The sequence below is a fragment of the Corylus avellana genome, chromosome ca7 (genome assembly GCF_901000735.1).
Source record: "Corylus avellana chromosome ca7, CavTom2PMs-1.0".
Classification (NCBI taxonomy): Eukaryota; Viridiplantae; Streptophyta; class Magnoliopsida; order Fagales; family Betulaceae; genus Corylus; species Corylus avellana.
The window spans coordinates 10,012,514-10,070,668 of record NC_081547.1 but is presented as its reverse complement, the minus strand read 5'-3'; the positions used below and the strand labels follow the sequence as shown (position 1 = coordinate 10,070,668).

The window sequence follows — 58,155 nt, the reverse complement described above, 5'->3', positions numbered from 1 at the left end:
AGCAAAACTATCCACATCAAACAACCTCTGCAACTCCAATTCCCTAAAACCCAAATCCATTAATGCTCCATCACCTCAGAACAACCTGCAACTATTAAACCATCTTTCTCATGTACTATATTTCATCCACACTTCATCTTGTCCTACATCACATAAGTATTTTGTTTCTCCATTTACTTTGAACACAAAATTACTAATTGCTAAACACATCCAAAAGAGACACTGGGCTGCTGGTCCTTGGTTTATGTTCATTTCAATTTAAATCCAATGAACAAGTGTTTGCTATTGTGATGAAACTCGAAAACAACTTTACTATTCACATAATAACAACTCCAAGAATATCAAATTAACAATAACTGTCAGGCTGTCTATAGTGTTCATAAAGTTTCAGACAAAGGAAGTTATCAAAGGACAACTAATTGTTAAAAAACATAAACCTGACCTAGTTAACTGTAATTTTTCTCTGATAGCAAGCAGAGGACATTTATTAGGAAATAATATATTGTGTTCTTATTGAGTTAAAGACCTAAGAAGAAAGATCAGAGGATTAGCATCACGGTAATGAGACAAACTTTATCAACAGTCCTGTATACTAGAGAGCTTATTAACTATTAACAGTAACATTGTAAGAGGCTCACAGGGCTAGAAGTCAATCAAGTATCATTTCTACTCATTGGTCCTCAACATTACATCGTGTCAGACCAACATTTGGTTAGAAGTTCTGACAATATAGATATCTCCCAGCTCATTGATTTAAAAGAAAATTAAATTATCTTTACGCCCAGTGAGTTTCAAATTCCAAAAACAATATTTGAGCCATAAATATTATCTAGCACAGGGAAGACAGACAATCATTATAACCACATACAATTTTGCTTGCATCAAGACCACCTAGAAATAAACTAATAAAAAGAGATCAGAAAGCCCTTCAAAAGAATTTAAGAAAGGAAAAAAAAAAATCAAACTAGCAATATTAAGGCTAAGTCCAAACTATATCAAGTAGAAAAAAGACGGGGAAAAGAACACAGAAGAAGTTGAGTACTCTGATCCATGTCTCCCAGAGAGAAATTATCGCAACAGCCTCAACTTCCTTCCCTGCCTTTAAAGCACCTGCTACATGAAAAATACATGTATTAAAAAGATGAAGATAGGTTGACTATAAGATTCTTAAAGAAGTGTACAACTTTGAAGTGACAAGGTAGAAATTTATATATATATATATATAGAAAAAATAAAAAATAATAATAATAATAATAAAACTCATTGTGTACTGCATACAGTAAATTAATTTTCCAACAAAGTTCAGACATGTCATTTAATCAGTACAGACTCGAAAAATGATTAATTCTGCCAAGTAAGCACCTTCAAAATGATGCTTCCTGCACCGCATATAACAAATTACCCACCACCTGGAAAACCCAATCTACTTAAGAATAGACACATCTTTGATGTCAAAAAGCATAGACATCTATCAAGTATTGTATACGCCACTATGATAATGTCACCACCAAGCAGAATCTTCATAGAGGGAAAATATACACACAAACAAATCAAATACATCTGACGCACTATAAACGAAACAGTCTCAAAAGATCCCGGCTAATCACTTAACAGGCTGTCAGTTTTCTCTAAGATCTTACTCCTGTGTACACACCTAACCTTTGATATCAATAATTTAACCCCAGAACTCTGTCACATATGCACTATACTTCTAAAAAGATATATCATAAAAATGATATAAAAATACACCGCCTTTTCTCTTTGCCATTCAGAGACACTCTGACTTATATGATGAGAACAACCTCCACACTGTGGTACATTGGAAAAAGGATAACTGGAAATTCTGCATGCCAAATTTTCAAAGAATTATACAATTTCCAACAACAATGATCCCTAATCCCATAAGATCATTATGGAAAAATGCATAGAAAATATTACCTAACCTAGATTCTGAATCCAAATTGTGTTTCACCAGAAAACAGAATTATTACACTCATTTGAGCCATAATATGATTGGTGGGTTCAAAATGGCAGGAGGTCACGCTATCATAGCTCATAAGCATTCTCAAGGAAGCACCACCTGCATCCAATTCCTTTTTAGTTACCACTATTGACCAGCAAATTTGATAACTCAAGCTAAATCTTCCAGAGTCATTAAGTGGTTTCAAACAGTAAAAGAGATCGACAGCAACAAAGTTATAATTTCCTTAGATTCAGCTGGATACATCAAAACAAAAGGGATAATAAGAGTTCATGTAACATGATATACATCAAACCAAAAGAGAAGAGAAATGGCACTTAGGGTTTCGTTTACAAAACCATTATAGCAAAGCTGTTTTAATTAGATTTGTTTTATACACCTTTGACACAATCCAAACCCGACACGGAAACACAAATTGTCACCCCTAGCGAAGCATGTTACTGCACAATCAATTAGGCATTACTTTGTGCTCTGGAATTAACATAATTTGCTTTGGAAATAACATTTCCCTTTCAAAATAACCATTGCATTTCCGTTAAATTCTTTCTTCCCTGACTATTGTCTGCTCGAAGATGTGTCCAGATTCCTTAGTCAAAGTCTATGATAATAGGTTCACAATTTATGCTGACAAAATGCAAACGTTTTACATAGCTAAACACATATATCACAACCCTGTCAATTACATGGACAGGTTCTGCCCATGACACTGTAACATATCGCTACAAAATTCTTGTATGATATGGTAGATTGCTCATATGATTATCCAAAGAATATATTACTTCCTCCCTGTAGTGCTGAGCAAACCTAGATGTGCTGGAGGAGTGCGCGGTTTGGAGAAGGTGGCAAAAATAACAAACCTCAGGTAAAAGTTCATAATTCATCACTAACTGATTTAAAAGAAAAAATATCAAGTCCTTTAAATGCTGATAATCTAGTTAAACTTCCCAAACATTGAAGAAATCCCATATGTAAATGAGCATGAATTTTGAGCAAAAGACAATGAATAGAAGGGAAAAAATCCCATATGTAAATGAGCATGATAAAGGCTTTAGCTTGAGAATCAACCCAAGCATACAGAAAGGAATGCTCAGTAAAAACCAATACCAATAAATCATATTCACATGCTTAGAATTAAAAAAAGTAAGGCCAAAAATGATTTTTTTCAATTAATTTAGGTAGCCCCCTCCCCGCGGCACAACCAAAAAGAAAAAAAGAATTGCATTCGATAGTTACATGTACACCAATGCTATCTCAATCTCTGATCGATAACACGCACACAGAGAGCGAGAGAGAGATTTGGTCAGCACAGAGTTTATCGTGAACAACCCACAAAACCCTTCCTTTCTACCAAAACTATAAAATCATATGACATTTGCTCAACCCACTTCAATACCGAGAAATTTCATCAAGCCCCACCAGAAAGAGGAAAAATACCCGTAAAGCAAATGGTTTTTATCAAGTCCCGTAAGACCAAAATCGCGCAAAAAATTAATAATAACAAAAGAATACCCGAAACAAGAAAACCCATTTCTCAGCAGATAAGTTCAATCAAAAACCATAAACAAGAACAACAGAAGAAATCGCTCTAAGAAGAAAATTTCAGCAACCACGTCTGCAAAGCAGGAGAATTCAACCATCCAATGGTAGAAATGAACTCGAAAACCCAAAATTTACCAACTCTTACCGACCAGAGAGAGAGAGAGAGAGTCGACCTGCCTCCGATAAGCGACAGCAAAATGAGAAAAAGCAGCTTCTGTTGGAAAAGGATTTCCTTCGAGCATGGAATTCAAGAGCAGCTGCTGATTGGTGAAAGATAAAAAAGCAGTTTCTTAACAAGCGCTTTTCGTCTGCTTTTAGATGACCATGATGACGCTACTCTCCATCAATCGACTGGAGACGAATTATGAAAATAGGAAAGAAAATGACACTCCTCCCTCCCCTTCTCTCTCACTGCTCTCAGGAGGCAACACCCAGCAGGTTAATGTGCTAAACGATGTCGTTCTATTTTCTTGTTTCTGTTCCATTACTTCCGCGCCCCCACCGGGCCATCCTCCGGGATATCCTCAGATAATTCCTCAATTTCTTCTTTTTTAATTGTTTTTGGGTTCTTTATCCTCAAACAAGCTTTGCATAAGTTTTTTTTTAAAAAAAAAAAAAAAAAAAATTATCTTTTCTATAGATTAAAAAAATATATATATATATTTACAAAAAGTAGTTCTAATTATAAAAGCAAAGCACTAGCAGCAGACTCAAAAGCATCCACATTAAAAACCCTAAATATAATCAACATCAAAAAGCATCTATACTATACCAATGCACCCAATGCATTAAGAAATACTGTAGATGTCTAATGCATTATTAAATTATAAAAAATTGATTTTTCACATGTTCCAATAATTTTCTCTCCTCTCTCATTGCAATAATAAAAAGAAATAGTATTTAATTCATATAAAAAAAAATAAGAGAATTTTTTTTTTTTTTTTTTATAGGGAATCAAAAATAGTTTTATTCATCAAGTAAAGGAAAATTACAATTGAAAATATATAAATCTGCGGAAACAAAACAACAAATGTACTAGGTGCACTTATTTTATTCCTCTTTTTTTATGTAAGAACTTATTTTTCTAGTTTTTCTGCCCGTGAAACCATTCATAGCATCATCTTAGTTGTCTTAAAACATAAAAACAAAATATAAGTAAATACTCAATATATAGATACAACATACATGAAATAAAGTTAGAAACAATTTTATGTATCAAAACATCAAAAATACAAATAAAACATTCATCATCATACAATATTTTATTTTCTTTAAACTCTTGAGTAGACACACACAATTACGCCCTATTTGTAAGGGTTGGCGATCATTATTATTCCCTTATCAATAAATGGAGCCACTCTAGGATATAGACATCTCAGTTTGGTGGTGGTGGAACAGGATCCTCTCCAATTCCTTTGAACTAGATATTATCCAGTTAGTTATATTGAATTAGTGTTTTTGTCTTTTTATTTTTTAAATTGACAAAAATACCCCTACTATATAAATAACTGGATATTATCTAGTTTAAATGAAAATGAGAGGATCTTAATTCCAGTGGCAGTGGACCATACAAGATGGCTGGCTTGCCCAATAGCTATGGTATGGTTGCCCGTAATTCATATGGCCAATAAAACATTTGATGCAATCTTTTTTTCTTTTTTTTTCATCCAATTTTCATTAGCTGGTTATTGAAATTTCGTAATTGCAACCCCTTATGCATAACTGCTTTTTTCTTTCTTTCTTTTTCTTTTTTTTTTTTTTTTTAAATGGGCATTTTAAGCCTTTTTTTGTGTTTTGAGCCTTCATTAAGCCTCCCTTTTAGAGTACAGGCATTTTTAGCATTCTCACAGAACTTTAAAAAAAAAAAAAAAAAAAAAAACTAATTTGGTGGGCCAAATCACAAAAAAACAATCCCCAAAATAGTAGGGGTGTTTGTTAAACCCCACGGTACTCTACTACTGTTCATTTTTCACCACACTATTCATGGATAAAAAGAATAAAAAAAATAAAAATAATTATTTGGTATGGGAAAATGAAAAAGTGGTATTGAAAAGTAATAAATTTTGTTTTGTAATAATTTTTTTATTTAAATAATAATAAAAAATAAATGATGTGATATAAAAAGTGAATGATTTGATATAAAAGTAAGAATGTTTTTTTTTTTAAAAAAAATGAAGTGAATAGTGTGGTGAGATGATGAATAGTGTGGTGTGGTTTAACAAACACCCCGGTGATTTTGGTTTGGTGAATGAATAGTATTCACTCATCAAGTAAATAAAAAATAATATAAATTTTTTCTCTCCTTCCTATTCTTTGAAAAAGGTTGAAAAAATGATAAATAAATATTTTGAAAAAAAAAATGAAATAATGAAAATTAATAGTTAAAATAGTGAAATTGTTGGGAATGCTTTAAAAAAGTGGATAGTTAAAATAAAGAAAAATGTAATTTTTCTTATTTTGATGGATAAAATTTGATGAAAATGCTTAAAAACTCTCATTTTCAGCCTTACCAATTTGACGAAAAAAAATAAAAAATGGTGAGTGAAGTACTCACAAATTGAATAAAAAATGATTTATTTCTCCCGATTTTTCTTTTCCATTTCTCTCTCCTCGTTTAATAGTTAGAGAAAGAATAAACAAATATTTAAAAAATAATATTTATATAAAATAATGAAAGTGAATTATTAAAATAGTTAGGTTATACTATAAAAAAGTAAATAATTAAAATAGAGAAAAATGTATTTTTGGTTAATTTGGTGAGATAATAATGAACATACTTATATTATTTTAGGCATTTTTTTAAAAAAGAAAAAAAACAAACAGAATGCTTCAAAATGTAACAAAACTGAATAATTTTATCAATCAAACCCCCAAAACACGGTATATATATATTTCCGAGAAATAACACAAATTGTAGATTTTTTATGGGCTACAAAATTAGATACAAACGACATATAAAGAAATGAAAAGGCACTAAACAGTAAACACCTTTGCAAATTCCACAACTCAATCTCACTGCCACCTAATTTCATCACTATCTAATCGCACCGGCGGTCATTAGACTGTCTAGCACCGTTCAACCACCCCTAGCCTTTGTCTCCAAAGAGTGCCATCATTTCGACTTAGAAACCACAGCAACGGCGATCCATCAACCACCACGCCTTACACCAACGAGCAATCACTCGTACGAGTTGAAGAAAAGTATAGAAGATTGGAGATGTCATGTGTGTAGATGTGAAAATAAAAAATAAAAAATAAAAATAAAAAATAAAATAAAAAATTGGCGCTATTGTGGCTAACAATACGGCCATTAATATAAATCCATGTACGGAACGACCACCTAGGAAGTGTATGAGAAGCCGGGAGACTCTGGATATGAAGACTCTCCTTCACTCATGCATATTCTTCAAATAATGTTTTTATCATAAGGTGCTACCAGTAACGTGATCAAGACTTCAAAGTATACAAATTCAAATCTACTTTAAGATGTTTTCAAATTTGTAGGATCTTGAGGACAAATTCCATTTTAAGGGGAATTGAATGTTAGGAGTCTAATAATAGAGGTATTTTATGATTAAAATACCTTAGGTTATCTTTATAGATACCATTAGAAGTATGGATTAGAATTTAAATATTAGAGATAAGTATTATCATTATAGTAGTTTATTCTACTTAGTCTTTTTATTTTCACTATGCATTGTAATTGTCTTTTTAAAGACATCAAGCTTATTAATAAATTAAGCATAATTAATCCTAAACATTGAGTTTCAAAAAAGGGTTTTAAGTTTTTTTAAAATATAAAAAGTTTAGGTTCTCTTAGAACCTAACATCCATCCACTTTCCGTGTTTGTGTTTGAAAAAAATCATTCACCTAACAGTAATACTAAAACACTAAACAACTAACAACAACCCTTACAATTAAAATACAACTGCTAATCTCGCCAGCCTCTTTAAGCATACAAATTTCAACAACAAAAACATAATTTGTCTATCATGGGAAAAAAAATTTTAAAAAATCAAATAAACACTAACATTAGAAATCACATCTACGTAGCAAGAACATTGCAAACAATAATAATACATGGTATATTATTATTATTATAAAATATAATATATATTAAGTTAGCGGTTACTAACCTCCCACCTGCTCCTAATAGTTAGCTATTTTTTCCAGCAGTCTACAAAAGTGATTATCAGGTTAACCGCCAATAACAACCCGTTTGTACCATCCTAGTTCGGCCATCCTTTGAGCTTTATTTATTTATTTAATTTTTATTTAATTTTTATTATTTTTATTTTTATTAGTTTTAATTTTGTTTTTAAGAAAATAATGATATAATAAAAAGAAAAAAAAATTAGTTACTGACTTATTTGCCACAAAACAATAATTTGATATATTTATATGTCACATGTGGGGCTTTTTTTTATTATTATTATTATTTATATATATATATATATATAAAAAAAAAATAACTAATAATTTATAAAACTTTTTTATATTTATTCCATAAAAATGAAGGGGAAAGCCTATATATCTCATTTAATTACTACTAAATTGACAATATCTCTTAAAACTAACAAAATATTGTCAATGTTTCCCAATGACCAGACTACCCTTAGTAAAATAAAAATAAAAAATATGAGAAAACTTTTAGGAAAAAATCTAAAACTATATATATATATATTAAAAAAATCATTTTATAAAAAAAAGTTAAAAAATTTCAATTTTTTTTTTTTATGAATATTGAAAATTATCTTTCTCTTTTTGTAATTTTTGTTTTATAATTTTTTAAGTATTAATTTCCTTTTTTAAAAAAAATTAAAATTTTATTGTGAAGAAATTAAAATTTTCGTTTTTTAAAACAAATTTTTTTTAAAAAAAAAAATCGTTTTTTTAATAAAAAAATTCATTTAAAAAAATCGTTTAAAAATTAAAAAAAATTATTTTTTAAAAAAATCATTTTAAGAATTAAAAAATAATTTTTTTTTTCAAATTTATAAAGATGTTTTTGTCTTATTAAGAAATTTATAGAAGTATTTTTATTTTTTATTAGTCTTAGAAATATTGGCAATATTTTAATAATTTAAAAAAATATTGTGACAATTAAAAATTTAAAGGACATTGTAAGAATGAATTCGGAGACCATCCAAAAACTTCAGAAACGGCTCCAAATGATCTCTGGGCGTGTAGGAGAGGGTGTGGGGGCTGAAGCTCATGAAATTCAACACCGACTGCAGACTTTGTTAGACAAAGAAGATGTAAAATGGCGGCAACGTGCAAAGATTGAGTGGCTTCGGGGGGGCGATCGGAACACTAAATTTTATCACGCTTGTGCAAATAATCGCCGAAGGTCAAACCATATTTCCAGCATTCATGACGACTCGGGATATAAATGGGAGTCAGTCAAAGAGGTACAAATGGCTTTTGTAAACTTTTTTACTGGATTATTTTCTTCTACTGTTGGTGATGATTTTACTCGATGTTTACAACCGGTGGAGAGGAGGGTTACGGAGACTATGAACATTGAGTTATTAAAACCATTCACTAAGGAAGAAATTTTTGTTGCCCTTCATAAAATGGGTCCCCTAAAAGCACCAGGTCCTGATGGGTTACCAGCTGGGTTTTTCCAAAATAATTGGGTTTTGATGGGTGAGGATATTTGTTGTGCGGTCTTAGGTACCCTTAATTCTGGTTCTCTGCCTCTTGATTTGAACAAGACAAATATTTCACTTATTCCGAAGGTAAAAAATCCTACTTGTGTTACTGATTATCGCCCAATAAGTTTGTGCAATGTCATCTATAAAATTATTTCAAAGGTTTTGGCCAATCGATTTAAGAAGATATTACCTTTGATTATTTCGCCTGAGCAAAGCGCCTTTGTTCCTGGGAGATTAATTACAGATAATGTGCTTGCGGCATATGAAACTCTTCATACTATGCAAACACGATTAAAGGGGAAAAAGGGCTTCATGGCTATTAAATTGGACATGAGCAAAGCGTATGATCGTGTAGAATGGAGGTATTTGGAGGAGATTATGAAGCGATTGGGTTTTGATTCTCGATGGATTAAGCTTATTATGATGTGTGTCTCAACGGTCCAATATTCCGTGGTGGTGAATGGCAAACCATGTGGTCTAATTACACCAAAGAGGGGGTTGCGACAAGGGGATCCTTTATCCCCGTATTTATTTCTCCTATGTGCAGAAGGGTTAAATTCTTTGATGAGGAAAGCTTTAGAAGAGGGCATTGTGACAGGGGTCCCGACATCAAAAAGGGGTCCGCGCATTAGCCGTCTTTTCTTTGCGGATGATAGCCTCCTTTTTTGTCGATCCACACTGGCCCAATGGGAGGCTTTGTCTAGCATTCTACGTGAGTATGAGAAGGCGTCGGGACAACGGCTTAATACTAGCAAGACCTCCATTTTCTTTAGTAAAAATACGGCACAAGAGGGGAAGATGGCTATTTTGGCTGCTGCGGGTATTTCGGAAACACAAAGGTTTGACACCTATTTGGGTCTACCGGCTTTGATTGGAAAATCCTGAACCATTGCTTTTAAAAGTATTCTGGATCGTGTTTGGAAAAGGCTGCAGGATTGGAAATTAAAATTCCTATCCCAGGCGGGAAAAGAAATTTTATTGAAAGCTGTCATCCAGGCGATTCCTACTTATAGCATGAGTGTTTTTCTCTTCCCGAAGTCTTTGTGCTCAGCGATAAATTCACAAATGCAAAAATTTTGGTGGGGTTATTGTAAGAAGGAATCGAGCGTACATTGGATGAGTTGGAGGCGAATGGGCTTATCGAAGAAGGAGGGTGGTTTGGGCTTTCGCGATTTTAATTTTTTTAACAAAGCCCTTCTAGCCAAACAATGTTGGCGGTTGTGGGCCCAACCGGATAGTTTGGTGGCAAAGATAATGGAGGCAAAGTATTTTCGGGGTGGCTCTATTCTTGATGCAAGGGTGGGGTATAGACCTTCTTTCGCTTGGAGGAGCATCATTGGGTCTTGCAACATCTTAAAGGAAGGATTGATATGGCGGGTGGGGGATGGTTCACAGATTCGGATTTGGAAAGATAAATGGCTTCCCCAACCATCTACTTTTCGTATTCGATCACCTCCTCGATTACTCGACCCAGATGCAACTGTTGATAAGCTTATCAATCCAGACACTAAATGGTGGGACACTCAATTCTTGGAACGGTTATTTGAAAAGGAAGAAGTCCAGATGATTCAATCAATTCCGCCTAGTGTTACAAATCAGCAAGATACTCTTATTTGGAGAGGGACGGCAAACGGCTTATTTTCTGTGAGGAGTGCCTACTATATTCAACAAGAATTAGTTGCTGCCTCCATGGTAGAATGTTCCACTAGTGCTGGGAAGGTGGATGTCTGGAAAAACATCTGGGCTCTCTCTATCCCCCCTATTGAAAAGAATTTTCTTTGGCGAGCATGTCATGATATACTCCCTACCCGTGCAAATCTTTGGAAGAAAAAGATCCTCACAGATCCTTCCTGTCATTTTTGTGGGGCGGAGGTCGAAACTGCTTTTCATGTACTCTGGCAGTGTCCATCTGCCAGGGATGTGTGGGGCATGTGCTGTGCGACAATTCAAAAGAATCACTTTTCGGGCCCTGAGTTTTTACAGGTTGTGGAGGGAGTTTTCTCTAAGTGTGGGTTGGAGGATATTAAAACGTTTGTAGGAGTTGCTCGTAGAATCTGGATGCGGAGGAATGAGGTGCTGCATGGCGGTATCTTCTTGACGCCAAACACCATTCTTAAGCTGACTCAGAAGTCCATGGCAGATTTTAGACAGGCTTTTGAAGACGGGGATGCAGACCACCCACCTGCATATGTCCAGGGTCCCTCGCAGTGGGTTGCTCCTGATGTGGGGTGGGTTAAGGCGAATTGGGATGCGGCGCTGGATTCTTCGTTGGGTCGGATGGGATTTGGGGTGGTGGTGAGAGATCATATGGGGTATTTACGTGCTGCACGATGCATGACTCAACTGGGTTTTCTCTCCCCGGCTGCAGCAGAAGCACGAGCAGTGTTAGTGGCCATTCAACTCTGCAGTGAGATGGGCTTCTTCCAAGTTCAGTTGGAAGGAGATGCTAAGGGCGTGGTTGAGGCTGTACGGGATACTAGCACAAATTAAAGCTGCTGTGCAGGTCTTCTCTCAATGGCAGATAGGCTTTGTGAAGCGGGACAGCAATAGAGCTGCCCATGCACTTGCTAAGTTGGCTGTCAAAGATGTTCTAGAGAAGACTTGGATAGATAATGCTCCTGATTGTATTCGAGATTTGATTCAGCTAGAGCATTTTGCTCTGGTTGATTGATTTACAAATGAGAATTCCACTATTACCTCAAAAAAAAAAAGAAAAAAAAAAAAGAAAGGTTGAACCATAAATATAGAGTAATGCTGGGCAAGGCTTAGGTGCGGTAGTTCAAAACTACCGCACCATGCTGTAGTCCAAAACTGCACCGTTTGGTGCAGTTTTGGGCAATAAACAAATAGTTCTTTTAAAGAAAAAGAAAAAGAAAAATATTTAAAAACTAAAAGTATTAAAAAAATAGAAGAGAAAAAAAAAAAAAAAAATGAAAGGGGTGGAGCCACCCCTTGGCCAAAATGGGGTGGCCGGACCATCCCATTTTGGCCAAGGGGGTGGATTTCCATTATCCTCCTCCAACTTTCTCACATATTAACTTGCCTTTCCATTATCCTCCTCCAACTTTCTCAAGAAAGTGACAGAAAATTGGAAGCCAAAAGGAAAAATTCAAAGAAACCCAAAACTCCAAAAACCATGAGGTCCTTGTATTTCATTCCACCAGCAACACCCATTTCAATCTGGACCACCCCAAAGGCCATGAGGGTGGATCTTCGTCGATTCCGGCACCGGTGAAGGCTATCATGTGCTTTGATTCCCTCTTCTTCCTGATTTCCCTTGAAGGCATGGATTCTATGGATCTGATGGAGACTTTTGGGTACATGGATTTGGTTGAAACAATGATTTCTTTGATCCACAATGTATCTTTCAGCAAAATCATGAAAACCCGTTAGAGGATAGTTATCAACACCAAGAGCAAGAACATGCACTGAATCTGCAAGAACATCATGATCAACTGCTGTTTTTATTTTTAATTCTTTCTAGTTTTTAGTTTTTTTAACTTTTTTAATTGTTTTAATATTTTTAATTATTAGTTTTTTATATTTTTTAATTCTTAAATAATTGTTTGTTATATTTTTTAAAAAAGCTATTTTTTCCCAGCCCAAAACTGCACCGTTTGGTTCAGTTTTGAATTTTTCCTTCTCAAAACTGCACCAAACGGTGCAGTTTTGGACTACTGAATGGTGCGGTAGTTTTGGACTACCGCACCTAAGCCGAATCCGAGTAATGCTACGGAATAACAAAAGTTCCGTAGCATTTCCGTTTTTTCCTATGTGGCAGAGTTAAACAAACCGCGGTTACGTTTTGGTTTTTTATTTTTTAATTATTTTAATTATTATTATTATTAAAAAAAAAAAAGAAAAAAAAAAAAGAAATAGACTCACGCTATGTCGCTATCCCTTCAGCCCCCAAAGGAAAAAAATTTCTCTCCCCAAAACCCTTAATGCATCTCTGCTCTCTCTCCCTTACCCCAACCTCAGCTTCCGGCGAAGCCACGACGGCCCACTGCACCAGAACGGAGACGCGCCCACCCGCCCACTATCACCAACAGTGCCGACGCCCACCATCGGGTGCTTCTTTCACCACGCTCCTCTCTCTCTCTCTCGCGAGACCCACTGAAAGACACCACCACCGGCGATATATCTGCGACTGAGGTTGCAGAAATCAAATTGGTGTCTTGTTGTTGTAGCTGAAAGTTTGGGTGATTCTCTTCCAATGAAGTCAGAACCAGAATACACCAAATCGCAAGTAACGGAGAACCTGGAGACCCCGATAAAGAAAAAGAAGAAAAAGCACCGAGCCCCACCAACACCACCGCCATTGCCACCGGTCCAAGGCAAAGCCAACGTGAAAGTCCTTCACGAGAACCCACAGAAAGCGCCGCCTTTTGTTGGTTACTTCTCCTCCGGTTATGACCCCCTCAAAGATTACGGCGGGAACAATTCTGAGGAAAGTCATGGTATTGGGTCACCTAGGGTTAGGGTTTATCGAAGCCAGAAGTGGCCCAGGAGGGTCCAGATGGTGGTGAGCCCATCTCCTTCTAGTGTGGATTTCGTTGGAACCAACTACTCTGGGGATGCCACGATTGGCCAGCGGTATAAGTACGCGCTTGGGGTGTTTGACAAGGAGAGCCAGAGCTTAAAGATTGTGCCTGTTGCCTGTGACAGGGTGAGTTTGCTGTTTCGTTGCTGAGAATGTGTGGAAATTTTGATTCTTTTATTGTTTAGTCACTGAGAAAGTGTGGCAAAGTTTACTTTTTTACTGATTGGTTGATATGGATGTGTGGGGAATTTTGTTATTGATAAAATGTGGAGAGTTTAGATATTGACTGTTTGATTGCTCATGAAATGTTGAAATTTTCTTGTGTATTGGTTGCTGAGAGAATTTATACATTAGCCAGTTGGTTGGCTGTGGTGGAGAATTTACTTATATATTTTCTTTACTGCTTAGTTATTTATTGCTGCTATGTAGTTCACATTAAAATGGAACTCTTAAATTTTGATTGTTCAGGTATTTAGACTAGAACCTAAAGTCAGAGGGTTAGATGTTGCTGATGAGGAACCTGAAAGCTCAGTGAAGGAAGAAATTGCACCACAGAAGGCTGACAAGATGCAAGCGCTTACTATTCGTTTTGGAACAAAGAAGTCAATAAAGGAGGTAAGCCAAGCCCCTCGCTCTCTCTAGCTTTCTAGTATAATGAAAAGTTCCTTTTATTAGTAGATGAATGATCATACATGGCAAGGTGGTTGACGGTTGGTGAATAACAATTAGTGTTTTTCAAATAGTAGTCTATTGGTTATATTAATTTTTCTTGGGTATGTCAAAGTTCTTATGATATACTAGCTTGATTAATGAGAAATGTAAGTCTCACGGCCAATATAGAAATTATTCTCAGTAGCCTTTGGACCTAATGTCACTTCGACCCTCCATAAGCATGGAGTGACAGATTAGGTTGCAAATTGAAATACCATCGGATGCATGAGTTAGTTAGCAATTATTATTTGTTTTAGAGAAAGAAACATGAGTCCCAGACATTATGAGGCTTATATGATTTGTTGAGGGGTTCAACATATGACAATCATTGTACCTGTAGAGACACTGTAAATTTTTTTGATTAATCGAAGCAATGGCCTGTGATATGTTTGCATTGTTGAATAAGATTAGTTTTATTCACCCGAAATGTGAGATGTATTTCTATCAATCGTGACTGTTTTTTTAAACCCTTTTTTTTTTGTTGGTAAGTTATATATGTATGTAGTGGGTCTTCAACCCACAACCTTACCTTCTACTCCATTTCATGTGGGCAGGAAGTGTTGTTTTAGTTAGAGCTCGTTAACATTTATCACATGGAGACCAATTAAATTCTGAAGGCAAAACCTAATTTTCGTAATAATGTTGCAATTTTTGGTCCTTTTGTTTGGATAATCTTAACCTTATATAAGTCTCAATTTTGATGTGCATACTAGTACAAGTACAACTAGTGAATGTAAGATTATGAATAAATAAAGAAATACTTGGATATAATTGGGCACTTCTACATTTGTCGACCTCTTTTTTGGGTAATGGATGTTACAAATGTTATCTTGATATGTTGAAGGTTGATGTCTGGTACTCTCTTGGGATTATGGTGTTGCCATAATTCTTTTTTGGTAAAAACGTTTGGGGCCTATTAAGTGAGTAGTTACAAGATAATGATTAACACCCATAAAAATATGACATTGCTGTTTTTCTTATCATTCGGCACAGAACTTTTTCTACTCATTATCTGCATGGTAGAGCGCATGTTTCAATGGATGCAAAACGATATAGCATGCAAGCCTCACATATTTGGTCTCTGAAATGTAAACATGCAGCATTGTGATTTTGATTGTGAAGCATTTGCTGGATTTACCTGCCCTCATCTCCTACAAGAAGTACAAAATAAATAAATAAATAAGAAAAAAGGAGTAGTAGGTAGAATAACCTCCTCTTAGATAGAGAGAGAGATTAGGGCCTCCTGGATCCTCATATCATTAGATGAATTCTATGCTTTCCTGTTTTTTTGGATTGTATCCATTGGCATTAAGGGAATGTTATTGTAATGCCCAAAATTCTCTAGATTACTTTTATATTGAATGGTTGCTGTTTTATAATTATGTAGGGTTTGAATGCCATTATCTTGATTTCTTTATTCCAAATTCGTAGGTTAGTGACTTAGTGGAGGGGTATAGTGGAGGATGATGAAAAACACTTAAGGAAAGTATTATAGTTATTATTAGTGATGTTTTATTATAGTAAAGTCTGAATAATGGTTCTTTACAGCACAAAGACCTGCAGTGGACTCCATAATGGACTAATACCTAACAAAGTTTGGCCAAATCTAGAGCAATAATATCACTAGAGTGAAAGCCTACTTCCTAGTGTTTTCAGCTGTCAATTTCTATATTCTGGATCTTAGTAGATATACATTCCAGCAGTGTTTATTACAGCCCATTTCTCTCTACGATTGCCTTCAAAGTCCAGCCCTCTCTTTCTCTCTTCTCTCTTCCTCTATCCTTTATTTCTTCAAGTTAAACCTAAAGTCTACAAGCCAAAAAATCATTGATATTCCTGCTGTACTAGAAGCTGCAATTTCTGTCCAGATTCTATGTATGTATTCATATAGTTGATTTTCTTACCAAATCTTAGAAAAGATTTCCTCCATCATGTTTTACTAATTTCCTATGTCTTCCTTATGATTCATTAACTTCCTTATGTCTTAAATACTTCAAAATCAATACAAGAAACTGATTTCTTGTATCAAACAGTTTGCTGTCCAAGAGAGCAGAACCTATCTCTTCATCTTTCGTTCATTGATAGGGCCTCTTATATGTTTGTGACATTTATCTTGTTTGTTGGATTCCTTCTAGTATTGAACTCATAATTTATTTTTACATTTTCTTCTGTTCTTTATTGGAAGCAAATTATTAGGAGACCTTGCCCTAAAGTTATGTAGAGGTTTTGAGCAGTGTACCCTAAGAATTTAAGAATTGGATAGAATACTTTGTCGGGCTGAGTCTTGGAAGCATTTGCACTTACAGTTGACTTTAACTTTATTGTCATATGGCAGGCCAAAAAAGAGGCACTCTTTGAACCAAGAAGATAATCCCAAAACTCAAGAGGTGCTGGGTGAGAGAATCAAAGAAGTAAAGATAAAAAAGGAGGCTCTTGAAAGTACTGGTGCCAATATCACCCGCAATGTTCCACCATATGATGCTTCTGCTACTTCTCCCCAGGAGGCTTACCCACTGGACAAGATCATCCTTACGGGAGAGTGGGGTTTCCTTGAAGATGTTTTTGAGCTTTCGGAAGTGGGAGCAAAAGTACCCCCCAACAGTTACCCAACCTTTGTCTGCAACAGAATCCATAAGTTGCAGGAGATTCAGGTATGGTATAAGAAAGTCTTAATAGTGCTTTTGCAAATAACTTAAATGGAAGAAGATCCACTTCTTATGGCCGTTAAATTAGTATTAGTTGATGCCATATATTGACTTTGAGTGCTATATATTTCCAAACCTAGGTTGTTTTCTCTTTTGTATGTTTTCGGAGAATGCCAATCGATTGTAGATGGTATTAGTATCCTATTATCATAACCTTTATGTTTGAAACATTCAAATAAATGAATTTAAGCCAAAAGTTTGTGGCATATGACAGCCAGACATCCCAAACATAACCATCGAATGCAAGCCTAACTTATAGGCCATCTGGTTCCTTTTACTTTGTGTTTGCAACTTAATTATATTTAAATACTTATTCACTTCTCCATAAATAAATTTAGGCGTGGATTATATTCAATACTTATTATTCATAAAAAAAAAAAAAAAAAAATTAAATACTTATCGGCCCTCCTGCTCTCACATCACAAATTTGTATCTTAGCTGTAGATGCATTTATTAATAGAGTTTAATGCCTATCGCAGGTTGGGTTTGCTTTTTGTACAAAGCACTGAAACATTAATATTTAATCATTAAGGATGCCAAATGTCTGAGGCTCTCATCTACTTTAGGTTGGGGAACAAGGGTGGATAATTATAAAGCATAATTTTATTTATCCTCCAAGCATGAGATTTGGCTCAAATGTGGTCTTGGCTCAAGACCAACTGGGTGCATGTGTAACTTACCAAGAAAAAGAAAGCAAACATGCTGTTCTCAAAAATAGAGATACTGAATTTTTGTGTCCTTCCCATTTGAGTTGAGTCCTACACTTGTAGTATCATTTTTGCTCGTCATTTTTTTTTTTCTCTTTTAAATTATTTTTTGGGTCAAAAGCTGCATTATTTACAATCTCATGATGTCATAATTAATTGTTTATAGGATGAGGCAGATAAGAGAACGCTTGCTTGCATATTCTCATACATTACTCACCTTATAAAGTACAAAGATCAGCATTCCATGGATGGTGTTTCCTCTGCAAAGGGCCACAGAATTCCAAACATTCTATCCCAGAAGTTCTCAACAATGTTCGCTCCAGAGTTTAAAAGGCTGTCAGCTGAGAAAAATGATCTTCTCATTAGTTATGTCTTGGTACTTACTCTATATGCTGATGAATTCCAAACCTACCCGTCTGATATCGCAAAGGATCTGAGAATGAGTTCAATAAAATTGAGAGTGCATTATGAGCATTTGGGTTGCAAGCCCTCCCGCCAGGGCAACTTGCTGTTATTTACCCTTCCTTTGCCCCTTCAATTTCCAGTAATAAGGCAGAAGAGGCGACGGTAGGAAGATGATTTGTCAACTATTTGTTCTTGTGATTGTTCTAGAGCAACTGGAAGAGTGTGGGTGGGGGTCTTCAGTAAAAGAAAATTTTGATTGTTTGTTATGAATTCAGGTTCTTTTGTTCGAGATACTTTCTTGTGGTATTGTTCTTCCAACTTAAAACATAGTTATATGCTTACATCTATTTGAATACAATCATAATTTGGCAATGATGTGGATTAGTTTGGCAAATTACTCGCTCATTTTTACATACCACTACTTAGTAATGTGAAGGATGAAATGAGAATCCAGTGCAAGAATGATTACATAGAATGATGAGTTGTGTATGAGTTTGTTTCTAATAAAACATTTTATTTAAAACAAAAGAACTTATATAAACTGGAAAATATATGTTGTTATTCTTTCTTTATCTTTATGTTACCATAATATCAACCAATATAAGCTTGTGATTATTGTTGGGAGTATGGACTTTCCAGTCTCTAGTCTTGGGGGTAAACTCCTTCAGGGAATTATAACATTACTCGAACATTGAGAATAGAAAATGAATGCATAAGCTATACTTGCCATTTCATTTCTTTTAGTAACAATGATGTTTTTTTTAAAGAAAAATTGTGAAAGAAACATTATAAGCAAAGGAATCACCATGTAGAAATTTAACATACTCAATGAGGAATCAATATAAAAAATAGGAGAAAAAAAAATTACTCAAATTATATTAGGAATACCGATCAACTGTTTGAACATGTTTGCTAGTGCTACTACTTCGCCATAAACAATATTCTTAGTGCAATTGTCATTGAAATCACCAATTGAAGTTGGTCTAATGACAACGTTAATTGAATTTTTGGTTTTTGCTCTAGATTGCACTACATAGAGTTGTTGTCCATGGCAAAATATTAGTCAAGCTAGATATATTCTCACATAATCTATAGTTTTTCCTTACACTTTATTTATTGTCCTAGAAAAACTTAATCGAACACGAAATTATTGAACGAAAATGGATGGTTTTCATTTTCAGCAGGCGAAAACATCCTTGGTATAAATAATATTTTACTACAATAGTGGCCAATTGCAATTTCTATGCCAATGATAAATTAATCTCGTTCCAGTACACAATCCCTCAGAATAACTGATATTTTTAAGCAATTTAACATGTGACATGACAATTAGGTTTAACAAATAATTCATGCGTCGATTTATGAGCAAATTATTTATTTACATAAAGACAATCATTTTTTTTGGTGTTAATAACTTAATATAGCTTGGCTTTATCATAAATCTTGATGGATCCGAGTTATGCCCACTAGACAGAAGGTCGTCCTTAAAGATGATTGGTCCAAGCAAAGGCAGATTTGGCAACTAATCTCAACGACTACATAGGACGAATAGTACAACTGCGCGACACACAATCTCTCCCCTTAGCTGAAAAAGAAAGGGGTTGACGTGTCAGTAGACTTTCAAGAGAATTACAATGGGCAAAAAATGCCCTCCTCACCTCCTCTGTTGAAGTAGTAGATTGGACATTAAGCCGTTTGCCAATGACCCTGGGTTGATATTGTATTAGAGCTGGTACTGTAGTACTTTTTTTTTTTGGGTATATGTGTTTGATTGGTTTTAGTAAATGTTTTGCGAAAAAAAGTGAAAAAATATATTTTATCTGAAAAAAAGTAAAAAATTTGTTTTGTAGTGATTTTTTTATTTGAATAATAATAATAAAAATAATTAATATAATATAAAAAATAGAGATATTGAAATTAATTTTGAAGTAAAATTTTTATTTTTTTGAGATTGAGGCTGATCCTAGTACAGTACCAGCCCAGAGCTATCGACAAACAGGGCCTAAATGTCGTCTGAACCCACATCAGGATTCAGGAGGGAGATGACCATCTCTAAAGCTAGTGAGCTACTCCTACAAATCCATTATATGCTGCCCAACCGATAACACGTGGCAGAGCTATACAAGGAAGGTAAGCTATGTTTGGGGAGAGCAGGCCCGGCACTGTAGCTGGAACGGTACTGTTCTAGCTACAGTGCCAACTGACACGTGGCGCCAGAAAATAATTTTTTATCTTACAGCTCCTTACTTAGCTTACACGAAAATATACTAAAAGTCAATACCGCTCTTCTTGGAGGGAATAGCTCTCGTTGGGTCTCTACTAACTTTAGTATCGAATGTGTCTCTCACTAATTCACCTCGTTTTTTTTAAGTTTTTTTTAAAAATATTATGACTATTAAAATTATCACTGAACTTGTGATTGATTATTATTAAATTTTAATTAAATTGTGATTTTAATAATCACATCATTCTTAAAGAAACTTAAAAAAAACACAAGAAAAACTTTTAAAATTACTCTCCAACACGCCTTTAAAACTTTCTTTTTCGAGCTTTTGTACTCATCGTGCAAAAGTGGTTGCGCAAATTTAGGCTTCATCAGTTGGAGCCGTATATGGGAATGGATAATATCACTATGGACTAGTGTTATATTTTTAACAACGGTTTATCTAAGAATAATTTGGTAGGTAAAGGTTATATAACATTACAATCTAAAAAGGGTAACACGGTCATTACACGGTGCAAAAGATAAATAGATCGACCAGAGAAAACACTTTTAGATTTAGATGTATCCGAGTACCAGTTTTGATAGATCCTAGTCGGATCCAGCTTAGGTGCACCATGCTTAGGTCGTTTTGGGCAATAAAAAAATAATATTTTTTAAATTAATTAAATGTTAAGAAATTAATAATTAAAAAACTAAAACTATCAAAAAAAAAAAAACTCAACTCACATATCTCCATCTTCTTGTTGCTCCTCTTCTTCTTCTTCTTCTCCAGCTCGTTCATTTCTTTTCTTTTCTCCTTTGCTTTCTTTGAGAGGGAGAGAGAGACCCAAAGACCTCCACGAGAGGGAGAGAAGGCGAGATTTTTAGAGAAACAGAGGGTGGAGAGAGAGACGGAGCTGTGAGAGAAATTGCAGAAACATTTCTGATTTTTGATTGCTGGATCCTTGATAGCCTGTTTGTTCTATTCTCACCTCTTCATCAATGGCTCGCGTAAGTCTCTCTCTCTCTCTCTCTCTTGTGATTACGAATCAACATAATTCCGCATCATATAATATTTATTGAAGATTTAACTTCGAATTACAGAATGATACAATTGGGAGTGTAAATCTTTGTTTGGCCGCTGAGAAAATGTGATGAAAGAGAAAAGAGAGATCAAATTAAAATTTTGAGTCTCTAATTCATTCACTATGATTAGATCCATAAAAAATGTCACAATTTCTGTATGGTTATGTTGGTTTTAATTTTGTTTGGCACAGCTAGTTTGGATTGTTTGAGGATGGCTTGGAAACTAAATCAGTATTAGTTTGCTCGGCATCCAAACAGGGTGTGAGCATAAATGCCCCTCTTTGTTTCGCTGTGTCCTTGTGTTAATACGTTTGGATCTAAAATTTATTTGTATTTTATAATGTGATTTGTTTGTTATATTACCTGACCCAAGAGAACACTTGGTAGACCTTAGAAATGTTGGCCATTTTGGGATTTTGATTAATGTGTAGGACCTCAGGACCCTAGTTAGGACGTTTAGAAATGATGTGGTTGATTTAGGTCAGATCGTGTGATTTCAGTCAATTGGGTAGTAGTAGTAGTAATTGGATGATGGGAATCACATCTGGGTGTATTAGCTGGGCAAATGCACAAGAATTGCATGCTGTTGCAAGTGGTGTAGCGGCCTGCTTGGTGTGCTGTCTAGAACCACTATAGTTGCGGGGAAGTGTGAGGTTACTTCTTGGTTGTGTGAGATTAAACTGCAGAAGAAATGAGGTTGGTTTACCCAATTGCGTGCCGGCCAAGGTTGATGACAGTTTCTCTATGGCCATCACCTAGGCTTACATTTTGACATAGATTAAGGAAGGATAATTTTAGACAAAGAGCTGGTGGTATAATTTCTTATTCTGATGGATTCTGCATTGATCCATGAGACATATGGCATAAGGATTGCTGGTTCTAGTTTTGTTTCTCCTTTTTCTTTTTTAAGGGAGAAAATTTAGTTTTTTTTTTTTTTTTTTGGCATATTTTGTTTGTCATGTCTTGAGCATGCCCTCTGCAATGTGAAGGGATTTATCACTCTATTAATCCAGTTTTTTTCTGTGTTTTACAGGATTTGTGCCCTTCTGTAAAAAACATTCTTCTTCTAGATTCCGAAGGGAAGCGTGTCGCAGTCAAGTATTACTCAGATGATTGGCCTACAAATAGTTCAAAATTAGCTTTTGAGAAATCTGTGTTTACTAAGACTCTGAAGTCCAATGCTCGGGTAGAAGGTATGATGCAATATATATCATATAACCAGCACTTTTTGGATTGGAATATGGTTTCTACTCTTGTCATCGTTCAAAGGTTGGCGTATTTTGTCAAGGATGTGTAGTGCCATATCCCTGGCTGATAATTTATTTGTCAATAAAACTCTCAACATTAAATAGCAAAACTGCTCATGTTTTTTTTTTTTAAAAAAAACGATTAGTTATATATGTAGGCAAGCACACACTCTCATTTATATTTTGCATTTACAGCCAATTTTTTGCTATTTTCTCACGGTAGAAATTGTTTTCTTATGCTCAACTAGAATGCAATTTTAGTCTTTGAACCGAATTAGAAAGTTTCCTCCTATATATTTCAGAAAAAAATGGTGCCTCACATAAATGTACAACCAAAACAAGCATGTATTGCTTGTAAATTCATGCCTGCAATGGTATATTGAGCCCTGGAACAGGTTCATTTGTTCAGTGCCGCAAGCTATACTTCTTCATGCAAAACCTTTGTCCACTCTTTAATTACAAGATTTTGTATAGCTGCCTTAGACCTCAAAAATCATCTTTGTTGAGTTTAAACCACATCATCTTGCAATTAACACGTTTTATGCTCTACATAATGCACAGCCACATGGCAAATCAATCATCTAACATTTTTTTGAAACCGTAAAAATGACTATTATCTTTGTTCCTTTTAGAATGTTCTCTAGGACCCATTTGCAGGTAAAAGAGTTTAAGCTAATGACTTTCTTATTAAATAATCTTGGCTAAATTGGTGATCAGCAATTTTCCCATTGAACTGGAAAACATCTCTAACTTTCAGGGGCATTGTTTCTATATGCTTTTTGTGTACTTATACAACTGCTGCATTGAAATTATATTACAGGTTTGGATATCTTAATTCTACTTGCACCAAAGCTTTGAGAGTAATGATATAACCATCTTTTTATCATTATCAAGAGGATTAGTTAAACAATGATGACCTCTCTGCATTTCTCAATTATTCTACCCATCCTCAGGCTTGAAGGCACTAAAGCGCATATCCTTGTGAATATACAAGTTAAAAAGGCCAAACATATTCCTTTAGTTTACAATAGTCATTATCTGCTATGTCTTTCATCAATTTTGCTCGACCAAAGTTTCCTTTAGCTGGCACTAGACAGAAACAAAATAATATATTTGCCCTAGAACTCTCCTCTTAAAGCCTGGTAATATGTTACATGGCATGTTATATCATGAGACCTGAATATACTGTTGTATTATGATCTGCAGCGGAGATATCTATGTTTGAGAACAACATTGTTATCTACAAGTTTGTCCAGGACCTTCACTTCTTTGTGACCGGAGGTGAAGAAGAAAATGAACTCATCTTAGCCACAGTTCTTCAAGGATTCTTTGATGCAGTTGCCCTTCTCTTGAGGTAGTTTTATCATAAATTTTGCCTTTTCTTTGTGATTTTGATAAAGATATTTATTAACTTATGCTTCTCTTGCATATTCCTTGTTGTAGGAGCAATGTTGACAAAAGGGAGGCACTTGAGAACTTGGATCTCATTCTTTTATGCCTTGATGAGATTGTTGATGGAGGGTATCTAACATGCTTCTCAATTTCACTTACTCAAGCATAAAAGCACTTAATCAATCTCTTCATTTTCTTTCTTCCAACTTCCCAACAATGAATTTGATATCAGTACTAACAAAAATAAAATAATGAATGTGAGATTGGTCTGTAGATCAAAAGGATATGGGTAACAGAGAGAAATAGACTTTATTCACCATACTGCGTTAATTATTGTCTTGATATCCAAATACTTAGTGGAATCCACAACACACACCACCATTTGTTTGCTCAGTTTGTTGTTTGGTTCATTACACTTTATTCACCATACTGCGTTAATTATTGGTCTGTAGATCAAAAGGATATGGGTAACAGAGAGAAATAAACTTTATTCACCATACTACGTTAATTATTGTCTTGATATCCAAATATTCAGTGGAATCCACAACACACACCACCATTTGTTTGCTCAGTTTGTTGTTTGGTTCATTACACTATTTACCACAATATTGTAATATTGTGATGGTAAAGGAAGATATTTATTAAGGCAAGTTTCTTTCTTTGGCAGGATTATACTTGAAACAGATGCCAGCATTATTGCAGGAAAAGTGGCTACTCATAGCATGGATGCTGACGCACCATTGTCTGAGCAAGTAATGCAGCTATCTATCTTTCTTTCTGTTGGCTTTCCGGCCTCTTTCCCCACTAGTAAATAGAGTAGTTGATCTTTAACCCATCCAAATATAGGAGATACCTAAGCGATAACAACCAACTGAAAATAACTCCATTTTAGCTGACTTTTAATTATTTGTACAAACAACTACAAGAAGATGGCTTTCTTTTCTAATATTGCACACTTGTTATTTATTTGTGCAAACAACTCCATTTTGACACATTTTTTATGTTTCTAATCAAACCCTTTTACCTTTCTTTTCTAATATTGCAGACTATTACTCAAGCATGGGCTACAGCACGTGAACATTTGACAAGAACCCTTCTTAGTTGATTAATGCCTGCACGCAGAGAAAATGAGTTAGATTATTTTGGTTAACATTTTTTCGTCTGCAGCTTAGAAATTCACTTCTTTTCTCTGTTTAGCTAATGGAGATGAGCATCATGCGTTGGGCTTCTTATGGACTTTTTTTTTTTTGTTTTTCCTCTAGTCAATCTTTTCTTTATATCTTAAATAACTAGTTATGTTATGTATTTTGTTATTTGCCTGTGTGGTGTGGCACGATGTAATAAATAATGATTAATTTAAGTGCAATCTCCAGAAGAAGGTTTGATGGAATAAAAAGAGGTAGAGGAATGCTTAAAATAATATTATGTAAAAATAGCGAAAAATGATATATATTAATTAAGAAGGCAATAGAAGGTATGATTTTTTATAATTTTTTTTTTTTTATAAAATAGAATGTTGTAAAAAGATGATGGATGGATTCCAATTAGTTGATGATGATTGATAACAGTCCTAGTGTAATTAGAATTAAGGTTTAATAGATTTGGGATGCTTGGGGTTGCAAATTACTCTTACTATTTAAGAAAGAGTATATTGTTATTTAGTAAATTGTTATGTTATATAACTGAGATAACTAAGTGATGAAAATTAGCCTTCAGATCAATAAGGACTTGTAAAAAAGAAAAATCAAAGGTTGATTTTCATCGTCATGTCATCTTACTTGTATCACAGTCGTACTGTAATTTACTAAATAACATTTTTCTTTAACAACTGATAGCAAAACTCATAAACTAGATTCACATTTACGGGTGTGAAACTATTATGAAAATCTAGTTTAAAGAGTAGCATTACTCAAAACTCAAATCTCACCAAATCAATAACTGAATGAATATCAGCCGATGTAAAGCTAATATAAAAATCTAGCGCGTGAAGAGTATCATTATTCGAACTCAAATTCCGCCAATTCATGGACTGAATGAATATCACCATCACTAAGAACTAAGAAGCGTCCATACCTTGTTGGTTTGAATTCTAAACGTCCATACCTTGTTGGTTTGAATTCTAAAATAATAATGGTTTGTTTCCTCAAAACCATGTAGGTTTGAATTCTGAAATCAATAGGACTATGGGCCACTTACTTTAAAAAATTACTCAAAACTCAAATCCCACCAAATCAATAACTGAATGAATATCCGCCGATGTAAAGCTAATATAAAAATCTAGCGCGTGAAGAGTATCATTATTCGAACTCAAATTCCGCCAATTCATGGACTGAATGAATATCACCATCACTAAGAACTAAGAAGCGTCCATACCTTGTTGGTTTGAATTCTAAACGTCCATACCTTGTTGGTTTGAATTCTAAAATAATAATGGTTTGTTTCCTCAAAACCATGTAGGTTTGAATTCTGAAATCAATAGGACTATGGGCCACTTACTTTAAAAAAGTCCATTTCTACGGATCTATAAAGCAAAAAAAAAGCCAAGAAGAACCCAACTAAAGCAAAAATACGGACACAAATCTTGGGAAGGAAGATATCAATAAAACATGGAAACAGGCTGCTCTCTTAGTTTTTGACTTTTTGTTAACGTATTCGATTTTTTTTTTTTAAATGTTTTTTTTTCTAAAGAAAAATGTTAGGCTTACAAACAAATTTTACAAAAAAAGTTTTACAACATGATGTGGCACAATATGATTGAGTTTTTTAAAAGTTAAATTTATCTTATTTCCAATGATATTGTGCCAATCGTGTTGTAAAAATTTTAACAAATGGAGCTTGATTTCCAAGTATCAACCGGTTTGAAATAAGAGGGAAGGAGTGGAAAAAAGAGAAGAAGAGATCTATTATTCCTCCTCACCTGCGTTGTTTAGACTATTAAAATGAAAGGAGAGAAAAAAAATTCCAAGAGAATGCCTCCTTCCTTGTTGAACCCTTGTTGAAGAAAAGTTTTGAGTTGAATTTTTTGTCCAAGAAAAGAAAAAAGAAGGAATAAAAAAAAATAAACAAAGCAATTTCATATGTTTTGCTTTCACGTCATAAGCAAATGAGGAAGGAAGGAGGCTTTGTCCATTCATTTCCCTTTCCGTGATTTCTTTATTTATCTTCATTCATTTTCATTGTGCCATGTTTGTTTGTTTCTTTTGTTAATGTTTTCTCCTATTTTATGTTTGTTTTGATCGATTAAAAAGACACTTTTCTCACAACCTCAACAAACAACACATACACTCTTTAGTATTTATTATTTAAAAAACAAGTACATGTGCAAGAGCTATTTTATTTTTTATTTTTTGAAAAAAAAAAATACACTAATTATAAACCAACCACTCAATCGAGCCAATGCATTCACATTTTTTTTTTAATAGATGAGATAGTCAACCAACACAAACAACAAAAACAAAATCCATGGCCCATCAAAAAAAGGGTACAAAAATGTTATCATGGGGAATCTTTACCGCCGCTAAGGCGGAGATCTAATAAGGGATACAAATCTATGAAAAAACTTGTTTCATTTGAAATTGAGAATATTCAATTAATTATAGTGAGAAATATTTTTGTCGAATTAAAAAATGAAAAGACAAAAATACTCGTACTCATTTGAGCTTGAGAGAATCTTGTTCCAAGACGAACTAGTGGTGACAGCTCAATGAGCTATGTTGTGAGCACAGAAGTTTATGTTCTTTATCAATTTTGGTGGCTACCCAGTTGTCAAAAGAGTCGAGGAGACCAAATATATCATAAATAATAAGAAAATTTCTCTAATTATTGGTGAGGTGAGGTTTTTAGAGGCTAAAAATGAGAGATAATGAGCCTCCTTCAGGGAAAATATTTTGCTTGGGCCAAGGATTGAAATCTCCTCATATTTTCTAAAATATGAGATTCTCATATTCTAAAATTTGAGCCATCAATTTCATCTAAGATTCGCCTGCGACTTTTACATAAGGGTCCAAAAATAAATATTATCAGATTTTTCCTACACTTCTGGAAGGTCAGAAAACGACGTCGCACCGTACGTGTGGAAACCGCGACAGGACCCGAGGATTCCAAGTCAAGCCATCGATCGGACCGTCCTCGTTCTACTATGATGGGCCGCAGCAGCTCACACCGTCACACGTTTGCGTGCAGAAAATGCCACGCCACCCCATTGGAAGATGAAAATTCCTCGTAGAAAAAAACACACATAATTTATTATGGTATTTATGGTACTTGGTTTGGTTTTATTCAAAGTTGGAAACCGGGTGTCTGTCACCTTTGCGTGTTATCTTCACCTCTCTGTGCATGAGCCACGCCACCTGTGCTTCAAATAAATAATAATATTATATTATTTATTTCCAACATATTAAATTAAAGTCTCACAAATTTATGATAAATAGATAGAGACTTCCTCGGCTTCTTTCTACGTAGCATGCGTGTCGGTGCGTGCCTTTACTTCTAGTAAAGTCAAAGAAGAGGCAAAATATCATAAAAAAGATTGATAATGAGAAGTAAATATCACATAAGAGCAACTTAGCCCCGTCTAAGACCCAACTTTTATTTATATAGCATAAAGTCATATAAGAATTGTATTAAGTTCAAAATTAAAATTTCAAAAAAAAAAAAGAGACAAAAATCAAAACATATGTCTACAAAAATTGAGTCTTAGAGTAATGATATAAAAATGACTAGAGTTCTCATTGAGTCCTCTCAAATGACACTTAGTTACGAGTAGTGATATTTGGCTTATTGGCGTGTTTGAACAGTAAGCACGCCGGTGTTAAAATATTATTATTATTATTATTATTATTATTATTATTATTATTTTTACTATTTAAATATTATTTTAATAATATTTTAACACCGACGTACTTACTGTTCAAGCACGTCGGTGGGCTAAATATCACTACTCCTTAGTCACATATTGAAATAAATTAAAAGAAATTTTTTTGAAACTGGTTTGAAAGAAATTTATGTCTATAATATAATATAATGTATAGCATTAAATACAATAAAATAAAAAAATGAATCACAAAATAAAAATAAAAAAGTAACTTGGAAAGCAAGGCTTGTAACTTGTAAGGCAAGTGGGATAATAATGAAAGCATTTCCAAAGCATCCCTTTAATTAAACAAAATGGATGCGCACTTTACCCAAAACCAGGGTCGACGGGTAGTCATGCATTATCCTTTCACTTATTTTTATGTAATTCTTAAACTTTCCCCCTCCTTTTATTGGAAGTGATAGAGAATCCCTCTTTGTCACTTTACTTTCTTTTACTTCTACCTCCGGAAATTTGGGTTGGCTTTTTAAAGAAAAAACCGGTAGATTAAAAGTGTGATGTTCTCCTGGAGTTGGAGTTGGAGTTGGAGTTGGAGTTGGCTATTATTATAATGAGGTCGGACAACTTTTTTTTTGGTCATCATTTGATCTAGGGAGTGATCGTTTTTTTTTTTTTTTTTTTTTTTAAAAAAAAAAAATTAATTTTTTTATGTTTTTTTAGGTTTTGATTCCCGTTAGACGTTTTCTAAGAATTTGTTTACACCAAACCTTAAGAGTAATGATCTTAAATTTCCAGTTTGTTTTTTGTTTTCTCTTTGGTTCTTTTATGGGAGCAAATTATTGATCGAAGGTTGACTTTATTAAGTGTTCTTCTAGTGTTTTTTTGGTGTCCTCTCAAGTGTGATGTAACTTTTAAAATCATCAATAGATTAAAAGTCAATAATGATAATTTCAAATTCAGCGATAATTTTAAAAGGTACATCATAATTAGAAGAATACCCGGAGAACACTAGAAGAACACCTAACATTCCTCATATATATATATATATATATATATATATATGATAAAAAAACTGGTTAAAAAATTATGGCTTAAAAAACCGGTTTAGCTTTTAATAAAAATGGATTCACATCACATGTCACAATTTTAAGGCACTTCTGGGAGGGGTTTCAACTTTATATATATATACATGATGGCTCGAATACATTGTAACAACTACAACTTGTTATCAATTAAATTCAGACATAGATTTAAGCATGGAAATAAAGGGTAATTTCAATTATTATTATTATTTTTAAACCCATACGTTTCAATTATCTCACAGTAAGGATATAAACAGAAATCAAGAGAATATAAATAAAAGAAAAAATAGAGAGAAAGAAAACTTGGTTTGTTTTCTTCATTAAAACAATTAAATATATTATAAATAAAACTCCTACATTTTAATTGTAAAATTTCTCAAATTCAATGTAAAATTTGCAAAAGATAAGTAATCAATTTTAATAAAAATAATATATAAAGGACAAACAAAAAATTGAGGAACATAATCACAGGATAAAGATTAAAAAAAGAAGAAGAAAAGACTTAATTTAACAAAACGATGTCGTTTTTATGGTAATACGATAATATCCTATTACATACAACATCCTTAACATCGTTTCATATGTATATATATATATGCGAAACTGTAACCATCTAAACGGTTAGCGATTTTTCAATTGTGGTTAATAGACGGTTATTAACCGCCTTTTCACCTCTACCTTCATCCATCTCCCTATATTTTTTGGTCATCATTAAATCCATAAGCTTCATGTATGGAGATAAATACTTTTCAAATAAAATTTTCTTTCAATTTAATTAATTAAACTTATATGTATTTTAAGAGTACGTGAGAATTTTTTTTTTTTTTTAAAAAAAAAAGCGAAAAATTATATGCTCTAAAGTCGCATCAATTTATTAAATTGAAAAAAATTCCTTTGACCCAAAAAATTGATCATATTTCTCATTATTTTCCAATCCCATTCGGTACAAATATTTTATCAATTAAACTAGTTAATACCTAACAAAATAACATACCTTTGGACAAATTTTATTTTTTTAAAAAAATAATAATAATAATAAAAATACTGTTCACCTAATGCTCACATGGGTAAAATAGAGTCAAATGTTGATAATTTTATTTTATTTTGTCCCCCTAAAATGGCTGGCTGGCTCGTGGCTGATCCACGTGGATGGGAGTGTGAGGCCTCACCTTGGGTCCCGTGGACGGCATTTGCCTTAAACTCTCAGATCCCACGAATCCTAGCGGGAATTACGAAGATTAATATTATATTTATTTCTTTATATGGAATCTGGCTTCAAATTTACCAGCGAATTACACTCTGGATTCGCAGCGCAAATTGTGTTTTCTTCACTTAATCAAGGGTTTATTATTATTATTATTATTATTATATATTTTGTTTTCTTTTGCTTCTGTGATTCACATAAGATGGGAGAAGGCAGTTTTTTTGTTTGTTTTTTTTTTAATGTTATAATGCAAACGATTAGTTTAATTAGAAGGTACACTGTAAAGATTTAGCTAATCAACTTAGTCTCATCATGAATAATGTCAACATTGGTCCTTACAAAGGTTTTGGATATCGCGATTACTTATAAAAGAAAATTATATTTTAAGATGATTTTATAGATACGAAACTTTTGTATACGCACCTATAGAAATACTATATATATATATATATATATATATATATATGCGCTTATTTATTTATGTAGGTTTGACCCGTCCTTAGATATATGCTGTTTTTGTATTCATTTTTATTAGAATACCAAAAAAAAAAATTTACTTTTATATTTACGTCAAAATATTTTTTAAAATAAAAAAAAGGAAAACACACTGTCAAAATAAATATGTTAGCAAACACAACCATTAATATCTAGTCTATACGCGGACAACGATTTTCAATAATTTGACTACATTAATTGCCAACAATTCAAACAACGAGAGAGTTTTTAAACTTTTTATAGAATTCACTTGCTCAAAATAGAATTCAAGGATGAAAACAAAAATTCCATACATGGATGGGCGAATAATTGGTAACCTTGTAATTTCTCTTTTCTTTTCGGAAAAACTTTACTGAAGACCTCCGAACTTTCATCTATTTTGAAATACTCTTTAAACTTCAAAATCTCTCAATTTAGTCGTCTGGACTTTCAATTTCTCTCAATTTGAACCCATCAATCAAATTTTAAATGTTACATGATGTTTATACCCCTGACTTTTTCATAAAATTTTAACTTCCAAAACGTTTTTTTATTTTTTAAAAAATAAAAATCTGGGATATTTTGATTTTTTTTTTTTTTTTTTGTATTTTTAACGGTTAAAATTGATAAAGAGGTCTAAATTAAGAGCAATTGAAAGTTTATAAAACTAATTTAAGAAATTTTGAAATTTAAAAAGTATTTCAAAACGGATAAAAATTAAAGAATCTTCAGTCAAGTTTCCTCTTTCTCTTTCATAGGCACATAGAGAGAGAGAATCTAAAGTCCCCAAGTACGACCTAAATATATTGTCACAGACCACAGGGACAGTAATGGTTGGGAAGATAAAACAATGTGGGGCCCATTTTCACAACCAACGGGTCTAACAAAAATTTGTTTATTTGTTTTTTACTAAAAATCAGCAGTCCTCTTAGGCTCTATATATGTTCTCTGACCACGATGATGATTACAGAGAACCCATCAGTCAAGGGTCTGCCACGTGGGACTACGTCGGACCCACACGCTGGCAACTCGGCAGGTTTAAAAGGACTGGTTCTCCAATCGGCTGCCCTTTTTAATTCTCTGTGCCAGGTCATCCTGGGCATGCAAGAAAGAATCAATCACAAAAAATTCAATTACACAAATTAAAATTAAAATTTTTTTAAAAAAATTGAAGTATATAAAATTTTGTAAAAAAAGAAAATTAAAAACAAAAAGAATAAAAATTGGAGAGAACGGTAAAAAAATATAAATATAGGAAAGGAGGGCCCGGAAATTCCTGGCATTGTGTTTGTTTGGACGAAGAGAGGGCCTAAAACCCTGTCATCTCTCTCTCTTTCTCTTTCTCTCTCTCTCTCTCTGAAAGACTCTCTCTCTAGACTTTGTCTCCCTCTTTGATCTGCAACTAAAGAAGCTCATTCTTTCTTTCTTTCCATTTGGGTTAATGGGTTCTTGCTAATTTGTCTTGAAGATTAGTGAGGCTTGAGTTTCCAGGTACCTTTTCTTGTTCTCTTGTAATATTTATATATAGATATTCTTTTATATTTTGTGGGTTTCTTTTTGCTTCAAAAAAAAATTGGGATGTTTTTTTTTTGGATTCTTCTGTGAATCTACAGCTTGTATACGACGAATCTGACTTGTATTAATGGCTGTTCTATGATTATTTAGCTGGGCATTGTCAGATTTTCATTGTTTTTAATTCACGGTTTTCTGAATTTTGGGATTTTTAGGCGACTTCTTCCTATCATGTATTAAAATTTTGAATATAAAGAGTGGGAACAAGTATCATTCTGCAATCTTTATGGCTATAGTTGTGAATTTGTGGTCGAATTTGTCTATGAATCTTTTCTGTTCCTTGATTGTAACATATTCTCGTAGCTTGGATATCTGGATATGCAAAGCATTTGTGCAAATATGAATAGGAGGCCGCTTTATGGAATGTGGTGCTTTTTAATGCGTGAAGTTTGTTTCTTTGTGTTATTCTAATGATATTGTGTGCTGCATATTGTCAAACTTACGAGCTCCTGAATTAATTTTCATCTGGGTCTGTATAATTAGGCCTTAGAAGAAGAAATTGGACCGTAGGGGACAAATCCTTAGCTTCATTGCAGAGGAAATTCGGGTTTTCTTTTAAAGGTATGGGTCAATTATAACTGTTTTGAGCTGAAATTGGAGACATGACAAGGGGAAGGATAAGGGAGAAGCTCCACCGGAGCAATCTTTACTCATTTTCATGCCTCCGGCCAAGTACCATGGAGGCTGAGGGGCTGAATTCAGTTCAAGGCTCACGAATTGTACACTGCAACGAACCTCAACTCCACCAGAAGAAGCCTCTGAAGTACTGCTCGAATTTTACTTCAACCACGAAGTATAATGTTGTTACATTCTTACCCAAGGCAATCTTTGAGCAATTCCGAAGGGTTGCTAATGTGTACTTTCTTTTGGCTGCGGCACTTTCGCTCACAGCAATTTCACCATTCAGTGCTGTAAGCATGATTGCTCCCCTGGCATTTGTTGTTGGGCTCAGTATGGCAAAGGAAGCCCTGGAAGATTCACGTAGGTTCGTTCAAGATATGAAGATTAATCTCCGGAAAGTCAGTGTTCATAAAGGGGATGGTGTTTTTGGTTTTAGGCCGTGGCATAAGATTCGAGTGGGAGATGTGGTGAAAGTGGAAAAGGATCAATTTTTTCCTGCAGATTTGCTTCTCTTGTCGTCAACTTATGATGATGGGATCTGCTATGTGGAGACTATGAATTTAGATGGTGAGACAAATTTAAAAATAAAGAGGTCTTTGGAGGCAACCTTGCCTTTGGATGATGATGAATCCTTCAAGGATTTCACAGGGACAATTAAATGTGAAGACCCAAACCCCAGTCTTTACACCTTTGTGGGTAATTTGGAATATGATCGTCAGGTTTTTCCTCTTGATCCTGGTCAGATTCTCCTTAGAGATTCAAAGCTCAGGAATACAGGTTATGTGTATGGTGTTGTGGTCTTCACTGGTCATGATAGCAAAGTCATGCAGAATGCAACAAAGTCTCCTTCGAAAAGGAGCACCATTGAAAAAAAAATGGACTATGTTATATACATCCTCTTCACTCTCCTTGTACTGATCTCATTGATAAGCTCCGTAGGCTTTGCTGTCAAGACCAAGTATGAAGTGCCGAAATGGTTGTATTTACAACCTCAGAATACTGATAGTTTATTTAATCCCAATAAGCCTAGCTTGTCTGGGTTTTATCATCTGATCACTGCTCTCATCCTTTATGGATATTTAATACCGATCTCGCTTTATGTTTCAATAGAGGTTGTCAAGGTTTTGCAAGCAACCTTCATGAACCAAGACATACATATGTATGATGAAGAAACTGGGAATCCTGCTCAAGCGCGGACATCGAATTTGAATGAGGAGTTGGGCCAGGTAGACACAATCCTCTCTGATAAAACTGGCACTTTGACCTGCAATCAGATGGATTTTCTTAAGTGCTGCATTGCTGGAATTGCATATGGTATGCGTTCTAGTGAAGTTGAAGTTGCTGCTGCAAAACAGATGGCTATTGAGGAGGAGGAAGCAGATCTTTCCAATTTTCCCATGCGTGCAGATAGTCGACATGGTTCAACGAAGAATGTCAGAAAAGGTTCGGAAATTGAATTGGAGACTGTTATTACTTCTAATGATAAAAATGATCAGAAACCTACCATAAAAGGGTTTAGCTTTGAGGACTGCCGCCTCATGAATGGAAATTGGTTGAAAGAACCAAATTTTGATGTCCATAAAATGTTCTTCCGGATACTAGCAATTTGTCAGAGTGCGATTCCTGAGCCGATTGAAGACACGGGGAGTTATACATATGAAGCAGAGTCACCTGATGAAGGGGCTTTTCTTCTTGCAGCAAGAGAATTTGGTTTTGAGTTTTGTAAAAGAACTCAATCAAGTGTGTTCATCCGTGAAAGATATCCCAATCCAGGACAACCAGTTGAAAGGTAAGAATAGGACTGAGAATATAGGCCTCTTGTTAAACTTCCTCACATTTTTGTTGTCTTAGTGTCTTTTAATCTTTACAGGGAGTACAGAATTCTGAATCTACTGGAGTTCACCAGCAAAAGAAAGCGAATGTCTGTAATTGTGAAGGATGAGGAGGGAAATATTTTTCTTCTATGCAAAGGTGCTGACAGGTAATGCTCACGAATATCCTTCTAATCTTGACATTCCTTCAGACCTTCTGACAGCCAAATAGATGGTATAAATGACCCATGTAACATCAATCAGCTTCAATATGGCGCTGAGAGGTTGTTGATTTCTTTTTTTCTTCTTCTATTTCAAAAAACAAAAAAAAAATTATTGAGGCTAAACCAAACTATCTTCTATAATCTCTACCTTTTGACGCTTTTAAGCAACTAGAACCTCAGAATCCTGAAAATTGAGCATTAATATTTCTTGCCCTCTTCGACTCTTTTATCTAAACCTCTTTGAGCTCTTTAATTGAGTGGGAGAACAAAGCAGATTGTTTTTTGACTCTCTAACACCTATGCATTTTTTCTGTGTACTACGCAGCATCATTTTTGAGCGGCTTTCAAGGAATGGAAGAATATACGAGGAAGCTACTACCAGGCATTTAAATGAATATGGAGAAGCTGGGTTGCGTACATTGGCACTTGCTTATAGAAAACTTGATGAGTCTGAGTATGCCACTTGGAACGATGAGTTTCAGAGAGCCAAAACATCTATTGGGGGTGATAGAGAGGCAATGCTTGAGCGGGTATCAGATATGATGGAAAAAGAGTTGATACTTGTTGGTGCTACTGCTGTGGAGGACAAATTGCAAAAAGGGGTAGAGATAACCATCTTTTATATCCATAATTATATTATTATAGTGCTCTTTTGTTTTGCTTTAATTAATTCCAATTTTCTCCATTTTAGGTACCCCAGTGCATTGATAAACTTGCACAAGCTGGTCTCAAGATCTGGGTCTTGACAGGCGATAAGATGGAAACGGCAATCAACATAGGGTCTGTCTCTTTCTGATCAATTAAAGTGATATCCTTAATGCATAGCTCTTCTTTTAAGGAGCTTACAGAAACAAGACTTCTTACTGACAGATGTTCCATAGAAAAATTGTAATGAAAGTTTTTTTGCATAATGCAGATTTGCTTGTAGTTTGCTCCGACAGGGCATGAAGCAGATCTGTATAACAACAGTGGGTTCAGACACATTAGTCAAAGATGGCAAAGAGGTATATTTCTTTGAAAATGATTACAGGAAATTTTCTTCATTGGATGTTAGACATTGGTTTTTGTCACTGATCAGGGTGTAAAAGAGCACATTTTGAATCAACTCACCAATGCCTCTCAAATGATAAAGCTGGAGAAGGATCCACATGCTGCATTCGCATTAATTATTGATGGGAAAACTTTGACCTATATTTTAAAGGATGAAATGAAGCATCAATTTTTGGGTTTAGCAGTTGATTGTGCATCTGTCATATGCTGTCGTGTCTCTCCCAAGCAAAAGGCAATGGTAGGATCCTCTTTTCTATTCTGTCAATATCCAACTGTCCTCAAATATCTTCCATATTGCTTTTCAATCATCAATTCATTGATATTCTGATGAATATGGCATTTTGTTTCTGCTCTTTCATTGGGTTCTGTTTTCATTTGTTCAATTTTGACACCAGGTAACAAGGTTAGTAAAAGAAGGAACTGGGAAAACCACCCTAGCGATAGGTGATGGTGCAAATGATGTGGGAATGATCCAAGAAGCTGACATTGGTGTTGGCATTAGTGGGGTTGAAGGTATGCAGGTTGGTAACAAGTCTAACTGGCCCTTTCTGTACAATGACTCTCTCTATGAGTTTGTACATTCTTTTTTTCAGTTCAATAATTCATACGCTTATCAGCTGTCTCAATAGTTTACCCAAATACACATTACATATAGCTTTATTGTTTGTGTATTTGGGGGTGCCTTTTGCTTTTAATGATATTTCTATTATTTATCAATATATATATATAGCTTTATTGTTTGTGATTCCCAAAACTTGGTTTAGATTACCTGAGGGGCGTCATTCTTGTTTGTTACATTTTGTCTCAAGTTGGACTGTAGACAGGAACATTGAGCCCCTTCCCCCATGCGGTACCTTTTATTTTGTTAGTAAAGAATAATTTAAAAGAACTCGGGGGACCAATTTCTCTCTAAATCTTTCTTTTCTTTCCCTGATTGGATGAAAAAAATTTACTCCCCTAGAATTTTCTGGAGAAATGTATAATTTGTCATGTGATTACTATAACTAGTACTATCCATTTGTATTTTGATTCTCTCTCTTGGGAGGTTGGGGGGGGGGGTGTGTTCAAGATAATATTTTATTTTAGTTTCACTTCAACTACAAGCTGGTCAGTTGACAATTATGGACTTTATTAATTTATGCATGATCCTTCATGTGGAGACACAAAGTTATTGGCAGGCAGGTTCTATCCCAATTCATCTTCACAGATGCTGGTGACCACATTAACACTGAAAAGTCCAATTCTAAATTGCTCCTGTTGCTGATATTTGATGCATGGGATTTTTCCTTTAGAAGCATGTATCCTGCTTATTACAGTGACATTCATAATGAGCTACTTTTTTGCAGGCTGTAATGGCTAGCGACTTCTCCATTGCCCAGTTTCGGTTTTTGGAGAGACTTCTGGTAGTCCATGGACATTGGTGCTACAAGAGAATTGCTCAGATGGTAAGAGTCAGTCAATGCCCATCTTGATGTTTGGTTATCATTTATATAATTTGTTTGCAACTACACATGCCTCTCACACACATGTCACAATGTAAAGTAGATGCATCTATCTGTATGCGCATGTGCTTGTTTCATCTCTAATTCATCCTTCTTTTGTAACCTGTTGTCTTTTGCATTCAGGTTTGCTATTTCTTCTACAAAAATATAGCCTTTGGTCTTACCCTCTTCTACTTTGAGGCATTTGCGGCCTTTTCTGGGCAGTCAATTTATGATGATTGGTACATGCTGTTGTTTAATGTTATACTTACCTCATTACCTGTCATTTCGCTTGGGGTTTTCGAACAAGACGTCTCTTCTGAGGTCTGCCTTCAGGTTAGTTCTGTTAATAAAGCCTACAGTAGGTAGTATTTCATCCATGTTCCTGTTACCCTGCATAATACAATACTTACACATCCATTCAGTTCCCGGCGCTATATCAGCAAGGGCCTAGAAACCTGTTCTTCGACTGGTACAGGATACTGGGGTGGATGGGCAACGGCATCTATTCCTCCCTCGTTATCTTCTTCCTCAACATTATCATCTTCTACCATCATGCATTCCGAGCCGGAGGCCAGACAGCTGATATGGCAACTGTGGGTACAACCATGTTCACTTGCATCATCTGGGCTGTCAACTGCCAGATTGCACTCACAATGAGCCACTTCACATGGATCCAACATCTCTTTGTCTGGGGCAGCATCGTCACCTGGTACCTGTTTCTCTTACTCTACGGAATGACTTCGCCACTTCTTTCTGGGAACGCCTACCAACTTCTGGTTGAAGTTCTTGGTCCTGCTCCTATATATTGGGCATCCACCCTTTTAGTAACAATTTGTTGCAATCTTCCTTACTTTGCCCACATATCTTTCCAAAAATGTTTTAACCCAATGGATCATCATGTCATCCAAGAAATCAAGTACTACAAGAAAGACATCGAAGACCAACACATGTGGACTAGAGAGCGGTCCAAGGCAAGACAGGATACCAAGATTGGGTTCACAGCAAGGGTGGAGGCAAAAATCAGACACTTGAGAGGGAGGCTGCAGAAGAAGCACACCAACTTGGTTGCCTCGTGACACGTCCCTAATTTTTCATTTTCTGAAAATTTTTCTTAGGGTTTGTGGCCTTTCATAGTTTCATCATTCTTTGTTTTTTTTTTTTTCCTTTTCTTTTTGGCCCTATTCCTCACAGAAACACATTAGATAGAGCCTGTTGTATGTACAATATTTATTGAGTTGAAGAATTAGTAGCTTGTGAAAATAGTTGATTTTTACCTAAAAAGCTATGCCTCTTTAGTCTCCCCCTTTGTCTGTATTTATTAAGATCCTCTGAAACTTGTCTTGTAACTCTTGTTGTATAGTATGTTCATCTAAACTCCGTCAACCTAAATAATTTGATTTCAAGTCACCAAGAGAATAGTGGACCAATTCAACTTTCCTGAGGTCACCTTCATTTGAATTTGTTACTAATAATTGATGTGCTCAACGTCAATCACATCATTATAATATGATCCAATTACTAGTAGAAACCAACAGCATAAAATCAATATGTTCACATGAACCGAACTTCAAACCTTTTTCTTTTGTAAAAAAAAAAAAAAATCTAATTTATTATCCTAAGTTTCGGCCTATTTTCAATTAATTCCCCAAGTTTCTATATATATAGTAAGAGTCCTGGGTTTAAGCCCTTTTTCAATTAGCTTTTCTGTAAGATTTTTCTTTAACATTTAACAGATTGCAGAATGGATGTAGAATAGGAGTCGACTCGGTAGAGAAAATATTGTATAGGAGGGGCCTCTATATAGGGGCTAATAATATGTATATATACACTAATAACCAATGTGGGACGACCGACATGTACAATATATAACCAAATAGCCCCTCTCAAACTCAAGGTGAAGTGCGACACACAAACTTGAGTTTTGAGACAAGATTGCGAAATCGCCAAATATGATGTGACTTTGTAAAGAGATCCGTGAGTTGAAAGACCTCCATAAAGTTCAAAAACTCACTTTGATGTATCGATCTTTTGATTTTTTTCAATTACCCCTGTTCGTTAAGATTTTCTCTTAAATCCTAGTGAAGGGATGTGAAATTTCTAAAATGCCCTCTTTTTTAAAAAAAATAATAAAAAAAATTCTAAAAATTCCAACGGGTCAGGTCCCATTGGGGTCACCCAAGGTCACAAGTGACCCGCGATGGGTCACAAGTGACCCAACAAGGTGACTTGCCGTGAGTCACGTTTGACCCACGATGGGTCACTTTTTTTCCTTTTTTTTTTCTTCAAAAAATAATAATATTTTATTTGTAGTTAAGGGTAAATTTAGAATTTTAGAAAAGTTTCAGGGGTATAAAAGGTCATTTTACCTATTTTCCGTTTGATTTAACCTCAATCTCTAACGGAGGGGGGTAATTGGACAAAAAATCAAAAGATCGATACACTGAAGTTTTGAACTTTGAAGGGATCTTTGCAAAAGGCATAACATTTCAAGAGGGTAGTGAAGTTTCCCAAAAATTTAAAACAATTAAATAATAATAAATAAAAAAAGGATATTGTTTCGATGGTAATACAATACAATAATACCATACTATATATGACGTCGTTGTTTCATGTGTGTGTATATATATATATATATATATGCAGTTAGTTATTTTTCAAAACCTAAAACCTAAAACCACTAACCGCCTAGGCAGTTAGCGATTTTTTCTAATCGCCTTTAAAGCGGTTAACGGTTAGTGCGGTTAACGGGTAGCGGTTAGTGGCCTTTTTACCCCTAATTATCTTCTTTAGGGCTAACTACAATTTTATTCCTTCACGTCTCACTCTCACAGGAAATTCGAAGACATTGTGACACAAGATCATAACATTGATAGCCCTTTTGTTCCGCCCCATACCCAAGAAAGCAACACAATCGAACGATACTGAAATTTTGTGCGCTCATGTAGTTGGATTAAAACGAAACAGGCAAAATCGAAGGGACAAAGTTGGTCACAAATGGGAATGGAGACAAACAACCTCTTATAAGGGGTGCAATTATCAAGGACATAAGTAGGCAACCCGTTGATAGTGTAGACAACTGTGAAAGTGACTTCACCCCCAAAATGGAGTAGGACAAAGGATGAGAGTACGAGCGATGTCAAGAATGTGCCTAACTTTACATTCATCTCTCCTATTTTGTTGTGAGCTGCTTATACATGACAAGTGAGCAATTGTACCATAGTGTTTGAGACTTTGAGTATGTCTTGAAATGCGTGTTAAGCATATTCTAAAGTATTATCAAAACAAAGTTTTAGATGTGTTTTGAAAATTGGGTTTCAATTATTTTGGAAAAATTGTGATAAATATATTCCAACCATATAAAGCCAAAGCTTGTAGCTTTTGAGAAAAATGTGCATAGAATGGGCCCAAAATATGTAACATGAGGAGGATGAGAAATCTTGTTTTGCGCCATTTTGAGGTAAATGCAATATCATACCAAAAAAAATATAAAAATTATGGCAAAAAATTCAGTAGAAAACATCTAGTCAACAATCACCCTTGGCGTGCTCTGTTGACGTGGCACTAGGACTGGCGTAGTTTTATGGATGATGTGGCACTAAGGCTAACTTGGCAATCTAGTTGCATGACATGTGGCGAATGGCATGTGATGGATGTGTGTTGGCGAGGAAAAATCTCGGTGAAAAGCAACCATGGCGCGTGGATGGAGCAACAAAAAGTTCTAGCGGCGCATGTAGGTACATGACATCTTGAATGGTAGTAATCTTGGTGGCATTGGAACGGTCATCATCGGAGCTGTAGAATGGCACAACCTCCTAGTCATTTGGTCGATTGTGGCGACCCATGGCCGGCTATACAAGTATAATCTTTGGGTGGCGCATGTGGGCGCATGGCAACTTAGGGGCTTTGGATATATCGTCTTCAAATGATTGGTATAGTCACCAACTCAAAATGATGTTTGGAAGAGGAAGATCTAAAGAAATTAGAGCTACTGGATTTATTGGAAAGACTGGTGGTGCCGAAGAGGATGTTGGAAAAAGAGAGGAGAAATGTGGGGAAGGTGATTCAAAACCTATGCTATTATATCGTGTAAATAAAATGTGTGTATATTGATTCAAACATAATATTGTACGAGAGGAGCCTATATATAAAGGTCAATAATATAAGTACACGCATCAATAACCAACATAGGACAATGTACAATATATAACCAAACATACTCAAACTTTAATTTTTAATGCTTAACATTTTTTAAAATGTTATATTCCAATTCGTTATGATTAAATTAACTAGTTGAGAATTTCATTTTTGTAAGTATGCTATTCGAATTTGGTCTTTATTATTAGGATGGTAATAAAATAAAATTTCGTCTTAAGCAAGAATCTACTCGTCTGTTTATAATTGGTCTGGAGCTTAATAAAATCATTATTGTCCATAATCTCACGTAATTATAATTATATATTTCATACAATTAAAAAATTATATATTTATTAACAAATTAATTTATTTTTAAAAATCTAAATATAAACAATCAAGTTAATGTTTGTTTATGTAATCTTTTTAGAATAAAAGACAAAAACATTAACCATCATGGCATCTTTACACATATATAAAAGCTTTATCTATTTTATAGCAACTATTGAGAATTATTTATTGACAAAATATATGACCTGGATATGTAGAAATGTAGAGAATATTCTAAGATATTCCAACAGACTATATGTAATCTGACTCATTACCATCTCAACTGCAGCCAATTATATATACACAATATTGTACAACTCATCATGTTCAGTTAATTACGGATTTAAGAACCATTGAAAGTAAATATCTTTATTATGTGTAATTTATAATCCCAATCAAAAGTTGTAATTTATGGATCACAAATTCTGTGTTTGATAAAATTCTCTTCTTTGGCTTCAAAAGATTAAAGCTCTTCATAATGATTTCTCTATTGATGCTCTTTCTCTGTCTAAATCTATAAAGAAGGTTACTATTGAACATTTTTCAGTTTGGAAGACTAAGCTTGCCATTACTGTGTGCCAATTTATGTGCCACCGTCTTCGATGAGTAACTCAATCGGCTGAAAATCACGTCTTATAAAGCGAAAATCACTAGATCGAATTTCTCTCTTCCCTCTTCCAGTGTAGACATGTAAAAAAAAAAAAAAAATCCTCATAACACATTGACAAATATACCCAAAATGTCAGACTACAACTACCTGAAGAATATGATACCACCCCCTGTGATTGCAATCATACAAGTTACAACTACTTCAACACCCACTTTATGCTTTTACATTTTAATTGTCCCTTTAAACTAATTTAAGTGCTTATGAAATTGCAAAGCCACACACTTATATAAAACTTTTAGTTTAAAAATAATAATTTTTAAAGGCCTATTTTATTAATTTTTTCGGAGACCACCTTTTGGCTTGGGTCCGTCCTTGATTGGTTTTTTTTTTTTTTTTTTGACATATTCGCACAAGGAGAGAGAGAGTGTGAGATTAAAATTAGTGATTTTCACTTCATGAGACGTAGACCTCAACTGATTGAGCTACCATTTAAAGACCACCACTAATTGTTGTAGCTATTATTTTAGATATAATTAAGGGGAGCTAAAAAAATAAATAAATAAATAAAAAAGGTTTTCAATTTTTAAATTTGTCAAAAAAAAATAATTTAGGTATTTTTTCTTTTTCTTATTTTAGCTTCTAAAATTTATTTTTACCCCTTAGCTTCGTCGGTAACTGTTATAGCTGTAGTAGCTGTTTACCCACTCACCAAGAGTACATATATGGGTATATACTAGTTTCGGAAATTAACTACGTTAAGAAACGCTCAAACTACGTCGTTTGGACGCATAAACGAGCAAACAGACAAGAAAAAGAAAAAGAAAAAGAAAAAGCCTATAGCCTATATAGGAAATCTCGCTTCGGTTCCGTCAAAGCGCTGTGCTTGTGTGAGAGAGATATCAGAATGCCTCCTCTCTCTCCTTCTTCTTCGTCGTCTTCCTCTTCTTCTCGCTCCCTCTAACCCTAATTCCCATTACCAATTTTGCCCCCGCTCTTGTACCTGTATTTACATCCCTGTCCCACGCCACCCTAACATCTTCTCCGCCGACGATTTTTTTATTGTTTCGTCGGGGCCTCGACTCGGTCAAGGCTCTGGAGGTCCCTGATTCTCCAATTTTCGTGGAATTTTGGGGATTAGGGCTTTGACTTGGAGCTAGGCTTCGGTCTGATCGTGGATTGTGGGAATTATGGAGCCACGAGTTGGGAACAAGTTTCGACTCGGTCGCAAGATCGGTAGCGGATCGTTTGGAGAGATCTATCTCGGTATGTAATTTAATTTTTGTTTTTGTTTTTTTTTCTTGTCGTATTGTTGCTTTTTCAGGTGAACTTCGTTTATTTTGTGGAACTGTTTTCAGGTACTAATATTCAGACGAATGAGGAGGTTGCGATTAAGCTTGTGAGTTATTCATTTATAATTTTATCTCTGGAATTCGTTTGCTTTTGTTCGTGGATATCCTGAATTATGAATTTTGCTCGATAAATTTGCTCCAAATTCATGGAAATGATGCAATTATTTGTATGTTGTTATGGTTTATTTTTGTGGGAATTTCTCGGCTGCTTAATTTTATTTAATGAATTTTTGGTATATTTGGGTAATTCGGTTATAAAATGGCGGGTTAGAGTCTAAATTGCTGTGTTGTTTTGTAAAATTTATTGCTCTGTGGGCTAGATTGTTGAATAAGGGATTTTTCGATTTCAAATGTTTGCCTTGATTGCTTTGAATTTGAATTATTTGTTTTGTAAGAATAAGTGACTGGGTCGCGAGAAAGTAAGTATTGACTGGATGATTGATTTGGGAGCGTAGAAGTTGCTTTGCGTGCTTGTAGAGTTCTAGAAGGTTAATATTGAGAATTTAATAATATGCTGAGTCTGATTTTGTCCGGTTTTATGCTGGTGAAACTTTTGGTTATTGCTTGGCCATGTTTATGTAGATTCAGCACCTACACATTCTAGAATGCTAATATAATGAAATTTTGGAATGCATATGTTCTGATATACGTGAATTCTAATACTGTTTATTTGACTCAGGAAAATGTCAAGACTAAGCATCCCCAATTGTTGTATGAGTCAAAGTTGTATAAAATACTACAGGGAGGAAGTAATGACCTTTATTGCTATCCTTGTTGCTTCGCAATTATTTTTCCTCAAATTATGGTACTCATCTTTCTGAAGTCTTTATTGGTCTGCAATTGTTCATATTTTGGCAGCTGGAATTCCAAATGTAAGATGGTTTGGCGTTGAAGGAGACTATAATGTTCTTGTGATGGATTTACTGGGACCCAGTCTTGAAGATTTATTCAACTTTTGCAGTAGGAAATTGTCCCTTAAGACTGTACTTATGCTTGCAGATCAGATGGTAAGGTTTTCTCTACTTCATATATATTCTTCTAGAATTTCACATGCATTACATTTTTGGTTATCTCATGGCAATTTAATCCTGATATTCCCCCCAGATCAATCGTGTTGAGTTTGTTCATTCCAAATCATTTCTACATCGGGATATTAAGCCTGACAACTTCCTTATGGGTTTAGGGAGGCGTGCAAATCAGGTTTTACTGTTGATCCCTCTTCTTTCTTTAGTTATTGATATATGGTTTTATGTTCTGTATTGATGTATTAACTGATGTCTACTTTCATGTAGGTCTACGTCATTGACTTTGGTCTGGCTAAGAAGTATAGAGATGCTACAACTCATCAACATATTCCTTATAGGTTAGTTGGTTTGGATTAGGTTATATATGACCTTGGTTACACATTCCTGGGGAAAGAAAAAGGGTAAAAAAATATACATGGTTTCACCTGTAATGGTTGCCATTATATTGTGCTCGGTTGTTAATTTTTTTGTTTTGTACTGTCAAAAATTTCAAGATCATTATAAGTTATCTGATTTCCTTAAGCTTTCATCCAAAAATTTTAAGTAGTATTTTCACTTTATTTAGTTAAATCTGACATGCTTATATATTTCGCAGAGAAAATAAAAATTTGACAGGAACTGCAAGATATGCCAGCATGAACACTCACCTTGGCATTGGTATAGCTATATTTTTTTCAGCTTTTTTTTACCCTTTTATTTTAGCTCTTGTGTTTATTTTAGCTTTTTCTTTAGTATTTGTTCTGTGCCTTGTGGTTCTGATTCTTGGCCATGTTGCTTTTTGCTACACAGAACAAAGCCGTAGGGATGATTTAGAATCACTTGGATATGTTCTTATGTATTTCTTAAGAGGAAGGTGAGGATTCCTGAGCCCCAATCTTATATTGTGTTGTTAATACATTCCATAGTTCTTTTGGTTATGACTGTATGTCTTTATAGTCTTCCTTGGCAGGGACTGAAAGCTGGAACTAAGAAGCAGAAGTATGAGAAGATCAGTGAGAAGAAAGTATCAACTTCTATTGAGGTAGATTCATGCTGTAGAGTAGTGTTATGAATAGATGATGTCATTTTTGTAGGTCAATAATATGTAACTGACTGGAAAGGTCATTGTTTCTTCCTTAGGCCTTATCTCGGGGTTATCCTACAGAATTTGCTTCATACTTCCATTATTGCCGGTCTCTACGGTTTGATGATAAGCCAGATTATGCTTATCTCAAAAGACTATTCCGTGACCTTTTTATTCGTGAAGGTTTGGACTTATTTTCTGCTGTACTGTTCTTTTATTTCACTTGCTCAAATGACATAATAATAATGATCCTAATTTTTCTGTTATCTTAACAAATAGTCTCACCCAAAGATTTTGAATTTTAATGCCTGCTTTATCGTTCGATGTTTTAACTGCTCAAATGATATGGCAATAATACTCCCAATTTTGCTGTTACCTTCATCTAGTCTTATATTTTTGGAGGTTCAATTTTTTCCCCCAATTGACTGCAGGCTTTCAGTTCGATTATGTGTTTGATTGGACCATTTTGAAATATCAACAATCCCAGATTGCGACTCCTCCTACTCGTGCTCTTGTAAGTGACTCTCAATGGCTTTAGAAAAGGTTGTAAGTTTTATCTTATTTCGTTTATCATCCTACAGGGTCCTGGTGCTGGACCTAGCTCTGGCATACCACCAGCTACTGCAAATGCTGATAGACATTTAGGTAATTATAGTTCCCTCTTTCTCTCTGCTCCTCCCAAAACAATGATGTTGTGCTCATATTTGTAATCCTCTACAATGGTAAACAAATTCTATCCATGTAATGTTTAGTTTTCAACATGCATTAAGCTTTTTTTTTTTATTCCATGCTTCCTTTTGTTGGAATCTGATGGCTGTTTCGTGGGGGATATTATAGCTTCTCATTGAATCCTCAAATATTCATCTATTTTTAACTTTGTTGGGACAAAGTGGCTCCCCCAGCGAAGTGGTGTAAGTGGATTTAGGTTTTTTTTGATGAGTTCAAACAAGGCACAGATACACTCAACACATTTTCATTTTGTTAGGTTTTCCTTCTTGGCCTATATATAATTTTCGAACATGTAACTTTACTCTCCAGTATTTGGTTAATAATGGTTAATCTCTAGTGTCATTCATTGCAGGTGGTGAAGAAGGTAGACCTATTGGTTGGTCTTCAACAGATCCCTCTCGTAGGAGACACTCTGGGCCAGTTGTAAATGCAGGAAGCCTTTCTAAACAGAAAAGTCCAGTTGCCAATGATCCAACTGTAGCTAAAGATTCTGTGGTATGTGCATTCTGATTGAAGCTATATTTGGAAGAGTTTTCTGCTCCCTTTACATGTGCTTCTAATTGGCCAATATGAGGATTTAGTTCACTTCACTATATTACACATTTTCTTTTCATACCTTTACTTGGTATAACCCAGTAAACCTCACCTAGATGCCTCTGATCCCCGTGAGATTGATGTGTTTTTCTGGGGTTTTGGGTGACGATTTTATGTCAGATTATGTAGGCAAAGTGATGGTATTCAAGATGTAGGTTACTTATGTTACTTAAGTGGAGATGGTAGCTTTCTTTTGACTTGTGGACTAGAATTTTTAAAAAGTGTGTTTTTCCTTTTCTAGTTAGGTAATGCTATTGTATACTCCCGGTGTACTTTGAGGCGTCTTTACGCTTTTAATAAGACTGGTTGTTACTTATCAAAAATAAAAAAATAAAACAACTTAATAATAATTTCATTCTGTTCTGCTACCCTGTTAATGGAGTACGTATTTTTCTGTTTTTCTTTTTCTTTTCATAAGTGGAAGAAAAATACTGAAAAAGGTTAGCACACAATCAAAATTCAAAAACACTGGAATTATATTTGAGAAAGAAACCAACGCTAAAAGGAAATTAAAGAGAAAGAGTAGACAAAATCCTAAGAAAAGTAAAATGGATGAACAAGTAATCTTCACCCTGCCTCTGCCTATTATTTGTATAAAGCTTGCCAAAAGTTCCTTTGAGCACAAATAAAACCACACCCTCTTCCTTTAATTTGGCTATTGCATTCCACTAAATACACAAAGGATCTTGTGCTATTGGCTGCATAGTTGCGTCTCCTACCAAATTTTCCATGCCTCTGGAAAAGCATCTCAAGATTGATCGAGTAACCTCGTAAACATCAAATAATGAGATTTTTGAACTTTACACTGAGCTAGACGATGTCTGCCACCAATTATATTTAGTTATCACAAAAAAATTTGTGAAGGATAAAGTGAAGGTATTCATTCTAATGTGTGTTTTGAGAAATTTAATATGATCTAATTAAAACAATCTGATGAAGGGTTCATTATCTGATTTCTGGTAAGTCTTTAAGGTGTCGTGTGTTAGTTTGCTGCTTCAATTCTTGAGAGGTCATTTTGTGCAAAATTGCTCTATGTTAGGACCGTTACCAGATTTGCTTTTCAGGTTCCTACTTTGTTGGGACTAACATTTTGAAATGGCCGTATAAAAGATCTTAGTGTTTTGAAACCGCTGTCTGAAATGGACTCTTTTTTAAAAAAAAATTCACCCATTGTTCTTCTAAACCTATCTCCTTTGGTTCACCAAAAATAACTGAATTTCTGCAAGATTGAGTATGTTGTAGTATGTCATGGCATATGATAAGCACCAATTACTGCAGGCTTAGTTGTATAATCATAATGAGTTGTGTTATTCTTTTGCATGAATGATATTGCAGTTTGGTTCTAATTTTTTACTTTAAACTACTTGTTTGTCCTTGGATTCATGCAGTTGTCTGGTTCTAATTTCTTGCGGTCAAGTGGATCATCAAGGCGAGCTGTTATGTCTAGCAATCGTGATGCAGCGATTACTGGCAGTGAGGCTGACCCTTCTCGCGTTGACACGACAGATGGAAGCTCTGGAGCTTTTCGTAAAATTTCTGGTGTGCAAAGAGGTTCACCTGTGATATCATCCGAGCACCGTACATCTTCCGGTAGAAATGCTTCAAATATAAAGAACTTTGAGTCCACTCTTCGGGGTATTGAGACCTTGCATTTTAACAGTGATGAGAGGGCACAGTATTAGCAGCTCCCCTTATCAATGCCTTGCCCATGGAAGGATCCAAGTGGAGGCGAGGGCGACAATTTCACACTATTTCTCGTGAAAAAAAAAAAAGGGAAAAGAGAAAACTTTCTACAATATTCTGCCTTACTGTTCGATGTTGTGTTTTGGTTTTTTGGTTTGCCTTTTTACTTTTATTTGGTTGAAGGCAAAGGCTCAAAATACACAAAAACCATCTTGTGTGTAAATAAATGTAGACATTAATGTTTAAGATTATGATCCACTGCCAATGCTTTTGGTATGGTTCCACATTTGGGTTATTATTTTTTTTGTAACATTCCTGGGATTAGTGCCCATTTAGCAAGAAAATGCCGGTCTTTCTTTTGACATAAAATAGTTTTTGGATTTTTTTTTAAGTGTTTGGTACGATTGAAAATTGTGGTTGAACCGAAAAGATTTTTGGTTGACTAGGATAACTTTTTTTAATTTTTGTAAAATAGTTTTTCCTTACTTTTTGTAAAGTAGTTTTCTTTTTTAAAATTGTAAATTATTTTTCAAAGTTTGAGTTTTTCTTTAAATCGCCAAAGTTTGTCAGACCAACGCAAGATGTTAGATTGTCATGAGAGTTTGTTCGAACTTTTGCTGAAAGCTGATGGACCCTTGTTGGAGTATGTTGGAATCCTTAGTCAGTCGTTGAAGTTTGTCGAAATTCAGTCGTAGGAGTTCGCTAGAATTCAACACCGGTTGTTCCCATTGTAGGTTGTCGGAATCTGGCATGGTGTTTGTTGGAAGTTGCTAGCTGTTTTTTGTTCATTCATTTTTCATACGAGCCAAACTTCGAAAAAAAATTCACAAACGAAATCCAAATAACGATTTTTTAATGTCAAAACAATTGCCTAAATACCTAATCCTAAATGCTCGTAGTTGTGGGCCTTATGCGAGAGAAATAGTCGTATGTGTTGTGCATCACCTGGTTTAACCCATTAGTTTGACTTCGCTATTTACATGACTTGTAAATTTGTCATGAATTCAACATGAAATTTGTAGGTTATGTTTGAGGGGTTTGATTTATTTAATTAAATGTGTTGGGATATGATTGACTTATATAGTTCAGTATCTATATCTTAACACAATTCGAATCCAATACACAAATATGAATCACTACTACTACATTTTGGGAAAATTTCTTGAGTGGAATTTCCACTTGTTTCATTCTCTTTGATATGTTATTTTTGCACTCGATTAAATCAAAGATGGGCGAGCTTGTTTGGGCGGTCTTCAACCTCTACCATTCTAGTAATTTATGTCTTGCTATTCATCAAACGTTGATTCATTTTGTTGCATTAATATCCTTCAATTTTGAGTATTATTGCTTGAATTAAAGGAACTTTAGATTGTATTTGATTGTGAAATTAAGACCTTGAGTTGAAGGCCTCTTTTGCGCTATTTGGGTTTGATATGGTAAAAATCTTGGTTAATCTCGGAGATTTTTAATTTGAATAATGCTATTTATTTAGTAGATTCTTATTGATATACAATTAGATGATGTGCTAATAAAAATCAGCCATTGAATTAGTACTTGTAAAAAAAAAAAAAATTCAAAATCAAGTACTGATTTAAAGGCTATTTTATTGACATGACATTCAGTTGTATGATAGTTAGTATCTACTAAATAGAATTTCTCTTCTAATTTAAAACATTTTTTAAATATATTTGAAGAACATTGTTTTGATGAATTTGATGCTTTTAATGGTTGATAACAAGAAGAAAAATGTTAAACTTATAACTCGTTTACAACTTGTTAAGACATGTCAGCATGTGATTAAAGAGTATTGTTATTTTTTATTTTGTGTAGCTGATGTGACTCTAATCATATGCTAACTTGTGTCGGCGAATTGTAAAAAAGTTGTATGTCTAACAATAGTTAGGGTTTGCATTTTGTGGCTAATGTGACTTCAATCTTGATAATTTCTAAAAGAAATAGGAAGTGATGGCTAGAATGAGGTTTGAATCAAGAGCCTAACACCCCACCAAAATAAGAGATCCATAGTCTTTTATTAGTAAGTTTAATGGACCTGCACGTAGTGGAGGTTCCAAAAGCTGTTTAATGGCCTGAGTTTGTTCTTTCTCTTTGACTGTTTCTATTTGGAAAACGACAATACCTCTTTTATCAATAACTTCTTTCTGATGATTGTTGTAGCTTTCAAACGGATCAGCGTCTTGGCCTGCTTCAGAAATCGCATTATGCGGCCTCTTTCTTAACTTTTTGTGCAAGATACAATTGATTGAACCCTTTTTTTAGCCCATTTCCTATTTGTTGTTCTTCGTTTTCGCATTATATTTTTATTTGGACATCTTGTTGGAGAGCCCACAGCCCCACACCCTCTTAGTTTTTTGTTTTCATGTAACCATTTTCTCATTTGATTAGGAGAAAAACAACGTAATTATCCCTATCAAGGGTAGTGAAAGTAGACAACATCATATGGCCCCAACCTATCGATGCCTGGGCATATCATAGTCTCATTTGATTTTTTTTCTCCAAATTGGAAAACATCCTCCCTATAACGTTTTTCCCCTATCAATTACAAAGATAAAAAAATAAAAAAAATAAAAAACTATAGACTCTGAACATTCTGCAACTGATATATGTAATGTAAATTATTAGATGCTCTAGTATAAAATCTGCTATGGTTAATTGGGCACGTTCTAAAAAAACAAAGAAAGTATTCACATCGCTTCAATAAATTTGCTCTTCATTTTAGCGCAAAAAAAATCACATTTTTCTATTTTAGTTTTCTACTTTTACCAAAACACTCATCAAATTCTCTATTTTAGTTATCAATTCTTACTATTCTATTTAAATACTGGTTCTCAAGTATTTCTTTATTCTTTATCGAGAGGGAAGATAATGTTAGAAATTAAAAAATGATTTGTTTTTTTACATTTGGCGAGTGACCATACTCGTCAAAATTTGTGAGCACCGCCAAATATTTCTCCAAATTACCGAGCCAAATGTTACTCTTTTTGCTCTCATTTTAGCATCAAGACTCGCCAAAATAACATTTGGATAGCTAGATAAGAATGATCTAGCACTCACATTGGGTTAGTCAAAATAGCTATTACAGTATTCAGCAAATTTGTTGAGTGACAATGCTTAATATGATTCTCTCCTCTTTAGGACAAGTAAAAATAGATAAATAAAGAAGATTTTAAATGGAATATATTGAAAATGAATATCTAAATTTCAAAAGTGAGTAGCTAAAAAATAATTTGTGCTCTTTAGCTAAATTGGGTAAATTCTAGTAAAAGCACACGTGATTCTCAATTCCTCAAAGACAATTTCTAAGGAAACTCTTATCCTAAATGAAAGAGAACAAAAACACATTTGGCTGGCTTCAACCCCAATCGATTTTTTGGAGACAGAATCACCCCATGGAAGATGTTGACAATTGTAAACATCTTAATAAAATGGAAGAAAAAGTTCTTATAAAGGACCCAGAAAAGAAAATATCTTGTTAATTATCTTGAACATTCAATTGCTGATCTTTTTTGTTATTTCCTTCTTTGTCACAGAGAGTTGAATGCTATTATAAGAAAAGTAAGCAAATCTTGTGAATGATATTGAAACATTGGCTTAGGAAATTAATTAAACAACAACAACAACAAAAAATAGTTTTTAGAGTAAATAGTCTATTTAGTATTGCTATGGGGATTCAAGATTTATCAAACACAAGAGAATTTCACATCCACGGCAACCTCTGTAAAACACAACCCAAATTGGAAGTGAAAAAGAAGAACATAAATACATATATGTATATATATAGATATAGATATATATACCCATCACCGCCATCCATAGAGCACCTGGGTGTAGGATTTCTTGATCCACCGGAAGCTTTTCCTCAGAGACCCTTTCACCTTCCCCTCCACGGCATACACCTTATACCCAGCAACCCTTTTCTTCCTCTGCAATTCGGGATCGTTGAAGCTCCAGCTCTTCGAAACAGAGCTCCCAACGCTGCTTTTCCCTTTCTTCATCTTCACCTCATTTACTATCTGGGTCGGCTGCGCCGATGAGCCGGCATAGTTGACGCTGAAAGACCTCAGATCCTGCATGCTTGTCGCCGCAGTTCTGCCGCCGTAGTAGCTCTCAATCTGCATCCCGCCGCCATCCCTGCATGACTTGGATCTGAAATCCTCCATGTGAAGGAATTGACAGGCTCGAGGATGGGCGAGAGAGGCAGGGGAGGAGAAGATGGAGGAGCTTGTTGGGTTTGCTTTTGCTTTGCGGTGTGTGTAATTATTATTATTGTTGTTGTTGTTATTTATTACAATATATATATTTTATATATATATATATTTGGAGTGGAACAGTTGAACGTGGTGTTTCCAGTGAATCCTTAAGGGGTGAATGGGTGATGGACTTTTTTTTCTAGTTTTTCATATATATTTATTTATTTGTTTAATTCAACTCTTGCATGAGGCTGCTCAGTTTGACACACGTGCAACGGTTAAATTTGACTTTTCAAAATGAAAAAGACACTAGAGAATTTGGCAATTCACCACACAAATTTGACCATGAAAAATCCCATCCTTAAATTCTTTGTTGTTGAAAGAGATATTATGCTTTTACGCATTCTTTCATTTTCTTAATTTTTTTTTTAAAAAAAAAAAAATTAAACATGCCACATCAGCAAAAAAAATGCTGAGAGAATACAAAATAATATTTCTCTTATCGAAAACGCTTTCATAAAAATAAAAAAGTCAGTGGAGTTTATTTTTAAATCTAAAAAATTACCTATTATATATATATATATGGTTCAACATAAATTATTTTCATATTTATAACATAGTGTTGAGGGTTAGGCTATTCAAGACAATTCTAGAAGCTAACCCAAATTGAATCACTATTTTGGAGCTAAAGTTTAATTAAAAATAGCTCACAAGATCTTTATAATCACTCCACTTATTTCATTGGGTTCATGGCCCACAAGGGGATATTGCGAGTCAAAGACAAGTTCCAACCCATGAGTTATCTTCTTACTTAAAGAAGTCAAAATTGCAATAGTGCAAAGTGCAAGCATGACAACATACAAGATTCATGTGAGTTATATAGATTTCTTGTAAAAATCCACTTACTCGTGGCTTATTTAAGCTTTCTGTTGACAGTTGACATTTCTGCAACAATGAACCAAGCTCATGAGTTGTTTGATTGAAAAAATTGAAAGTTTGAATTTAGAAGGCATAGATGTGATCCGGCAGCTCTGTTTTCACACTATGGCCATACATTGTGTAGCTTGGCACAATGAATGGGTTATGACAAATATGACACGATTGGAATAGTACCTTCCAAACATGCATGATGAGCAGAAGAAGCGCAGAAGAAGCGCAACGAGTTAAATGGTTAAACTTTAACTAAGTTACTTGAGCCTTAATAATAAGTCACTCTCAAGTATTATCAATTATTAATGCGCATTGGGAGTCTAGTAGCTAATGTCACATATGGATGTGCGGTGCACATCTACTATTACTGCTAAATGCACAACTATTACTTTTGGAAATGCAACTACTATTGTCATTACTGTTGGACGAGCAACTATTGTTACTGATGGATGCACGAAGCGCATCTATTTTTACTGCTGAACGTGCAACTACTGTTACTTAAGGATGCGCACAACACACACCTATCATTATTGTTGGACGCGCAACACACATCTGTTGGACACAGAGTTACTATTATTGTTGAACATGACATTGTTATTACTATTGAACACATCAATATTACTATTGTTGAATATGTATTTTCATCACAACTGGAACAACTATTATCATTACCATTGAATATACTCTTATCATTACTAATAAGATTATAATTACTGTTGTTGTTGGATCGAGTTTTTGACCATCTCATTTGAAAATCAATTGGTGTCCAGTGAGGGAAGTCAAATCTTTTTATGGCATTCAAAATCGCACCCCGCAAGATATCTAAGAGTCGTTCAAGTGAGCAGAATAGCGGCATTGTTAAACCTCAACAATTATTATTAAAGTTACGATTATCACTGCTTCTTAAACTAAACATAGTGACTATTGATCGCACTCATGTGGAATGTCTTGTGAGATTTTGAGCTTGAGTCTTTTGCAGGTCTATAGTGTTCTGACACTCACTCCCTTTAGTTGGCATGAGTTTTGGGATTGACTCCCATTCCCTCATTAAAAGAAAGCGGTGTTCACCTGATTTATGACACCTGATAAAAAATTAAAAAAGAAAAAAAGAAAAAGAAAAAAGCCCAATTCATAGAAGTATATTAGTCTACATCAAACTTGATTTCTTTTATACAAGTGAACCAACTAGAGTCTTTAATAAAAGGCAAATATTCGGTCAGGAATAAATCTTTGGCTAACGTGTGCTCTACGTTGTTTCATGATTTTGTTTTAAACCTCATACCAATTGTCTATGATTTTATATTCTCCAACCTACAATAATAAATAAGAACCAGAAATCAGTGGAGATAATATGAAAAAAATGGTACTTTATTATGGGCAGAATTTTCCTTTAAACTGGATTGGAGAAACTTCCTTCAACTCAGTCTATAAAAATAATAAGTGTTTAAAATATATGTATGTAATTTTTATATTTATTTTTGAACATATATTAATTTAATAAATTAGATTGGAATTGAATAAATTTCTTCGCTCCCGATAATTTAAATAAAATCACCAAGGAATATTTATTTTAGGAAGAAGTAAGAGAGAAATTTTAGAAACCAACCCCTTTGTTAAATGAAGTTAATTAGGTATTAAAATGGAGAGGATCATCAAGATTCCAAGGTATAAACGGTGACGTATAACACCAGAATTCCACCTATTTGGCAACAACCAGAAAGCGACTAATTTATTTGAAAAAAGAAGTAAAGGGGAAACATGGAGACATGGCAGATTGCAAATAAATTATTCGCAGAGTGCCCTTTATATCTTATGATGTAGATAGTTAGATACTTCTGAATTGATCTGCGCCATCTATTTCATCAATCAATTCTTTGATCATAGTTATTCTACGGCTCTCATGCTCTCCAAATCGATCTAGTAGCATGTATCCAACCAATTTCTCTACTCATAAGAACCGAAAGAGGCACTCTTTTTGCTCGTGGCATGTTTCCCTAGTCACAATTGAAAATAACGATATATTTTAAGCGATTTGATTTAAAATCACGTTTTTAGTATGTAAAATCATAATTTCAAATGCACCATAATACAACTAATTCATAGAGGAGTAAACATAGCAAACCTAGAATATAAAATTCTAATTAGAAAGAGAATTGTATTGGACCGAAAATGTATTTGTCACTATAAATTGAGTAAAGTTAGGATACTAAAACTTTTACTACAACTTCATTACGTGACAACTTATGTGTGACACTTATAGAGTTAATCACTAAGTAATTAAATTTAATTGTGACTGATGTGCAGGGGCATAACCACATTAGGAGGCCGTAGTTCCCCAAAATTATATATTTTTATGAGATAATCCCTTTAATTTTATTTTTTTACCGCATACAATTTATTTTTGTTTTGTCTGTCCTCCCTTGCCTAAAAGTCTAATTTCACCCCTGCTGATGTGGCAATATAAAGCTGACTTTCATCTCAATTTATAAGAGAAATGATAATGGCACAACTTTGATCAAACTTTTCTCTTATGTGGCCATTTTAAAAATAAATAAATAAATAAAAAATCTCAAATAATAACATCCTATGTGGTCCTTTTTTTATTTGGTTTTTTTTTAAAAAAAAAAAGTCTTTTTCTTCATAATAATGACCATTTTTACGAAGAAAAATATCATTTAAAAAAAAAAAAAAAAAGAACACATATAATGTTATTGTTTAAGAAATTTTATTTATTTATTTATTTGTTTTTTCATTTTTTGAAAAAATAAATAATCATATAAGAAAAAAGTTAATCAAAGTTGTCAAAAAGTTGTTTGTTTATCGTGCCTCAATTTATTAAAGGAATTGAAGTAAAATTGTAGAAAGAAACCCACACATCCGTTGCCACCTGTTTGTTTTACACGTCATGCCATGTTCTTGTTTCCCGAATGTTGTAAACTACGCGCAGCCATTTCCGAAAGCATTTATATTCAAGTTTTTCTTGGTGAGTAA

At 34.4% G+C, this 58,155-nt stretch overlaps 5 protein-coding genes across 6 annotated transcripts; 4 read left to right on the top strand and 1 right to left on the bottom strand.

Moving 5' to 3' along the window:
- The first annotated feature begins 13,094 nt into the window (after positions 1–13,094).
- On the top strand, positions 13,095–18,621 carry LOC132188351 (uncharacterized). Its single transcript, XM_059602774.1, has 4 exons — positions 13,095–13,847; positions 14,190–14,337; positions 16,770–17,083; positions 18,011–18,621. The coding sequence occupies exons 1-4, from the start codon at positions 13,395–13,397 to the stop codon at positions 18,413–18,415; spliced, it is 1,320 nt and encodes a 439-aa protein (XP_059458757.1). The 5' UTR covers positions 13,095–13,394; the 3' UTR covers positions 18,416–18,621.
- Positions 18,622–21,188: 2,567 nt separating this feature from the next.
- LOC132186992 (coatomer subunit zeta-1-like) lies at positions 21,189–25,537 on the top strand. Its single transcript, XM_059601131.1, has 6 exons — positions 21,189–21,463; positions 22,572–22,731; positions 23,992–24,139; positions 24,229–24,306; positions 24,845–24,929; positions 25,223–25,537. Exons 1-6 carry the CDS (start codon positions 21,455–21,457, stop codon positions 25,280–25,282), a joined length of 540 nt encoding a protein of 179 aa, XP_059457114.1. The 5' UTR covers positions 21,189–21,454; the 3' UTR covers positions 25,283–25,537.
- Positions 25,538–33,046: 7,509 nt separating this feature from the next.
- Positions 33,047–39,813, top strand: LOC132186781 (probable phospholipid-transporting ATPase 4). The gene is made up of 11 exons (XM_059600843.1): positions 33,047–33,241; positions 33,806–35,732; positions 35,814–35,924; positions 36,304–36,580; positions 36,670–36,758; positions 36,895–36,982; positions 37,057–37,266; positions 37,424–37,549; positions 38,375–38,473; positions 38,654–38,845; positions 38,935–39,813. The coding sequence occupies exons 2-11, from the start codon at positions 33,925–33,927 to the stop codon at positions 39,586–39,588; spliced, it is 3,654 nt and encodes a 1,217-aa protein (XP_059456826.1). The 5' UTR covers positions 33,047–33,241; positions 33,806–33,924; the 3' UTR covers positions 39,589–39,813.
- Positions 39,814–44,451: 4,638 nt separating this feature from the next.
- Positions 44,452–50,324, top strand: LOC132186337 (casein kinase 1-like protein 2). 2 transcript variants are annotated; one of them, XM_059600256.1, is made up of 14 exons: positions 44,452–44,846; positions 44,939–44,979; positions 45,612–45,681; positions 45,791–45,939; positions 46,037–46,132; positions 46,225–46,295; positions 46,553–46,614; positions 46,747–46,810; positions 46,894–46,978; positions 47,077–47,203; positions 47,452–47,534; positions 47,602–47,665; positions 48,087–48,244; positions 49,732–50,324. In XM_059600256.1, exons 1-14 carry the CDS (start codon positions 44,771–44,773, stop codon positions 50,023–50,025), a joined length of 1,440 nt encoding a protein of 479 aa, XP_059456239.1. In that variant the 5' UTR covers positions 44,452–44,770; the 3' UTR covers positions 50,026–50,324. The 2 variants fall into 2 exon arrangements, with proteins under 2 accessions (XP_059456239.1, XP_059456240.1); XM_059600257.1 differs by having other exon boundaries at positions 44,453–44,846; positions 48,102–48,244.
- A 3,417-nt stretch (positions 50,325–53,741) lies between these two features.
- Positions 53,742–54,204, bottom strand: LOC132187849 (uncharacterized). The gene is made up of 2 exons (XM_059602283.1): positions 53,866–54,204; positions 53,742–53,759 (listed from the first exon to the last, which is right to left on the bottom strand). The coding sequence occupies exons 1-2, from the start codon at positions 54,202–54,204 to the stop codon at positions 53,742–53,744; spliced, it is 357 nt and encodes a 118-aa protein (XP_059458266.1).
- Positions 54,205–58,155: the final 3,951 nt, after the last annotated feature.

Excerpts from the sequence above, each read along its gene's own strand:
- LOC132186781 (XM_059600843.1), top strand. The coding sequence starts at position 33,925 with ATGACAAGGGGAAGGATAAGGGAGAAGCTCCACCGGAGCAATCTTTAC. Across the intron at positions 36,759-36,894 it reads GAAACGGCAATCAACATAGG|ATTTGCTTGTAGTTTGCTCC; the intron begins GTCTGTCTCTTT and ends TGCATAATGCAG. Across the intron at positions 38,846-38,934 it reads CTTCTGAGGTCTGCCTTCAG|TTCCCGGCGCTATATCAGCA; the intron begins GTTAGTTCTGTT and ends ACATCCATTCAG.
- LOC132186337 (XM_059600256.1), top strand. The coding sequence starts at position 44,771 with ATGGAGCCACGAGTTGGGAACAAGTTTCGACTCGGTCGCAAGATCGGT. Across the intron at positions 46,615-46,746 it reads GAACACTCACCTTGGCATTG|AACAAAGCCGTAGGGATGAT; the intron begins GTATAGCTATAT and ends TTTGCTACACAG. Across the intron at positions 47,535-47,601 it reads CTCCTCCTACTCGTGCTCTT|GGTCCTGGTGCTGGACCTAG; the intron begins GTAAGTGACTCT and ends ATCATCCTACAG.
- LOC132186992 (XM_059601131.1), top strand. Across the intron at positions 24,307-24,844 it reads GATGAGATTGTTGATGGAGG|GATTATACTTGAAACAGATG; the intron begins GTATCTAACATG and ends TTTCTTTGGCAG. Across the intron at positions 24,930-25,222 it reads ACGCACCATTGTCTGAGCAA|ACTATTACTCAAGCATGGGC; the intron begins GTAATGCAGCTA and ends CTAATATTGCAG.
- LOC132187849 (XM_059602283.1), bottom strand. The coding sequence starts at position 54,204 with ATGGAGGATTTCAGATCCAAGTCATGCAGGGATGGCGGCGGGATGCAG.
- LOC132188351 (XM_059602774.1), top strand. The coding sequence starts at position 13,395 with ATGAAGTCAGAACCAGAATACACCAAATCGCAAGTAACGGAGAACCTG. Across the intron at positions 13,848-14,189 it reads TGCCTGTTGCCTGTGACAGG|GTATTTAGACTAGAACCTAA; the intron begins GTGAGTTTGCTG and ends TTGATTGTTCAG. Across the intron at positions 14,338-16,769 it reads AAAGAAGTCAATAAAGGAGG|CAAAAAAGAGGCACTCTTTG; the intron begins TAAGCCAAGCCC and ends CATATGGCAGGC.